Source organism: Corythoichthys intestinalis, unplaced genomic scaffold (assembly GCF_030265065.1).
Source record: "Corythoichthys intestinalis isolate RoL2023-P3 unplaced genomic scaffold, ASM3026506v1 HiC_scaffold_44, whole genome shotgun sequence".
Classification (NCBI taxonomy): domain Eukaryota; kingdom Metazoa; phylum Chordata; class Actinopteri; order Syngnathiformes; family Syngnathidae; genus Corythoichthys; species Corythoichthys intestinalis.
Window position 1 is genome coordinate 103,467 of NW_026651613.1, and position 72,089 is coordinate 175,555.

At 42.2% G+C, this 72,089-nt stretch overlaps 2 protein-coding genes and 2 long non-coding RNA genes across 11 annotated transcripts in view; 2 read left to right on the plus strand and 2 right to left on the minus strand.

Moving 5' to 3' along the window:
* Window positions 1–13,744, minus strand: part of LOC130911416 (collectin-12-like) — a 16,617-nt gene extending 2,873 nt beyond the window's left edge. The window contains exons 1-3 of the mRNA XM_057829237.1: window positions 13,735–13,744; window positions 3,977–4,770; window positions 3,813–3,916 (exon numbers count right to left, since the gene is read on the minus strand). Coding sequence (XP_057685220.1) covers window positions 3,813–3,916; window positions 3,977–4,770; window positions 13,735–13,744 — 908 coding nt within the window. The remainder of the gene's footprint in view (window positions 1–3,812; window positions 3,917–3,976; window positions 4,771–13,734) is intronic.
* A 4,159-nt stretch (window positions 13,745–17,903) lies between these two features.
* Window positions 17,904–23,331, plus strand: LOC130911421 (uncharacterized). Its single transcript, XR_009062105.1, has 6 exons — window positions 17,904–18,467; window positions 20,831–21,146; window positions 21,961–22,035; window positions 22,142–22,276; window positions 22,371–22,742; window positions 22,837–23,331. It is a non-coding gene; the product is annotated as an uncharacterized LOC130911421 (long non-coding RNA).
* Window positions 23,332–38,575: 15,244 nt separating this feature from the next.
* LOC130911418 (uncharacterized) lies at window positions 38,576–50,652 on the plus strand. 8 transcript variants are annotated; one of them, XR_009062098.1, is made up of 6 exons: window positions 38,866–40,629; window positions 40,758–40,910; window positions 41,120–41,146; window positions 44,420–44,492; window positions 44,554–44,733; window positions 44,844–50,652. It is a non-coding gene; the product is annotated as an uncharacterized LOC130911418 (long non-coding RNA). The 8 variants fall into 8 exon arrangements; XR_009062097.1 differs by having other exon boundaries at window positions 38,576–40,629; window positions 41,120–44,492; window positions 44,576–44,733; XR_009062095.1 differs by having other exon boundaries at window positions 38,579–40,629; window positions 41,120–44,492.
* A 4,510-nt stretch (window positions 50,653–55,162) lies between these two features.
* LOC130911417 (collectin-12-like) lies at window positions 55,163–65,690 on the minus strand. Its single transcript, XM_057829239.1, has 8 exons — window positions 65,526–65,690; window positions 62,032–62,825; window positions 61,868–61,971; window positions 57,820–57,944; window positions 56,145–56,209; window positions 55,950–56,035; window positions 55,704–55,881; window positions 55,163–55,604 (listed from the first exon to the last, which is right to left on the minus strand). Exons 1-8 carry the CDS (start codon window positions 65,587–65,589, stop codon window positions 55,455–55,457), a joined length of 1,566 nt encoding a protein of 521 aa, XP_057685222.1. The 5' UTR covers window positions 65,590–65,690; the 3' UTR covers window positions 55,163–55,454.
* Window positions 65,691–72,089: the final 6,399 nt, after the last annotated feature.

The following is a 72,089-nucleotide window of genomic DNA, read 5'->3' on the forward strand; positions in this document are numbered from 1 at the left end:
AAACAAAAAAAAAAACAAAATCAATACATGAAATTATCCTTAAAAATATATAGTTAAAAAATATATATATATGATTTTGCTCAGTAAGAAGATTTTTTTTGTAATGATCACGTGTGTTTCTTAGATGGACTTTTAGATGGAATTTTGTAAACCAGTGAAAAAATAATGGATATATGGGAATCAGTTTCTCATTTATGCCTCGTTTCACTGTAATGCTGTAATGCATGTGTGAAACCTTTCATTCATTCCATTTCTGAGCCGCTTATCCTCAAGAGGGTCACGGCTGGAGCCAATCCCAGATAACTGTGGGCGGTACACGGGGTACGCGCTGAATCGGTTACCAGCCAATTGCAAGGCATAAGGAGACGAACAACCATTAGGCGGGGTACGCGCTGAATCGGTTACCAGCCAATTGCAGGGCACAAGGAGACGAACAACCATTCGCGCGCACACACTCGTACCTAGGGACAATTTAGTGTGGTCGATTAGCCTACCATGCATGTTTTTGGGATGTGGGGAAACTGGAGTACCCGAAGAAAACCCAAGCAGGCATGGGCAGAACATGCAAACTCCACACAGGAAGGCCAGAGCGTTTTTCAAAAAACCCTTGATCCCAGGACTGTGAGGCCGACGTGCTAACCACTGTGTGTGTGTGAAACCTGTTGTGTTTTATTGTGTGCTCTATTTAAAACTGTGCGAAAAGCACAACCACCCCCCCCCCCCCCCCAAAAAAAAAGGGCTCCGTGCCTACCCTTATGTCAGGGAGTTCCGGCAAGATATTCTACGCCGTTAACACACACGCGCGTAACGTAAACGTTGAAGGACTGTGATTGGTCCGCTCTTTTTCCGGTTCAGCACAACACCGCCGCCATTTTCAAACATTCGCACACGTCTTCTGTGTTGCCCACGCGTCAACATTTGTTGTTCAGTATTGATTAGCTGCAGCTGCAAATACACTCTTTTCGGTTGCGCAAAATTGTTCAAGCCCACACCTCCTCTAGTGGCATGGTGGTGAGTTACAGAGCAAAGTGTTCCCGTGACGCAGAAGTTCAAGTGCGCAATGACGGCGTAGGGCAGGCTTCACTAAATCCGGACCTCGGTGCCACTTTTCCTGTCGTGTTTTCCATGTCTCCCTCCTCCAACACACCTGAATCAATATAATCAGGATCATTATCAGGCTTCTGGAGAGGTTGCTGATGACATAATCATTTGATTCAGGTGTGTTAGGGGAGAGAGACGTGGAAAACACGACAGGAAAAGTGGCACCGGGGTCCGGTAGTGTTGTATCGGTCGCGAATGATTCGTTCTTTTTGAACGAATTGTTTGGGTGAACGAGACCGAACTAATCACCATCTGCACTGATTCGTTCTATGAAGTTGGTATTTGTTCACTGCGTGGGAGGGCGTTGAGCAAGCGGCAGCGTCTTCTGACATCGCACACGACCAATCAGACGCCAGCCTCATCGCGGGCAGGGGAGGGACCGGAAACAGAATCAGGGCGTATGTCACTCACTTCCACGTGTGGCCAATAAGCAGCCAGCGTGCAGGCAAGGGGGCAAGACTGAGTTTTGTCACTTCCCGTTCAGTGACTCGGTCCTCCGGTTCCTGACCTAGCTTGCTGCTAACGTGACTTTCCAGTAATGACTATGCGGTGAACGAATCAAAAAATGAAAGGAAAGGACTTTGTCACATATTTGTTAACGTGGAGCCTATCAAATGCAGCTCAAAAAGACAAAAACACCACACAAATCTAGCGAGCATGGTTCAGTGTACTACTTTTCTCAACAGACTCGGGACTACCTATTACGACATACTATCAAATTTACAGTAATTTAAAACACGGGTAGCTACGAGGCAAGCAAAAGCTGAGCTGCGGTCGCGTGACGGCAATGAAGGGGGCAAAGAACTGTCACTATATGGAGGCTTCATGGCAGCGATATTTACCTCATATGTGCACAGAAAAAAAGAATAGTATGATCACCATAATACTGATTTGCAATGAAACGGTATACACATGTCCATTTTTTCCAAGTGTTTTATTTTTTTTTTCCCATGTCAGGTGTTGGTTGGTTTGACAAATTATGTCAATCCGTCCATCATGTGCTACTCAAGCGCCCCACAACAACGCACATGGACACGGGAGATGTCGCAATATGTCTACATTTTTCTTAACAGACTAATGAGAGTAGAAAGGCGATATCGTAAAGAGCAAACAATTATTTCTCGTCAGCATTTGACAATCTGAGATGCGGGGACGACAGGGGAGCTGACCGGATTATTTTATTTATTAATACCAGTGCAAAACGTCAATACGATCACCATAATACTGATTTGCAATGAAACTGTATATACATGTCATTTTTTTCCGAGTGTTTTATTTTTTTCCCCCGTGTCAGGTGTTGGTTGGTTTGACAAATTATGTCAATCCGTCCATCATGCACTACTCAAGCGCCCCAAAACAACGCACGCGGACACGGGAGATGTCGCAATATGTCTACATTTTTCTTAACAGACTAATAAGGGTAGAAAGGCGACATCGTAAAGGGCAAACAACCATTTCTCGTCAGCATTTGACGATCTGAGATGCGGGGACGACAGGGGAGCTGACCGGATTATTTTATTTATTAATACCAGTGCAAAAATTCAGTACGATCATCTTAATACTGATTTGCAATTAAACTGTCAAATATCAAAATGCAGTATTGTCTTTATTTCAGAGCAGCACATTCGAAAACTAGCTATTTACACTTATAGTTTTAACAATAGTGACTAAAAATAATAGTGATGAGCATGAAAACAAAAATACAACAGAGTGAGAGGTAAATATGTGTTGGTCGATCCATTTAGAAATTAAACTTTCGATTTATTTTTATTTTCGTGACAGCAAGCATGCTGCGTTGGCTGGTAGCAGGCTAGCAGCAGCATTGTATATGTGATCGAGAACATGCTAAAGAAAGTCCGTGCGCCCCCGACCCCAAACCCCCACTCCTCCCACAAAAGGAAAATGTTTAACCGTGTCCTAAATCGAAATGCAAGCACGAGCCATGATTTTGAGCCCATAGAACTAGGACAGACGACGCGGAAGTTCTCCCTCGCTTTTGCAGCAGCGGGTGGGAGGGAGACGAGGCTGTCTGTGAAAGCAGAATGATATTGCCTGTCACTCATTACTGAAACTACGACGAGTGGTCAATGTGCAAGAGAGGGAGGGACCAAGAATGTCACTTCCCGTTCAGTTATACTGCGAAGCGGTCTTTGGTGATTCGTTCGGCAACGTCACTTCCCGTTCAGTAACCGAACGATTCATTTGGACGGGGAGGGAGATGAGGGGGGCGAACGATTCGTTGAACGATTCGTTTGAACGAATCTTTTTACTGAACGATCCGGAATGGATTCGTTTACTCAAGTGAACGACAGATCCCGTCACTAGGGTCCGGATTTAGTGAACCCTGGCGTAGGGCCTACGGCGTCGCTCCGCTGTCACCGGAACGCAGAAGCATAAATCAGCCTTGACTAGAACCATTCTTCTTAACAAAACGGCCTGTCAAAAAACATTTCAGAAATTCTTTTTAACTAAACGGCCTGTTAAAAAGCAGATACGCTGAGGGATGTTATTTTGATCGATTCTGATTCGGTTGTGCTTTACCAATCATCTTATCGATAATAGTCGCCACATAAGGCTGTTCAGTTCCCTATAAAGCAAAGAAGAAGCACTTTTCCTTGGGTGCAGCTGTCATTTTGGGTGTTATAGTGATGAGTGAGTAGGAAGTACCCAAATTTTACGTGTCTACATTACGCTTTCCTTATACTGCTTACGCTAGTTCTGATTTCAAAGGAGTTCCGTCAATCCACTTCCACGGGTATGGGCTCTTCAGGCCGATCCAGTAGTCAAAGCCATCGAGTTGCTCTTTCAACCAGTCCTGAAACAAATTGCATCAGTACTAAAGGGCACGAGAGACACTTAGTGAAAGGCCGCTCACCCTCTCCGCGCTGCTCCGGATTATCAGCAGGTGCCCCCCATTGGATGAACAGTAGCGTTTGGCATCATCCCAAGATTTAGAGTCATTGGCAAAGCAGTAACTATGTTGGTTGTTGAGCCGCCAGGGTGCCTGACAGCCCTCAGCAGACTTGGGCCGTCGAGTAGGCGATACAACCTTCTTATCAGGGCCCGTAAGAGGAGGGCCCGTAGCACGAGGGCCCGTAGTAGGAGCGACCGTAACAGGAGCTACCGTAACAGGAGGGCCCGTAGGAGGACGGCCCGTAGCAGGAGCGACCGTAGCAGGAGCGACCGTAACAGGAGGGCCCGTAACAGGAACGCCCGTAGCAGGATGGCCCGTAGCAGGAGCGACCGTAAGAGGAGGGCCCGTAGCAGGAGCGACCGTAACAGGAGGGCCCGTAACAGGAGGGCCCGTAACAGGAGGGCCCGTAGGAGGAGCGACCGTAGCAGGAGCGACCGTAACAGGAGGGCCCGTAGCAGGAGCGACCGTAGCAGGAGCGACCGTAACAGGAGGGCCCGTAACAGGAACGCCCGTAGCAGGATGGCCCGTAGCAGGAGCGACCGTAAGAGGAGGGCCCGTAGCAGGAGCGACCGTAACAGGAGCGACCGTAACAGGAGGGCCCGTAACAGGAGGGCCCGTAACAGGAGGGCCCGTAGGAGGAGCGACCGTAGCAGGAGCGACCGTAACAGGAGGGCGCGTAACAGGAGGGCGCGTAACAGGAGGGCGCGTAGCAGGAGGGCGCGTAGCAGGAGGGCTCGTAGGCCTGCAGCAGCGTCCTAAGGGCGTCAAGAAAAATATTCAAATAATATTTGATGATAGCAGTATTCAAAAAATTCAAAGAAAAGAAGAGCAAAACCGTTCATAATAAGTCTTTAAATAATAATGAAATCATTTTTCTAGTGGACCCTCTGCCCGTTTCACTTTTTCCTGTGATGTGATAATTTCACCACAGACCCCAGTCTCACCACCCAGCAGACGAGTGAGCTACCTGAAGGTGCTATTTTTAGCCTCCGCAATTGAGCGACGTTACGGTGACGTCAACTTCATGAAAAGACAAAAGCCCTCCGGGTCAGAAGAAAAAGAAAGAAGAGACCATAAACGTGAAGAAAAACAGAGGTTTGTTGTGATGATTTTTTTTCAACAGCATAAGCACGTAGACTTAGCGCAACTGCAAGCTAGCGGTTATTCACATAGAGTTTATATGACTTAGTGCTAAAGAAAGATTATACTGTATCATTAGCCAGGCTGTTGTTTTAGAAATATTTTCAGTATTCAGCCAGCTGTTGATTAGTTTCAGTTAAATTTACTCCCCCTCCAATTTTTGAGAAATTTGGACAAAGTCTATGGGGGACCCAAATTGTCTTGCTTACTTTCATGTGATGTGAACCACTTTTACCTTGTGTGAAATTTTGCCTTTCAAATAAATTTGCCTTGCCTAAAAAAGTGGCAAGGTTAATTATACAAATACACCATAAAATATGCATTAATAATTTCAAAGTTCTGTGGTATGGGGGACTAAAAGTGCCATGGATTTAAATGCAAACATTTGTTTTTAAATGTGTCATTAATTCATTAAAATGGCAATCACGTTCATGTAAAAAAAAAAAAAAAATTCAATAGGTATTTATTTGCTGTCTTATTTTATTTAATTCATTATTATTGAATAGTCCTGTGTAGTTGCAGTGCTTCAAGAATGTATTTTCTTTCAACTACGCCCATCAAAGATAGTGACCGGGTCCAATAGACAGGTACAGTAGGCTGCAAGACTTTAGGCGCTATCATGCTGGTTTGACAATGAGCAGCTATTTGACAAATATAATGTAAGATTCCACTTTCTTCTCTAGATGCTCTTCTGAAATATTTTCCTTCTGCCTCTGTACATTCTGGGCCATCTTTTACAGCGAACTTATCCACATCAGCACCAAGTCCAAGCCCACCAAGTCCAGGAAAGAAGTGCCCTTCCAAAACAACTGTCATATGAAAGTGCAATAGATGCTTTTGCATCAGTGAAGACAAGGTGAGTAAGGTTATAGGTCGAGGTGAAAAAAAGTTGCATTTTAAAGTGTTCGGTTTGTCTTTATATAGGTTTGTGTTGGTGGGGGGTGTTAATCATATTGTAACAACAATTGTAAAAGTCATCAAGATTGTGTTCAACTGCAGGTTTTTTGTTGTTGTTTGTTTTCCCTTCGGTCATTAAAAGTTCAATTATCCCTCCCCTTCCAGCACCTCAACCTATATGTATTCATGATCCAGATCAATTGAGATCACAGACAATGGTTTTGGAGCTAAGTTTCTGTTGTGTTGAAGCACATGTCTTTTGGACATTCTCTTCCTACGTTTGATACATTATGACAAAACACACACACAGGCACCACATACAAAATTATCCATCTCGCAATGTGAAACAAAACACCTGGAATGTGAAAAGTTGCATTGAAAACCTCAGTCCATGTAGAACTGTAACATATATGTATTTATTTTTTATTTTTTAATGTTAATTTTATTTATATATGAAAAAATACAATTATACATTAATACAAATCTATTGGGTTTATTGATAATTTATTGATTAAAAAAATCATTAAGATTATAATGGAATTAAAAAAAGTAGATATTTATTTATATCATAGGTAAATACTATGACCCTTTAGTATAAAACTAAAACTAACCAAAACTAAACTACAAGAGTATTTAACTGCCATTAGTCAATATTTAGTATTATATATTTAGTGTTATTATATTTAGTAATAATAATACTACTAATAATATAGTATTATATAATACTATAAAATTAAATTAAAAAATAAATTATTATGAATTTATTAAATTTATTATTATTAAGTTATTAAAATTATTATAATAAAATTTAATAGTAATATTTAGTGTTATTTTTTTAATTCATAATAATTTTAATAGTTTTAAAATAGTTATATATATACATTTGTATTAATGTATAATTTTGGTTCGTTTAGCTTACTACTGACAACAACAGAAGTGCGCTTATTCTTAACTGGGAGGACTGGCTATGGATTCTCACGTTTCTGTGCCAATGACGGTGCTAGACGTCCAATCCATTTGCAGCCTTCCAAGGCAAACCGAAGTGAATTTCCAAGGCAAACCGAAGTGAATGTTTCAGGTTTTCAGTCAGTGGCGGTCAGTGAGTTAAATGAGTGGTATATCAATGCTTAAAGTCAGTCGTTAGTTTTAAATAGGCTTTACTACACCCTTTTTTCAAAAGTTCACAGTCGGATCAGAAAGTGTCTCAAAACCGCGGATGTATAATGTATTGTTTCCATTGTTTCAAATGAGACTGACAGTTTGCTTAATATGTCTAGTAATCTGACAAGTATACATTTCCCCGAGGTGGGGCCAATAAAATGCCCTTTTATATTGATCCCCTAATGATCTGAAGAAACAAATCCAGTCCCAACAACGTTTGCAGTGAACCTTGAAGTCAAATAAAAACGTGAACTCACCAAGCGAAGCCTAAATGCCAAGCACGGTCAACGCTTGGAAAAGGAGCGATTGTGCCTTCTTCATCTCTCAGGTCCAGATAGAAGATCAGCCAGATAAACTTCAGAGGAGAATTTAATACGACGCAAGCCTCTTTCGCTCTGTGACAGACACACAAGCTTGACTACGTCACGCACGCACGCACGCACGTCCAACGACACAAAGGCTGGAGGATGACGCTCTAAAGAACTCGTGCATCAAAAGAAAACAAACATACAAACAAAGAAGAATTCGTGCATCAAACACGTCTCAACGTCACGTGGAACATTTGGAAATTAGGGTCGTACTAGTGATGGAGAAACCTTAGCTTTCTGAAGCAGTAAATATATATCAAGCAACGTGTCGAAATGGTTCATTCAGTGTTATGAAGCATTTGCCACGAATCAGTGTGGTGAGTCACGACAGACGACACTGCTTCACCGCTGCTTTCTGTACCGCTGAAGCAAATGTGTTGAGATGGTTCCGTGCTACGAGGCATTTGACACAATTCAGTGTGGTGACATCTTCTGGACAAAAATATATTGAATTTTCATCTAACCAAATGACCAAGTGTCATCTGAACAATGAAACCTGTGGGTGGTATGGTGGTTATATACTATGTCTGATGTGCGAGCAGTAGTGGGTTTGACCACTAGCCTGAAATGTATTCTTTATTCTTCCCCCAGATTAATAAAAAAAAAAAAAATAATAATAATAATAATGAAAACAAACAAACAAAAAAAAGCTGTTGTGTTACTTTTAAATGAAATACGCAAATGCTTGTGCAATAGGGAACTCTTGATGGTAGGTGTATAGAATGCTAGTGACACTGGGATGGGGATTTGGGTGATTCACACATTTTTATTTAAAAACAGAATCATCTCAGCAGCATTTGGTTTCAGCCGGTTCCTCTTTTTGCTAATGACCTCTCCAGCTTTTGAGAATATTCTCTCACATGGCACGAACAAATATACAAACTGACAGATAGACAAACAAACACAAAAACTGACAAACAGACAGACACAAAAACAAACACAAAAACTAAATTGTGTGTGTGTGTGGGGGGGGATGCGTGGGTGTGTGTGTGCGTGTACTATGGCGAGAGGCTGACGTGACTGACCTGAAAAGAAACTGCTTTTCTGTACTGTTTCTCTTTTTTATTTACCAGCTTTCAATTTAACATGTTTAACAATTGTACATGCAGTCTAAACATTAAGTATATGAAAATGTCTTGTAAACAATAAGAATTCAAGTTTGAACATTTATAACAGCTAGTATGACTTGAACAACATTATACAAATCAATACGACGACTGTGCAAACATGTCATTGTAACACAAATGACATACGACTTGAACAGTACACTTCAAACAGACAACTTATTGTTCATGGCTGATGTGACATTATTACTTTTTGCTTTTTACTTCAATGTTTCTGTGTTTTTTTTTTCTTCTTTTTTTCAGAGCATTTTTTTAAATACATGCACGCACACATGCACCCCCACCACAGAGACACACACGCTAAAGCTATATTGCTCTTATGCCAATGAAGCGTTTAAGATTTTATGATGGCAGTAATGACACAGAATAAAGCAAGCACATACAGAAAAATAGCGGTGGCCATTAAATGGTGATATTATAAGCCCCACTGTTGGATTATAATTTATGGTGAATGCTTTACCATCATAAAAGCTGTCAAAGAAATCACACACACACACACAGATACAAAATAACGCGACATACTAATTGCTAGATGCAGTCGGTGCCCAATCCACTCATTAAGTTCAGCCGTTTTGACAAGGTTAGAGCCGCTATCAGACTCCCATCACGTTCATTTGTAGCGTTAGCCGCTAGCGGCAGCCAGTAGAAAGCAATAGAAGCACCCTCTCATGAAATCGTGAGGAAAGCGGGTGAAAGCCCGCCTGGAGGCCGCCAAGAGTCTACTTAATGTCGGGTGAAAGTTTGGCTAAGCTCCCTTAAGCCCGACTCCATCACGTTTGCTTGTAGCATTAGCCGCTAGCGTTAGTCTACTGGGCTGCTGTTTGCTTGATTTCCTGATAACCACGTGACTTCACATGTAAACACACTGACTGCTTTCTTAAAGGGGAACGAACGTAGCCGAACAACACGGCGTCAAAGCGGGATGAAAAGACTATATTTACTTGTTTTATTAAATGACCAAATTTACCGACATGGTCAAAATTACGTCGGTCATCGTGAAGAATTTTGTTAACGGTCAATTTTTGGTAAACCGCCTGGCTCTGCGGAAAACTCATTTGGGTACAATGCAACAGGTATTTGGATCTGTCAGGACATCTGGTATTGAATGAAAGAGCTACTGTTCGTCTATGTACTGCCCAAAAATTACGTCTTTATGGTACAACAGACGTTATGGCCAACACATATCAAGGGGACGCCGCGTCCCCAATTTTACTACGCAGAGTGTAAAGAGTTCATTCTTGGATAATTGTGAAAAAGTGATCATCCGGGATGGAGGATCGAGCCGCTACTCCTCCGCATTGTGAGGAGCCAGCTGAGGGGGTTCGGCCATCTGGTTTGGATGCCTCCTGGACGCTTGTCCAGGAGGCTTCGCTGAATGTAAGCCAATGTGGAGCTTTGCTCTCATACAAGAAATATATTTAAGGAACTTTTCCAGCGTTATTTCGTTGTGTAAATGCATTTATAATAATCACAAAAATATGTAGACTATTTAAACATTTAGAAAGATGCGGATTTTTTTTTCTGCCAGCTCGAAGAGATTAAAATAAATGTCAAATCCACCGATAGAACAGACACACAAATATAAAAGATATAAATGTTTATTGAATATGCATCTAACGGTATTGTTTAACTGAAAATTCATTGCAAAAGAGAGGCTTTAATTTTTTTTATTATTCATTGTCACAAATGTGATCACACAGAACGCAACCATGCATCTCATCCCCGCATTTCCTTCTTCTCCTGAGTCCTCCCAAATATAACATAAAATTGACGGCGGGGGGGTCAGGCTCTGGGCCTGCAAATCAAGTGAATTGATCAGGCTCGGGCCGGGTTGGGCTGGATTTTTTTAGGCCCAATCTAACCTCTACTCTGACGATGTTCAAAGGACATACATATTCATACAGTCAATGGGACTAAACATATATCACCCTGCTTTATGTGGTAATGCACGATAAATTATTTCTTACACTTAACGTACCAAATCTTATTTTATTGTCCTGACAGCAGACTTTATTTCTTTTCATGTACATAAGTAAACTGGCATATTGACGCATTCACAAATCACACGATCTGTAATTCGCTGCCAACAGACCAGTCGCGCTCTACTCGCTGGAGCGGTGTTGGATTTCGCGGTGAGGGTGGCTTTTAATTCTTCATAACTCCGCATTACTATCGCGCATTCCTCCTCCGTGAAGTAAGGTGCCCGTGCCATCGTCACAAGTAGTTTTTGACTCTGGTCTCCGCCCCCTTTTATGTGAACGCGCAGTAACTCTGATTGGGTTGACATAGGTTCGACTAATCAACCTCATAACTAGCGTCGTAGCACTGATTGACCACAAACTAGATAACCAGGTTTCGTCAACTCCGGTTAGCCGCTGGTAAGCAGGATTACTTCAGTACAGTACAGTACAGTACAGGCCACTGGCATTCACAAAGTCACGATCAAAATCAGTGACGTGCGGTGAGGTTCATGGTTGGTGAGGCACTGACTCCTTTAGTGTCCGATTTCCAAATATATAAACCAAAAACGGTAGCTTATTCAATTGGCTACTGGTTATTTCATATCTCATCAGCATTCTTCACAAAACACGCACACACGGTACATATTATCGATACGTAAAAGTAAGAAAATAGCATGCATTTGCTCTACACCCTCAATGTGTTGGTCGTCGCAATTCTATAATTCATGCAACATAAATGAGAGTAAAGAGTGGTGTACAAAACCACAGAATTCAATTCTGACCTTTAGTGAAATATTCAGTTGTTTTTAAAACTTTTAATTCTGATACTTTAATCAATTTATTACAGATTGCTAAACAAAAAGTGTGAAAAAAAACAAAGAATATTTTATTTAAGGCCAAAATTTAGTTTTTAAATATTCTATTGTATTTTTCTTGGTCTAAGCTCTTTTTTTTTTTTTTTTTAATTTTTTTTTTTTTTTTATAAGATTGAAATGAAAACTGTTTGTGGTCTTGCGCCTGTCCTTCACCACAAAAACCGGCGTTACTTTGGAAGGGCATAGGTTTGGTCTCAACATTCGTAGGGACGATATAACAGCATAACCTGCATGTAGGTACACTTTTTGCTGGGGACGGGACATTAATTAGACCAAACAGATTGGATGAAGGGGGCAAAGGGCCACATTTCTCATGTATATGAACCTAATTAATTAATAGGCAAAATGATCAATGCAAAATAAATCCTTATCTTCTGATAATAACTTTTACGTGCATTGGTTCAGATGATACACTGTTCGATTCAAAGGTTTAGTTATTGTTGGGTAAAGAGACATACTATACATTATACATTATACATAATGAATCAATATTAAAATCTCCACAGATGAAGAATTTTTTTTTGCTTAATAGTGGAAAACAATTGGCTCATCCATTCAGTGAAGGACTCAATACATGAACCTGGTGATTGATAGATTCAACTGACAATTATATTTTTCTTTTTTTCATTGTAGATCTCTATTGTCAAACATTCCAAGTGTTCTTGACATATCTATTCAATTCAATTTTATTCGTATAGCCCTAAATCACAACAAGGTTGTCTCAAAGGGCTTTGCAGAGGCAATGTGATACACAATCAGAAACAGCAAATGAAGCAATAAAGATGAATACATACATTTCGAATCCTGGGCATCCCCCATCCGTAGACCCTCCATGTCGGCAAGGAAAAACTCCAAAAACTCCAGAGTCTTTGGGGAAAAAATGAGAAACCTTGGGAAGTACCACAGTGAGGAGAGATCCACTCCCAGGACAGATAGGCAGGAAGCACCAGGACTGGAATTAGCAGGTGAAGTTACAGTCCGTAAAGATACATTGGAGTAAAGGAACAAGAAGAGGTCCATCTAGCCAGATGAGACGGGGGTGTGACTTGTCTCTGTGATTTCACCTGTCGTGCCTGCACATAGTGAGTCCTCCTGTATTACCCAGCTGTTCCTCGTTGTCTCGTTACCCCTTGTCTGCATGTGTGTGTGTATAAAAGCACCCAGTTTCTTTTCAGTCCTTGTTGCGTCATTGTCAATGTAAGTGTCTATGTCAACGTCAAAGTCCATGTCAGGTTCTCATCAGCAGTATTCACGCCTATCCAAGCCCTTGTGTTCCAAGTGAGTTTTTGAAAAGCAGTCTTTTGTTAGTGACAGTTTTTGTTTGCCTCAGTGCCTTCTTTGGATTATCACAGCCTTTGTTTGTACTTTGTTTTTCGTTGGCTTTAATTAAATCATTTTTGCACCATTCATCTGCCTCGCCTACATTTCCCTGCATTTGGGTCCACCTTGCCCGCCCGCGCTCCCTGACAACTAGCACCTTAGAGACGGTCATTTGCTTTGCTAAGCCCCCCCCAAAAAACACTTGAGGTCAGAAGAGGCAAGATGGATATACATCATTTTTTCAAACCTAAGCTTTCAAAAGCGACAACAACTACTGAGCGAGAACCAAGAACTGAAGATGTGGACCATGAAACACCGGAGAGCATCGCCAAAATGGTGAGCGGAATTTCAGTTGGCTCCACTTCAGACGTTAACCCCCAAAAATGGAAACAAGGTAAAAAAAAAAAAAAGTTCATTTTCAACGTATTATTATAAATTATGTTCCTGGCTGGAAATAGCCAAAACAGATGTGGCGTCTACTTCTCCACGAGGTAAGACAGAAAAACGCACACGCTCACACACGCAGATACACACACAGCTGGGGTGCCTGTATGTACGAGCATGGGCTAAGCTACTATCGGAGCATATATCGTGTAAGTTGATTTTATTGCTGACACTGCGTTTCGGGGTCATCAACATTTTTGGCCCCTCTTGCCAGAAAAGTCAAACTCCACCTTATGGTTTTACCACGCGATACTTTTTACTTTGACTTGAGTAGATTTGTGATGAAACACAACTCTTACGCCACTACTTTGGGCTACACTAGAGTCATTACATTTTTCGTCTTTATTGTACATATTGACTTTATTCTCGCCAGAGGTGCCGACAGTGGCCGTCTCAGTTGTACCAATGAGACGTCGCAACAATAACCACCTGACTCCATTATACGTTATAAGTAGCGGTAACAATGTTTGTTCTCCGCTAGAGGGCACTCATGCTCTGGGTGATGTTTCATCGTGTTGTTCTGGTCTGAATTTGAGGGTTTGTGTGTCATCTTTTTGGCCGGATAGGTTATAGTACAGTAATGTAATGACAGTTCATCTACTAGTAGATGAAGTTGTGCTGAGAAAAAAATATATAACATTATTATTATTTTTTTTTTTCATAAGACATTGTAAGCAGTTACTGACAAAGTTACTCCTTACTAGAGTATTCTTTTCAACGAATATTTTTTACTTGTACTTGAGGAATGTTTTGGATAACTACTTTTGCTTTTAACCACCTCAGGTCAGACCTCGAAAAACTCTTGAGTCTGGTCACTCGTACATCGAAGCGCCACTATTTTTGCTATTTGACTATCACTTCACCATTAGCAAATGGACTGGACATTTGTCGCCGTCAATGACACAAAAACACGATCATTCAGAGGCAGCTCTGTGTGTTAATCTTGTCTTAACACAAAATTGGAATTGCCAGTGGGTCCAATGCGTGTCCATTGGCTCTTGATTCAACTCATCGTTGACCATAGCAAATTGAGCCAAGTCTTATCACCAAATTCACAACAACATTAGGAACGTCTTGCAGTCCTCTCCAGCATTTACCACCTACAATATATGCAAGCAGAAAGCTGTTGTGGTGAGAGTTAATACTGGCTCGGAATAAGACTGGTTTGGTTTAACAGAGGTCAGAGGGGGGTTTGAATGACATGAGAAGGTAATCCCATGAAAATGGGAGGTGCGACTACAACAGTTGGCCGATATCCAACCTTATTCTGACCTACTAACGAGCACATGAAATCAACTAATTTTATAGATCAAAAATGTCATTTATTTACACACTGTGGTTATGATCTCCCCCCCCCGTGAGTCATCACCTTATCGTGGTGGAGGGGTTTGCGTGTCTCAATGATCCTAGTAGCTATGTTGTCTGGGGCTTTAAGCCCCTGGTTGGGTCACCAATGGCAAACAGGTCCTAGGTGAGAGGCCAGACAAAGTATGGCTCAAAAAGACCCCTTATGATGAGCAACATTAATGAACCCCAGTTTCCCTCGCCCGGACGCGGGTTACCGGGCCCCCCCTCTGGAGCCAGGCCTGGAGGTGGGGCTCGAAGGCAAGCGTCTGGTGGCCGGGGCTGTCCCCATGGGGCCCGGCCGTGCTCAGCCCGAAAAGGCAACGTGGGTTCCCCTTCCCATGGGCTCACCACCTGTGGGAGGGGCCAAAGGGGTCGGGTGCGTAGGGAGTTGGGCGGCAGCCAAAGGCGGGGGCCTTGGCGGTCCGACCCCCAGCTGCTGAAGCTAACTCTTGGGACATGGAATGTCACCTCTCCGACTAGTTCCGACTAGATATAGTCGGACTCTCCTCCACACACAGCTTGGGTTCTGGTACCAATCCTCTCGAGAGGGGTTGGACTCTCTTCCACTCTGGAGTTGCCCATGGTGAGAGGCGCAGGGCAGGTGTGGGCATACTTATTGCCCCCCGGCTTGGCGCCTGTACGTTGGAGTTTACCCCGGTAGACGAGAGGGTAGCCTCCCTCCGCCTTCGTGTGGGGGGACGGGTTCTTACTGTTGTTTGCGCTTATGCACCGAACAGCAGTTCAGAATACCCACCCTTTTTGGAGTCCTTGGAGGGTGTGCTAGAGAGCGCCCCCTCTGGGGACTCCCTCATTCTACTGGGGGACTTCAACGCTCACGTGGGCAATGACAGTGAGACCTGCAGGGGCGTGATTGGGAGGAACGGCCCCCCCGATCAGAACCCAAGTGGTGTTCTGATATTGGACTTCTGTGCTCGTCACGGTTTGTCTATAACGAACACCATGTTCAAACATAGGGGTGTCCATATGTGCACTTGGCACCAGGACACCCTAGGCCGCAGTTCGATGATCGACTTCGTAATCGTGTCATCGGACTTGCGGCCGCATGTTTTGGACACTCGGGTGAAGAGAGGGGCGGAGCTGTCAACTGATCACCACCTGGTGGTGTGTTGGCTCCGATGGCGGGGGAAGATGCTGGCCAGACCTGGCAGGCCCAAACGTATTGTGAGGGTCTGCTGGGAACGTCTGGCAGAATCCCCTGTCAGAAAGAGTTTCAACACCCACCTCCAGCAGAACTTCTCCCTTGTCCCGGGGGAGGTGGGGAACATTGAGTCCGAGTGGGCCATGTTCCGCACCTCCATTGTTGAGGCGGCTGATCAGAGCTGTGGCCGTAAGGTGGTTGGTGCCTGTCGTGGCGGCAATCCCCGAACCCGCTGGTGGACACCAGCGGTAAGGGATGCCGTCAAGCTGAAGAAGGAGGCCTATCGGGCCTTTTTGGCCTGTGGGACTCCGGAGGCAGCTGACAGGTACCGGCTGGCCAAGCGGACTGCGGCTTCGGCGGTCGCCGAGGCAAAAACCCGGACATGGGAGGAGTTCGGCGAGGCCATGGAAAACGACTTCCGGACGGCTACGAGGAAATTCTGGTCCACCATCCGGCGCCTGAGGAGGGGAAAGCAGTGCACCATTAACACTGTGTATAGTGAAGATGGTGTACTGCTGACCTCCACTCGGGACGTCGTGAGCCGGTGGGGAGAATACTTCGAGGCCCTCCTCAATTCCACCGACACGCCTTCCTTTGAGGAAGCAGAGTCTGGGGACTCCGTAGTGGGCTCTTCGATCTCTGGGGTTGAAGTCACTGAGGCGGTTGGAAAGCTCCTCGGTGGCAAGGCTCCGGGGGTAGATGAGATCCGCCCGGAGTTCCTGAAGGCTCTGGATGTTGTAGGGGTGTCGTGGCTGACACGTCTCTACAACATCGCGTGGACATCGGGGACAGTGCCTTTGGATTGGCAGACCGGGGTGGTGGTCCCCCTTTTTAAGAAGGGGGACCGGAGGGTGTGTTCCAATCATAGAGGGATCACACTCCTCAGCCTCCCTGGTAAAGTCTATTCAGGGGTGCTGGAGAGGAGAGTCCGCCGAGAAGCCGAATCTCGGATTCAGGAGGAGCAGTGTGGTTTTCGTCCCGGCCGTGGAACAGTGGACCAGCTCTACACCCTCGGCAGGGTCCTCGAGGGTGCATGGGAGTTCGCCCGATCAGTCTACATGTGTTTTGTGGATCTGGAGAAGGCGTTCGACCGTGTGCCTCGGGGAGTCCTGTGGGGGGTGCTCCGGGAGTACGGGGTACCGAGCCCCTTGGTAAGGGCTGTTCGGTCCCTGTACGACCGGTGTCAGAGTTTGGTCCGCATTGTCGGCAGTAAGTCGAATTCGTTCCCAGTGAGGGTTGGACTCCGCCAAGGCTGCCCTTTGTCACCGATTTTGTTCATAATTTTTATGGACAGAATTTCTAGGCGCAGCCGAAGCGTTGAGGGGGTCCGGTTTGGTGACCTCAGCATTGAATCTCTGCTTTTTGCAGATGATTTAGTGCTGTTGGCTTCATCAAGCCGTGACCTCCAACTCTCACTGGAGCGGTTCGCAGCTGAGTGTGAAGCAGTTGGGATGAAGATCAGCACCTCCAAATCCGAGACCAAGGTCCTCAGTCGGAAAAGGGTGGAGTGCCCTCTCCGGGTCGGGGATGAGATACTGCCCCAAGTGGAGGAGTTCAAGTATCTTGGGGTCTTGTTCACGAGTGACGGTAGGAGGGAGCGGGAGATCGACAGGCGAATCGGTGCGGCGTCTGCAGTAATGCGGACTCTGCACCGGTCCGTAGTGGTGAAGAAGGAGCTGAGCCGAAAGGCAAAGCTCTCGATTTACCAGTCGATCTACGTTCCTACCCTCACCTATGGTCACGAGCTTTGGGTCGTGACCGAAAGAACAAGATCCCGGATACAAGCGGCCGAAATGAGTTTCCTCCGCAGGGTGTCCGGGCTCTCCCTTAGAGGTAGGGTGAGAAGCTCGGTCATCCGGGAGGGACTCGGCGTCGAGCTGCTACTCCTCCGCGTAGAGAGGAGCCAGCTGAGGTGGCTCGGGCATCTGGTCCGGATGCCTCCCGGACGCCTCCCTGGAGAGGTGTTCCGGGTATGTCCCACCGGCGGGAGGCCCCGGGGACGACCCAGGACATGCTGGAGAGACTATGTCTCTCGGCTGGCCTGGGAACGCCTTGGGATCCCGCCGGAGGAGCTGGTTGAAGTGGCTGGGGAGAGGGAAGTCTGGGCTTCCCTGTTAAAGCTGCTGCCCCCGCGACCCGACCCTGGAACAAGCGGAAGATAATGGATGGATGGATGGATGTGTTATGATCTCCAATAAGACTCCAAAGTCGATCTTTTTGTTCTTCTTAGTATTTTACTCATTGCCTGCTATTGACAGCTGTAGACATCCAACTCGTTTAAACTGGAAAGAATGGTTGTGAATGCTCATCTTTCAGTGTCAGTGGCGACACTAGACATCCAATTCATTTTGACTGGAAGGGTTGGCAGTAGTCATTCGCTGCTAGCCTCTCCTAGCCAAAATGGATATGGACGTCTGGTGCCGTCAATGGCAACCAAACGTTGTGTAAAAATGAGTGCCCTATATAGGATTAAAATTGCAAAATCTTTCACTCCAAGTCAAGAAAATGAATGTTTAATAGTTAACACATTTTCTCTTTTTAAGAAATGAACTTCTGATGGAAGGGAAAAAAAAAAGAGCAAAAGTCACTGACCATCCACGTCAAAGTGTTTCCAGATGTCGATGAACTGGGCGGCTGTGAGCTCGGCCAGGTGCAGGTGAGGTTGCTGAGTCTGGGCTGCCATCTCGTCTGTCCCCCGTGGATTGGATGCACTTGCACGCAGGGCCGGCCCAGGCCACTTGGGGGCCCTAAGCAAAATGCCAAGGGGCCCATATTTTTGGCCCACCATTTCGTCACAGAGTACTGTGAAACCCATACATGCAATCCAACCCATACGTCCACATTTTGTATATTAATCAGATTTTGTTGCACTGCATACTTCAAACTTCTCACCCCAAATGATTGTCAGTACTTACAGTAGATGGCGCCAAACCTTTTTCTGATTGGTATACTACTTGATAATAATGTCCGATATAAATGAAATGACTATATCTACGCTCTCCAGTCCAAATGCATATTATGCCAATATTTCGTTTTACTACAATCAGCGGAAGCCGTACATTTGCCGTTGCCGACAGGTGACAGCTTGCTCCGCTTTACTTGATTCGCTCCAGGCTTTTGCCCTGCAGCTAATGGCAATTACCAGTACGACATATTGACAAGCTCAGCTGACAACAGCGTTCAAGTCGGAGTGTCTTGCACAACAACAACAACAACATAAACAACATGCTCAATTACCGCGATACTGTTGTAGGGCTGCAGCTATAGAATATTTTAGTAATCGATTAATTGATGGACCAGTCAGTTGGAATATTCGAGTAATCGGATTAGAAACATGAAAAATTAAAATACCTGAGCTCAGCCTCAAAGAGTATAATTTTTTTTTTTTTTTTTTTTAATGAGGATCTATGTACAACAAAAGAACAATTGGCTAACTTGCATAGAAAAAGTCAGCTAGCTTAAATGCTATAAAATGCTGAAGTTTTTTTCACAATGCTCTTAACAAATGATTCAGACACATATTCCCACAAAAAACGGCTAAATATACCTATAAACTAAATTATGAATACATTAAAAAAACATTAGCTCAAACAAAAACTTAGCTCACGTTGGTCTTAACAGGGAGCAGTTGGATTCAGCCATGTAAAAAGAGGCAGACCAGAGGGCAGTGCATCCACCCTAATCAATAAAAGTAAATGCAAACAATTTCAAAATAAACCATTACAATGCCACTTTCATTAAACAAATACTCAAAGCAACAACATTTAATTCGAATGTTTTTTCTAATCGAATACTCGAGTTCATCGATTAATCGTTGCAGCACTATACTGTTGTTTCTTTTCTTCTACGATTTTCTTCTTTCCTTTCTCTGCTCCAGAGGGATAAATTCTCTTCCACATATCCGTGCATCTATTTTCCAAGCAAGTTTGAGCACCAATCATCGCAAAGCAGGTTTAACGTCACTCCCCAGGTTGCCAGATTGTAATGACAAGAAAATGGATGTTTGCATGGATCAACGGCAATGCGCCCCACATTATTCACGATGCCCTATTAACAACCTATAAAATGAGGTTTCCAGATTGGGGCCCCGCCCCCGAGTGGTCAGGGGCCCTAAGCAGCTGCATAGTCTGCGTATAGGCTGGGCCGGCCTTGATCCAATCCTATTGTTTAGCCACAACTGGATTCATTACCTTGTTACTTTTAATCCTTCACACAGCCGCTGGAAACAAATGTTTTATCCATCTGCAGGCGACCATCGTGATTTTACAGCACTATTTGGGTGTGTGTCTGCCTTAAGGCAAAACACCACCGCTTTTGTCCAACGGCGTCGCTGAAATCGACTAAAACTGAAAAGTGACCAAGTGTTGCCATTGACAGCACTTAAACCTCCACTCCATTTGAACTGGAAGGGCTGGAAGCGAACGAACGTATTCGCTGTCCCCCTCCTTGTTCAAATGGAGTGTATGTTTACTAGTGACAAACAGATTGAAATTCACAGACAAAAAAAAAATAAACTAAATGATTGTACACGTACATGACAAAGCAGTACTAACAAAGCATTTGTAATTGCAATCATTTTCTGGGAGAAATTGAGCATTAACTGACAGAATTGCATGGGTGCCAATACTTTTGGCCAGCAGTGTACGTCGGCTCCTTCATTGATGATGTGAGTATGCGTTGTAAAGTGAATTAATGTCGCTGCACATAGACTGTGAACATTCCTCACAATGCTTGGTGGAGAAACAGTTGTGATGATGTCTTCTTGGGTCCGTTTTTTTCCCCGATCGTACACAATCGTGATCTAGTTTTTATCGGCCATGACTGTTTGCTTGGATGACCAAACGTCCTCTTTGCCCGGACATGTCCACTTTTCACGTCCTGTCCGTTGCATCCGGCTTGATTTATAAATTCTGATGATCTGATGGGATGGTAGCATGTCTGATTAAGTGTTTACGAAAGTGAAATGCCATGGAAATATCCAATCTTGCCTAGCTTTCTAAATAAAACCTGTGATTGCAGGTGAACCAGCTTATGAAATGAGGGAGACTGACCCAGACTGGGCACCACCCCTACATCTGGGACACACATCTGTTACACCGACAAACACTGCACGCTCTGCAAGACGAACGTGAGCAGCTACGGAAAGAGACACTGCAAGCACCAGAGATGGGGGTCCAGCAGGATGCAAACATTGAAGAGCTGCAGACCAAGGAGGGACCATCTGAGCCTGGTGAAATAAACAGTCACCAACAGAATGAGGAAGGGACACCTGACGCTGGAGAAGAAAGTGGTCAGCTACAGACTGAAGAGGGGACACATGAAGCTGGAGAAAAAGGTGATCAGCTAATCACGGAGGATGAGACGCACAACACCAATCAGGATGTGACACAGACTGTGATTATTGACCGTTTTGAAATTTTCACAGAAAACTCATCAAATCTGAAAGCACGTGCCCAAATGTTTTCCAGCTACAAGCACCACCACACTATGAAGTATTTAATATGTATTACACCCAAGGGAGCCATTTGTTTCTTATCAAAAGGCTGGGGAGGGCGTACAAGTGACAAACATATAACCCTGAACAGTGATTTTTTTGTTTTTTAAATATTTGTTACCTGGGGACAATGTCTTGGCTGACAGAGGTTTTGACATACAAGAATGTGTGGGCATGTAGTGTTCAGATGTCAAACTCCCAGCATTTACAAAAAGCCGCTGTCAGCACATTTGAGAATCCATGTTGAAAGGGTCATCGGAAATGTTTGTCAGAAGTATAAGATCTTAAAAGGGAACCATACCCATAAACATGATTCTTCCATGTGAAGGGGAAGAAGCCCCAATGTTGGATAAGGTCACTTTCTACATACTGTACTACATAGACGTCATCATTTTGTAAGTGGGCCAATTTTGCACTTTCCCCAATAAGTTCGTTTTTATTTGGAATTTGGGAATTAGATGAACTCAAGACACCCCTCTCAACATTTTAGCATCTCTGAACATCGTCATTTTTGTTTTTCTAATTGCCAGCTAGGAATGGAGGCATCGTCTTCACAACCAACAAAAATGCAATTTTATTATTACTATCATCTAGAATTTTTCCTCCGTGTCATGTCCTGCTTTTTTGTGTTGACACTTGCCTTTGTGTTTCTCAGTGTACATCAGAAGCGATGACCGGCCACCATGCTTTGCTGCCTAAACTGCGCCTGAGAAGTACATGTACAAACAAGGTATTGTTCTGGATGCCTTTTAAAAAAACAACAACATCTCCTTCATTTAAAAAATGAATTGAACTACATTATTTCTTCTTGTCTGATGTTTTTTTACGCCTGACAGCTAGGAAAAACTGCCATGCCGTCACCGCAGCTCCAACAGACCAGCAGATCCTTGGCCAGCTCACGGTGACCTTTGGGAAATACAAAGGCAAGACCTTCTGTGGCTTATGGAGGAAGATGTCTGCTATGTCAAGTAGTGAGTATAAATAAGAAATTGATGTGTGTCTTTGTTACCCAAAAGAAAATAAAAAAATCAGTTTAAAACAACTACTGCATGCTCTCTTAAAAAGTCTCCTCGATAGCCACGTGAAGGAGAGGCGACGACAGATGGGAAGGTGCGACACCAAAACTGGGGAGTGGTGGCTGAAGGAGCAGCTTCTACGCTACGTGGATATGTTCCCTCCGGTGTCATGCCACTTGGAGCAGAACATCGACCGGGCCATCTGCGGGCATGGCAGCTTCCGGTCCTTCACGTTCGAGGAGATGTGGCAGTTTTATGACCTCTCCAAGTTCTTCCGTAACGATCTCGCCAAAAGCGCAGAAGAATGGAAGATGGTCCAGGAAGCCTTCTGCTTCGTGCGTCAGTGGCTACTGATGACAGAGTAGGACATCAATGTCACGTTAAGCGATTTCGACTGTACATCCTCACAAAGGAGGAGGAGGTCAGTAGGTCGATAAAAAAATAACATAATTTCCTTTGCCAGTGTTTTAATGCATTTCAGGGCTTACCCGTGATATTTATTTTTTGTTCTGTAGCAAGCTAAAGGCAAAGTTGCACCAGCTACGCCCCTCACGTCAGCTTGTGCATCAGCATTAGCAGCATTATCAACATGACCTGCTGTAGCAAATACACCATCTTCAGCAGCAGTAGCAGCAGCACAACAACAAGCACCACCACCACAAGGTGATGATGAAGACTGGCAATGTAAAATACTACGCGCCTGTGCGCTTTTTGCCCAATCTGCACAGGGTCACAAAAAATATTGATAAAAAAAAAAAAAAAAAAAAAGACCTACATGGTCAAGGCGTCCACGTCCAAAGGACTTTCTGGCAGGTCTTTTGAAAACTTTGTAAATTTTAAGGAGGCGGTCAATGACCTTGTAAAATAAAACATATTGAGATGTACTTCATGTCTCAGCTACTTCTTTTTACACACACAAATAACCATATTGCTCGGCATAGCATATAGTCCTGTATATTGTGCACTTTCCCAATGAGTGCTCACAGAAAATTAAAAACCTAGTCCTTATTTCTCAACACGTCAATATCTGCAAAACACTTGCTTATCATTAAACTTATTTAAGACTCAATACAGGCTGCTTAACTTTTACTGTGTACTATATCTCCTTTATTTAAATACAAGAAAAAAAAAACTGGAATTTGAGTGTAATAACAAATACATTTAAGGCATACAGAAATTGGGAAAAGTCCAAATGCCCATAATTGAAAGTGGGGAAAAAATAGGCCAAGACAACACAACAGCTAAAACAGTAATGAAGAAATCTATAATGCTGCGCTTCGGACCACGACGCCACTTGAAGGAAACAACGTCGAACTTTGGTCCCGCCCTCCCGCAGCCTCTGAACAGATGCTCAACCACCCTGCAGAATGGAAAGATGCCAAGGCCACCCAGAGTTAACTTGTTACCTGTTGGGCAGAATGACATCGTGAATGAAAATTTAAAACCTAGTAACTTACTTCTAATGGAATACTAGTTTCTTAACACTTGTATATCTGATTAACACTTGCATATTGCAGTTTGCTATTGGCCTAGTTCAGGAGTCGGCTATCATTTTATTTATTTTAACATCAACACTACCTCCTTCGTACACTTAAATTTATTTTTAGGTAGTACTAGTGTATATTATTTATTTATGTACTATTGACATTAATTTATTGTGTGATGCACTAATAGGGTGTTGCTATTTTTAATGTCATTGTACTATTTGAATGACAGAGCCTATTCTATTCTAACATTCAAACAGCCGTATTCAACCGCCTGCAACTACCACAGAAAAGACAACACACAAATGGACCTAAAATATGAATGAATGAGCTCATCTGTGTATACGTATTTTATATATTCTGCGGGGGAAAATTCACCTAACAAAGGCATTTAGGATTCTTTTACATTGGCCAAAAACACACCTCCTTAAAATAAATTTAAAAAGCTTTGAAATGTTATAAATATTCTTAATTCCAGAATAAATATGGTTCAAAACATTATTTGAAAGCAGATTTTTCTTGATTTAGGTAAAAAATGACCAACGTTTAGATGTATGTGCTTAATAAGAACAAATGGCAATATTTACTGAAGTAAGTAAGTGGGATAATCTCACATTCATCTGTTAGTCTTTAACGCGCAAAACAAGATGGAGAAAATGATTTGACTAGACTATGTGGGCCTAAAGTGCAGTAAGTAACTGGAATTAGTGCTCATTGTTTAAATACACTTTCAACTCATTCATAAACTGTTTTACAAAAAACTCATAGCTGCCACCCTGGAGGGGATGTTCAATCCGAGTGGGTTCGGTCACAGATTGCAGACCGGAAGAACTGGCCAATCAGAGCAGGGTTGGGGTACCACCCCACACTCTGGACTGATGACCAATCAGAGAGAGCGTCTTTAACAGTAGGGCAGAATGCTACAAATCAGTCAACTTTTTGCAATTTGAAGACAGAGGCCGCATCGCTCCTGACCTTTGACCCTTGACCCTAATGTTTGACCCAGGGCGTCAACGTTGCATGCAGGTGTCGCCAGAGTTCGATTGCACTTCACGTGGGAGGAGGCCCCAAAAGACTGTAAGGTGGTTGTAAAGTGTATTGTGTTAGGGCTCCTTGATTGCAGGCTGGGAGACCAGACGGGCGTAGACGCCGACAGCTGCAAGCCATCGAAATCAGCCGCCTTTATAAGCCAGCTCGTCGTTGCCGCTCGTCGCCAGACCAAACTTTCAGTAATCCCGTCAGTGAAGTCCAGCATTCAGGTATTTACCACATTAATTCTTACCCGGCTAATCAGACCTCTTGTTCCGTCCCAGGATTCCCCGTGCCTGCTCCCTGAATTGTACCGACGCCTGATTGAGCTCCTGTCAACACCTGCCAGCTACACGCCAAGTGCACGTGCGGTGCTGCGACTTGTGCTCAAATAAACTTTTGAAAATCACCACAGCCACCCTTGTCTGCTTTGGGGTCCACTTCCCAGCGCACCCTAACAGCTTGGTCTGGCCATCACGGACCCCGCGGACATGGATCCGAGTTATGCTTCCCCGTCACCCCCCGCCGTTGATCGACACGCTCAAGCCCTCGAATATCTTTACCAAAAGGTAGGAGAAATTTCTGAGGCACTACAGTCTCTCCAGGCGCAGTTCACGCCGCTTCCCCTGCATCCGACGTCACCACCCCGCCGAGACTTCATCTCCCCAACGCCTCGCGAGCCGCACGTGCCACCCCCTGCCCCCTACGATGGCGACTTGGGCTCTTGTCGTGCCTTTTTAGTGCAGTGCGGTCTCGTGTTCGATCAACAGCCACAAACATACGGCAGCGAGCGGGCCAAGATCGCTTACCTGATCGGGTGCCTTCGCGGTCCAGCTTTAGCCTGGGCCACAGCTGAGTGGGACAAGGGCTCGGCGGCGTGCGCCTCATATGACTGCTTCACAGCCGAGATGCGCAAAGTTTTCGACCACCCGGTCCGTGGTAAGGAAGCCGCCAAACGCCTAATGTCCATCCGTCAGGGGGGGCGCAGCGTCGCAGAGTTCTCCGTGGAGTTCCGCACGCTTGCAGCTGAGAGCCAATTCAACGACGCCGCGCTTCAAGAGGTCTTCACCGGCGCACTCAGCGAATCGCTCAAGGACGAGTTGGCTTCCAGGGACGAGCCAGGGAATCTCGATCAGCTCATCGATCGTTCGATTCGAATCGACAATCGACTTCGCGAAAGACGACGTCAACGCAGCGAGCCGCCGCCTTTCAAGTTTCACTGTCCCGCTGCCCAGAGTATGGCCCCTACTTCCGGGTATTCCCCACACATCGTCGCCTCTACACTGCCCTCTGCTGAGAGCCCCGAGCCCATGCAGCTAGGGAGAGCCAGGCTCACTGAGGAGGAACGCACACGTAGGCTCGCTGCCCAGCTATGCATCTACTGTGGCCAAGCAGGGCATTTCCTCCGCCATTGTCCGGTGCGTCCGGGAAACGGGCAGGCTCACCAGTAGGTGAGGAAATACTGGTGAGTCATGCGTTTAACAATTCCTCAGCTCGGCTCCAGCTCCCCGCCACACTTACTTGGAAAGACCAGTCCTGCAGAGTGAAGGCTTTTGTTGATTGTGGTGCTGATCAAAGTTTTATTGATCGCAGGTTGGTGAAACAGCTGGGCGTCGGAACGCGCTCGTTACCTGTCCCGTTAAAGACCATCGCACTCAATGGACAGGTGCTGTTTAGTGTGGGGGAGCAAACCGACCCTGTCCACCTTCTTCTATCGGGTAACCACCAAGAGGTACTCAGTCTATTAGTAATCGATTGCCCTCACACGCCGCTGGTTCTTGGCCTACCCTGGCTCAAGACTCACAGCCCAGCGGAGGATTGGACCCATCCCAAGCTCACTGCATGGAGTGCCTTTTGCCATAAAAATTGTTTAAAATCTGCCCTAGCTCCGGCCTATCCTGTCCAGAACCCAGACCAGCTAGACCTCTCATCAGTCCCTGAGTGCTACCATGACCTGAGCCTAGTCTTCAGTAAAGACCGAGCAGTGGCCCTGCCCCCCCACCGCCCTTATGACTGTGCCATAGACCTACTTCCTGGCGCCGCCCTGCCAAAGGAGCGCATTTATAAGATCTCGGAAGCTGAGAGGGAGGTGCTGCAGTCCTATATCAGAGTCCTTGGCCACAGGTATAATTCGTCCGTCCTCATCCCCGGTCGGCGCCGGCCTCTTCTTTGTGGGGAAAAAGGATGGCACATTGAGGCCCATCATTGATTTCCGTGGCCTCAACAAAATCACCATTAAGAACACGTACCCACTCCCCCTGATGGACTCGGCGTTCACACCCCTCCATGGCGCGCGTATATTCACCAAGCTCGACCTACGCAGCGCTTATCATCTGGTCCGTGTCAGAGAGGGAGATGAGTGGAAGACCGCGTTTAACACTCCCCTGGGCCATTTTGAGTATCTCGTCATGCCTTTTGGACTCACTAATGCCCCGGCGGTTTTCCAGAACCTGGTCAATGACGTGCTGAGAGACATGATCAACAGGTTTGTTTTTGTTTATCTTGATGACATCCTGATTTTCTCTCCTAACCTCACAGAGCACGAGCAGCACGTACGCCAGGTGCTCCAAAGACTCCTGGAAAACCGTCTGTTTGTGAAGGCAGAAAAGTGCGAGTTCCACGTCCCAGAGACCAAATTCCTGGGCTACGTCATTGCCAAGGGTGAACTCCGCATGGACCCTGGTAAGCTAACCGCAGTGGTAGAGTGGCCACGGCCCACCGATCGGAAACAACTCCAACGTTTCCTCGGGTTCGCAAACTTTTATCGGGGGTTCATCAGGAATTACAGCAGGGTCGCAGCACCGCTAACGGCCCTCACATCGACCGTTTCACCGTTTCGCTGGTCTGACTCTGCTGACGCTGCCTTCAGGTACCTTAAGCAATGCTTTACTTCAGCCCCCGTGCTGGCACATCCTGACCTTGCCTTACAGTTCATTGTGGAGGTGGATGCCTCTGAAATGGGCGTGGGAGCAGTCTTGTCCCAACGACAGACTGGCGATGGCAAGGTGCACCCCAGTGCATTTTTCTCCCGCAGACTAACCCCCGCCGAGCAAAACTATAGCATTGGGGACCGCGAGTTGCTGGCTGTTAAACTTGCCCTGGAGGAGTGGCGGCACCTGCTGGAGGGAGCTCGCCAGCCTTTCATCGTTTTGACTGATCACAAAAACCTGGAGTACCTCAAGGCTGCCCGGAGGATCTATGTTTTTGGAACGTTTTAATTTCTCTCTCTCCTATATCTCAGGGGCACGTAATGTCAAGCCAGATGCCCTATCCCGCCAGTTCCTGCCTAGTGAGACCAGGGTGGACCCGGCCCCCATTCTCCCTTCCACCTGTTTTCTTGCTGCAGTGGAATGGGAGGTGGAGTCCAAGGTTAAGGAAGCCCTTGGGGAGCACCCGGACCCCCGGCAGGGGTCTCAGGCTAATTTGTTTGTTCCCGCATCAGTCCGGCAACAGGTGCTGGAGTGGGCCAACTCGTCTCGCCTGTTCTGCCACCCGGGTATCCGCAGGAGCCTCGCTGTGTTGCGCCAATGGTTCTGGTGGGCCACAATGCCTGAGGACACACGGGCTTTTGTCACTGCTTGCCACGTTTGCGCCCGCAACAAGACCTCGACCAAACCCAGCTCTGGCCTGCTTCGCCCTCTTCCCATCCCTAGCCGCCCGTGGTCCCATATCGCCCTGGACTTTGTCTCCGGTCTCCCCCCTTCCCGAGGTAACACCGTAATACTCACTGTGGTTGACAGATTTTCCAAGGGGGCCCATTTCATCCCGCTTCGCAAACTCCCATCGGCGAAGGAGACCGGAGAACTGCTGGTCCAGCATGTCTTCCGCCTGCATGGCATCCCGTCTGATATTGTGTCTGATAGGGGTCCCCAATTCACCTCGCAGGTGTGGAGGGCTTTCTGCGCAGCTCTGGACGTTGGTGTGAGTCTCTCCTCAGGTTACCATCCTCAAACCAACGGCCAGTGTGAACGCACAAACCAACAGCTGGAAGCAGCACTCTGCTGTGTCGCACAGTCCTGTCCCAATTCCTGGAGCGACCACCTCTCCTGGGTCGAATATGCCCATAATACCCTGCCGAACGCCTCCTCAGGCATGTCCCCCTTCCTGTGCTCACTGGGCTAACAGCCCCCCTTGTTCCCATCCCAAGAGCAGGACATAGCGGTTCCCTCGGTGCAAAGGCACATCAACCGGTGCACCAAGGTTTGGAGGAGAGCACGCGCTGCGCTAATCCGCTCGTCCGAAAGTTCCCAGGCCCAGTCCAACCGTCGCCGTACACCAGCCCCTGTCTACTCTGTGGGGCAGAAGGTATGGCTCTCCTCAAAACACTTGCCACTAAGAGTTAATTCCAGGAAACTGGCCCCACGTTTTGTCGGCCCCTTTGAAGTAGAGAAGGTAGTGAATCCCTGCTCAGTCCGCCTCAAGCTCCCCAGGTCTCTGCGTGTCCATCCCACCTTCCATGTTTCCCAGGTAAAGCCGGTCTCGTCATGCCCGTTGTCCCCTCCGGTGCAGACTCCCCCTCCTCCATTGTTAATTGACGGGCACCCAGCCTTCAAAGTGAGACGTCTCTTGGACGTCCGCCGTCGTGGCCGTGGGGTACAGTACCTCGTCGACTGGGAGGGCTATGGGCCTGAGGAGCGAAGTTGGATCCCAGCCAGGCAGGTGTTGTGCAGGTCCCTGATACGCGACTTCCATCGCGCCTATCCCGATCGCGTGCCTCGGGCGCCTTGTGTCGCCCGTGGGGGGGGGGGGGGGGGGGGGGACTGTTAGGGCTCCTTGATTGCAGGCTGGAGACCAGACGGGCGAAGACGCCGACAGCTGCAAGCCATCGAAATCAGCCGCCTTTATAAGCCAGCTCGTCGTTGCCGCTCGTCGCCAGACCAAACTTTCAGTAATCCCGTCAGTGAAGTCCAGCATTCAGGTATTTACCACATTAATTCTTACCCGGCTAATCAGACCTCTTGTTCCGTCCCAGGATTCCCCGTGCCTGCTCCCTGAATTGTACCGACGCCTGATTGAGCTCCTGTCAACACCTGCCAGCTACACGCCAAGTGCACGTGCGGTGCTGCGACTTGTGCTCAAATAAACTTTTGAAAATCACCACAGCCACCCTTGTCTGCTTTGGGGTCCACTTCCCAGCGCACCCTAACATATTGAGTGTAATAGTGAAAGACACATATCAGCTCTGCACCCTGGTCCACCGGCTGAAGCTACACACCAGACTACAACCAACAAAGACGACAGCGGGGAGCAAAGTGAAAGCTCATCATCCTCAGTCAACTCCATGTGTACGAAGATTTGTGGAAGCGAAAATGGCTCACGTTCATGTTCCAAGATCTGCTTAGTGAAGCTGGTCAACGAGAGAAAGCTGTTAAAGTGTATGCTGTGTTGGACGAACAGAGCAACAAGTCTCTTGCTAAGACTGAATTCTTTGAAATTTTCAGTGTAAACTCTCAGATGATGCCATACACACTGAAAACATGCTCAGGTATACAAGAGACAGCAGGTCGACGAGCATCGAATTTCATACTGGAGGCTATGGATGGGAAATCACAACTTCCTTTGCCCACTTTAATCGAGTGTGAGATGGTACCAGACGACAGGACTGAAATTCCATCTCCAAATATTGCACTCCACCACGCTCACTTACAGCCAATTGCCAACAAACTGTATCCTGTCGATCACGACGCTCCCATTCTTCTGCTTTTAGGAAGAGACATCTTAAGAGTGCACAAAGTAAGAGAACAGATCAACGGACCAAATAATGCTCCTTATGCACAACGGCTGGACCTGGGGTGGGTCATCGTTGGAGATGTGTGCCTAGGAACAGTCCACAAGCCTTCGGATGTAAATGTATACAAGGCAAATATACTATCAAACGGACGCACATCTCTTCTTCATCAGTGTCCAAATATTATCAACGTCAAAGAAGACTACAGCGGTATGCAGAAACATCGTGGTTTAACATCACAAGCAAGCAAGGAGAACGAGCATGCTTAACCGAGCACCGATACTCTTGGATGTTCAGTGTTTGATAGAACTCCAGATGACCATAAACCAGCTCCATCAATAGATGACAACGCATTTGACTCTCATGGAGTCAGAGGTCTACCAAAATAATGAAAATAGACAAGTGACACAACCTGGAGTCGGCGCCAAAGATCGTGTGCAACGTCTACGCGGCAAGCTCTGAGGACCGCTACGTCTGTGTGACAGCGCGAACGCCCCTGGAGATGGGCAAAGACGACAGGCTAAAGACTGTCACCACCCGCCACAACACCGACAACCACCAGTGGCAGGACGTGGACTCGCTGCCTCTGATCTACATCTACGACAAATTCCAGATGGCAGTAGCTGCCACCAACCTGGAACGCATGGCTTCCTACTGCCCCAAGAGCTACGCCGAGCAGGACGAGGCGGCCCGTCAGAAAACCGGGTCCATGGATCTGCATTATATATATATATATTTTTTTCATCATTATTCATTCTTTTTTTTTTTCTTTTTTGCATATTTATTGTCTGCTTTTTTTTTTTTTTCTTCTTTCTTTCTTTAGGAAGAATGAAGCCTCTCGAGTAACCTCTGAGAATTTGAAATTTTCTTTGGTTGTATAACATATACTGTACAGTAGATATATATACAGTATATTATATATTTAAAATATATTTTAATAAAACTATTTTTTTTTTCTATCCAAACGGAGGAGGCACATTATAAATATGGCGCAAAACACTCAGATGACTTGAAGTTCTGCTCCGAGACCCCCAATTTGGCCAAATTTCAAAATTGACCTATATGCATGTGTGATACATCATTGGAAAGCTTAAAATCTCAATTTTCTGGGGGAAGAAAAAATTTGAACAGGTGGCCATTTAAAAAAAAAAAAAAATGTTTTTTTTTTTTTAAACAGCGGAAGCCTATCTGGAGGTGAGAGAACGCGACAGCAGAATTACAGACGCCATGACTTTAACGAGATCTTATCGTGTACTTTCATTTATCGATCCGAAAACTCCATGTAGCATGTATCACCAAGTGTCAAGACAGAGCTGTGAATGGCCACAGCTGTTTTTTTGGCGGATTTTATGGGTAAAACATGGTAATATAACAAGAATCGCCACGCAGAAATCACGGACATCAAGGAGTAGTCGAGATTTTCTTTTTCATATATTTACCCTTTTAAACGTCCCCCCCCCCCCCCTAATTTTCTTTGTTTGGATCGATTATGAATCATCTAACATAACGGGGAAAATGCGACAGTAACAAACAAATACAGTTAAGCGATAGTTATGAGGTAGATATCTGTGACTTATTTACAGACGCCAATTGTTTTCATTGTGACGTAATGTAATTAAAAGTTTAAAATATGTCATGTTTAAAAATGATTCAAAATTAAAATAAATATATTCAATAATAATATTAAAATAATAAAAAATTAAAAATATTTTTTTTAAGTCGTTTTTCTTAAACGAAATATTAGACACAGTTTAATGATTCTAAACTCAAAATGGCAGACATTTTGGATAATAAATATAATTACTTTCTTTTTATGGCTTGGCAGAAACAAAAACGGTTGCGTGACGTCTGTAAACGGGGGTTTCCAGGGTAAAACGGACCAACTAAAAATAGTTCGGGGGCTTAATGCGCCATGAATCTGCTATGGCAGCATATAGACATATTGTTCTATCAAACACATCGGTTCTTTTGGCTCAAAATGCTACAGTTTATTTTAAAGAAGGGTGCAAGAGCAGAAACTGCTTTTTCAGTCTTGTCTGTGTTTTCCGCCATATATTAACGTTATATAGGCATCTTTGAGTGAACATCGAGTAAAATTCAAGTGACTCAAGGCCGGGCCAAGTGTTCTCTTTTTGGGGGAATCAATATATGGTCTCCCTACTGTTAGCATCATATCAAAACAAATGAATGTGTCAACAGTGAATGTAGTGGTTTGAAGGGAGATGGCGTGCAAATGTTCACTGAAGTTGGTTTATAGTTAAAATGATGTTGTTTAATGTTTAATAAACTAACACATTAAGAGGTCAGTGAATGTTGACTATATTTCTGTAGTCTACGTTATTTACCAGATACTAAATGTGTGTACATGTATGCACACCTGCACATGAGCCCCACAAAATAATTTGTTTTCATCTTCCTGTGCTCTCTAACCAGAGCCGCTGTAGTGATCAGCACGTCTGAGCCAAATCGTCACAAGTAGAATGTTCTACACTTTTTTTGTTATTATCATTTCGACAATATTTTATTGTTTGTGATGTTAAATTTATATTATCTTGCACATATCTAATGTGGTATAATAATCATAATAACGTTGATATTAAATAAAGAGTCATTTTCATTGGTGAATGACTTTTTGTCATGTGTGGATACATGGTTAAATAAAAAAGGGTTCGATTGATAAATAACATGTTGTTTCATCATTTAAAAAACAAATCATTAAAAAAACAGATTTGGATTTAACATTTTAATTTCGTAGGGTGCGTAATTTTTGAGCCATAGGACAACGGGAGATGAACAACGTTACGATCGCACCTGAAATAAAACGTTGGTTGCGCTTTTGATATTTGACCACGAGATGGAAACAACGTACTTTATAACAATGTCTGAATTGCGTCGTGCTCGCAGTTTTTGGTTTTGTTCATGTATTTTAACTAGATTGCTGGTTTCTTTTCTAAATACAACCCAAACACGGGACTAAGCGTATTGTTTATTCCCCCTGTGAGTGCCGTTGGGCAGAAAGTAAAGTTAAAATAATAATAATAAAATGTAATGCTTTGTCACCAAAGCTGAAGTTGATAAAAAACTAAGAACATCATGTTTTAGCCTACACTCAAAGTTGTCTATCATAGTGTATCATATGGGATTTTTCATTATGTACAATTCGGTTCAAAAGTCTGGGGTCAAAGCGACCCCAAACTTTTGAACGGTAGTGTATGTATAACAAAACTACATACTGTGGTATTGAAAGTTCCCAAATGGCTTTAAAACAGAAAAAAAAAACTTTATTTATATTACATATACATTCATATATGCTGTTTTTTTTTTTTTTTTTTTTTTTTAACTGTTTTGTTGGGGGTAAGCAATTGAGCAGATAATTGGAACAACAGTTATTAGGATGGGCAGGGCTGCAGGCAAGCAGATAGATGGGCAGGCAGGCCAAAAGACAGGCAGGCAGATAGATACATTCCTATTCTGAGTGCCCTGCTGCCACTTTAAAGGGTACCACGAATAGAAAGACATGTAGTTCTTAAACGATAAATTCTAGTACGAGTTATAATCATTTGATCTTAAAACCCCTCTTAATGTTTTCGTTTTAATACAAGTTGCAAAATTTTAAATCAAAAAAGTAACTAGTAGCTCGCCATTGTTGTTGATGTCGCAGGGCGGCGATGTCACATGAGTACACTGCTGTACTTCCACAGTGTCACTCTTTAACTATGTTAGGTAGTGATTTAAATACACCACAAGGTGTCAGTGGCGAGTATTAAATTATCAAGCCAATGACTACATTTGTCCCTCGACGGACGCCGTAGTTTCCTTTTTCGTGCGGGTCCATTTGTGCCTTACGTTCATTTGTACGTTGTCTTCACAACATACAAGACTCTTGACATAGTTTGTATATTGTGACTAAATATTGCCATCCAGTGTATTTGTTGAGCTAAACGAGTTGCTAAAATGTTTAAATACAGTTTCACCAAAGTCTTATGCGTATTTTGCATAATTCAGTGACGTGCGGTCAGGGGAGGCTCTGCCTCACCTGTCATCATGACAAAAAAGTAATTATAGCATTGATTTTTTATTCATATTTGTCCATTGCTCTTTATGTATGACTCATTTCAAACATTTTTATAGTCAAAATCGCTGAATTTGCCTATTTCCTGTTCAAATAAAGAAATGAAACGAGAGGTGCGGCAGCAACGAGTAAAGCCTCACCTCTGATTGCGCAATCCATAACAAACCGGGTTGATACATGGAATTGGAGCGTGCTGGTTGCCGTACATCTGCATGTCGCCATTATAATGTTTCCACATACGTTTATTTGACCTGATTTTCCACAGTCTGGCTAATGTCTTTATCCCTTAAAGTTTAATGTTTGTTAGCGACATATTTAGTTTTGCTGATGGGAAATAAAACCGCAGTGAAAAGGCACAGGCTGCGGCAGATAGTACTCTGCCGCACTGCAAAGGGGCGTACGTGAAACTAGACTTTCCGTTAAAAGTGGACGCGGTTAACACAACACCGGAGCTAAAAGGTTTGCTTCAAACTACGGGACAGAAGATAACTCGCGCTTTTCAAACGGACTGGTACACCGGAAAAGACTGGCTATGTGGCTGTCCTTCGAAAAATCGCCTTTGCTGCTTTCCCTGCCTTTTCTTCTCAACTTGTGCCAATGTCTGGACTAACACGAGATATTGTGACATTAAAAAACTACCACGAAGCCTCAGCAAATATGAGAGCTCGACCACTCACATTCAAAGCCTGATTGCTTTAAAAACTTTTGGAAGCTCAAGGATCGATTTGGCTTTGAAGAACAGCGGAAGCTCAACGGTAGCATCCTCAAGGCTAAGGTAAAAGAAAACCGAAAGAGTTTGAAAGACCTCATTAATGCAACCTGCATCCTAGCTAAACAGGAGTTAACATTTCGTGGTGAAAGCGTGTAAGCTCTTCTAAACGTGGCATATATGTAGAACGATTACATGGTTTTGCTGAGAAAGATGAAAGGTTAGCTAGACATTTGGACACGTCCACTGTGTTTTCTGGCATGTCAAACAGAACACAGAACGATCTAATTGAAGCAATCCTCTCCATTGAGGCGGAGAGATTTTTTTTTAAAGTAAAGGAAAATAAGGAGGACTTTTACAAAAAGGGCGTAGGTTTGCATAGGGACGGTAGGTACATAACACTACCAACTTTTCAGGATGCTAAAATTGTCCCCACAAACTTTTAATTAGCCTTACCTTTTTTGCATGATATAATGTTCAGTTATATAGAGAATTTAGATCTTTCAATAGTTCCATATGTTGTAAGGATAGAATTGACCCTACCATTATTAAGTGAATCATTTTCATTATGTTTATGTTTGCTAATAAAAACCAGACATTTATTCAGGAAGTTTTCAAAATGTTTCTTTAGTATTTTTTGAAAACAAAGGTTTGAATCGAACAGTGTATCATCTGAACCAATGCACGTAAAAGTTATTATCAGAAGATAAGGATTTATTTTGCATTGATCATTTTGCCTATTAATTAATTAGGTTCATATACATGAGAAATGTGGCCCTTTGCCCCCTTCATCCAATCTGTTTGGTCTAATTGATGTCCCGTCCCCAGCAAAAAGTGTACCTACATGCAAGTTATGCTGTTATATCGTCCCTACGAATGTTGAGACCAAACCTATGCCCTTCCAAAGTAACGCCGGTTTTTGTGGTGAAGGACAGGCGCAAGACCACAAACAGTTTTCATTTCAATCTTATAAAAAAAAATAATAATAATAATAATAATAAAAAAAGAGCTTAGACCAAGAAAAATACAATAGAATATTTAAAAACTCAATTTTGGCCTTAAATAAAATATTCTTTGTATATTCTTTTTGGACAAGCGTTCAGGAGGCATCCAAACCAGATGGCCGAACCCCCTCAGCTGGCTCCTCACAATGCGGAGGAGTAGCGGCTCGATCCTCCATCCCGGATGATCACTTTTTCACAATTATCCAAGAATGAACTCTTTACACTCTGCGTAGTAAAATCGGGGACGCGGCGTCCCCTTGATATGTGTTGGCCATAACGTCTGTTGTACCATAAAGAAAATAAATAATTTTTGGGCAGTACATAGACGAATAGTAGCTCTTTCATTCAATACCAGATGTCCTGACAGATCCAGATACCTGTTGCATTGTACCCAAATGAGTTTTCCGCAGAGCCAGGCGGTTTACCAAAAATTGACCGTTACCAAAATTCTTCACGATGACCGACGTAATTTTGACCATGTCGGTAAATTTGGTCATTTAATAAAACAAGTGAATATAGTCTTTTCATCCCGCTTTGACGCTGTGTTGTTCGGCTACGTTCGTTCCCCTTTAAGAAAGCAGTCAGTGTGTTTACATGTGAAGTCACGTGGTTATCAGGAAATCAAGCAAACAGCAGCCCAGTAGGCTAACGCTAGCGGCTAATGCTACAAGCAAACGTGATGGAGTCGGGCTTAAGGGAGCTTAGCCAAACTTTCACCCGACATTAAGTAGACTCTTGGCGGCCTCCAGGCAGGCTTTCACCCGCTTTCCTCACGATTTCATGAGAGGGTGCTTCTATTGCTTTCTACTGGCTGACGCTAGCGGCTAACGCTACAAATGAACGTGATGGAGTCTGATAGCGGCTCTAACCTTGTCAAAACGGCTGAACTTAATGAGTGGATTGGGCACCGACTGCATCTAGCAATTAGTATGTCGCGTTATTTTGTATCTGTGTGTGTGTGTGTGATTTCTTTGACAGCTTTTATGATGGTAAAGCATTCACCATAAATTATAATCCAACAGTGGGGCTTATAATATCACCATTTAATGGCCACCGCTATTTTTCTGTATGTGCTTGCTTTATTCTCTGTCATTACTGCCATCATAAAATCTTAAACGCTTCATTGGCATAAGAGCAATATAGCTTTAGCGTGTGTGTCTCTGTGGTGGGGGTGCATATGTGCGTGCATGTATTTAAAAAAATGCTCTGAAAAAAAGAAGAAAAAAAAAACAAAAAACAGAAACATTGAAGTAAAAAGCAAAAAGTAATAATGTCACATCAGCCATGAACAATAAGTTGTCTGTTTGAAGTGTACTGTTCAAGTCGTATGTCATTTGTGTTACAATGACATGTTTGCACAGTCGTCGTATTGATTTGTATAATGTTGTTCAAGTCATACTAGCTGTTATAAATGTTCACACTTGAATTCTTACTGTTTACAAGACATTTTCATATACTTAATGTTTAGACTGCATGTACAATTGTTAAACATGTTAAATTGAAAGCTGGTAAATAAAAAAGAGAAACAGTACAGAAAAGCAGTTTCTTTTCAGGTCAGTCACGTCAGCCTCTCGCCATAGTACACGCACACACACACCCACGCATCCCCCACCCCACACACACACAATTTAGTTTTTGTGTCTCAGTTTTTGTGTTTGTTTTTGTGTCTGTCTGTTTGTCAGTTTTTGTGTTTGTTTGTCTATCTGTCAGTTTGTATATTTGTTCGTGCCATGTGAGAGAATATTGTCAAAAGCTGGAGAGGTCATTAGCAAAAAGAGGAACCGGCTGAAACCAAATGCTGCTGAGATGATTCTGTTTTTAAATAAAAATGTGTGAAACACCCAAATCCCCATCCCAGTGTCACTAGCATTCTATACACCTACCATCAAGAGTTCCCTATTGCACAAGCATTTGCGTATTTCATTTAAAAGTAACACAACAGCTTTTTTTTGTTTGTTTGTTTTCATTATTATTATTATTATTTATTTATTTTTTTTATTAATCTGGGGGAAGAATAAATAATACATTTCAGGCTAGTGGTCAAACCCACTACTGCTCGCACATCAGACATAGTATATAACCACCATACCACCCACAGGTTTCATTGTTCAGATGACACTTGGTCATTTGGTTAGATGAAAATTCAATATATTTTTGTCCAGAAGATGTCACCACACTGAATTGTGTCAAATGCCTCGTAGCACGGAACCATCTCAACACATTTGCTTCAGCGGTACAGAAAGCAGCGGTGAAGCAGTGTCGTCTGTCGTGACTCACCACACTGATTCGTGGCAAATGCTTCATAACACTGAATGAACCATTTCGACACGTTGCTTGATATATATTTACTGCTTCAGAAAGCTAAGGTTTCTCCATCACTAGTACGACCCTAATTTCCAAATGTTCCACGTGACGTTGAGACGTGTTTGATGCACGAATTCTTCTTTGTTTGTATGTTTGTTTTCTTTTGATGCACGAGTTCTTTAGAGCGTCATCCTCCAGCCTTTGTGTCGTTGGACGTGCGTGCGTGCGTGCGTGACGTAGTCAAGCTTGTGTGTCTGTCACAGAGCGAAAGAGGCTTGCGTCGTATTAAATTCTCCTCTGAAGTTTATCTGGCTGATCTTCTATCTGGACCTGAGAGATGAAGAAGGCACAATCGCTCCTTTTCCAAGCGTTGACCGTGCTTGGCATTTGGGCTTCGCTTGGTGAGTTCACGTTTTTATTTGACTTCAAGGTGCCTCACTGCAAACGTTGTTGGGACTGGATTTGTTTCTTCAGATCATTAGGGGATCAATATAAAAGGGCATTTTATTGGCCCCACCTCGGGGAAATGTATACTTGTCAGATTACTAGACATATTAAGCAAACTGTCAGTCTCATTTGAAACAATGGAAACAATACGTTATACATCCGCGGTTTTGAGACACTTTCTGATCCGACTGTGAACTTTTGAAAAAAGGGTGTAGTAAAGCCTATTTAAAACTAACGACTGACTTTAAGCATTGATATACCACTCATTTAACTCACTGACCGCCACTGACTGAAAACCTGAAACATTCACTTCGGTTTGCCTTGGAAGGCTGCAAATGGATTGGACGTCTAGCACCGTCATTGGCACAGAAACGTGAGAATCCATAGCCAGTCCTCCCAGTTAAGAATAAGCGCACTTCTGTTGTTGTCAGTAGTAAGCTAAACGAACCAAAATTATACATTAATACAAATGTATATATATAACTATTTTAAAACTATTAAAATTATTATGAATTAAAAAAAAATAACACTAAATATTACTATTAAATTGTATAATAATAATTTTAATTTAATAATAATAAATTTAATAAATTCATAATAATTTATTTTTTAATTTAATTTTATAGTATTATATAATACTATATTATTAGTAGTAGTAGTATTACTAAATATAATAACACTAAATATATAATACTAAGTATTGACTAATGGCAGTTAAATACTCTTGTAGTTTAGTTTTGGTTAGTTTTAGTTTTACACTAAAGGGTCATAGTATTTACCTATGATATAAATAAATATCTACTTTTTTTAATTCCATTATAATCTTAATGATTTTTTAATCAATAAATTATCAATAAACCCAATAGATTTGTATTAATGTATAATTGTATTTTTTCATATATAAATAAAATTAACATTAAAAAATAAAAAATAAATACATATATGTTACAGTTCTACATGGACTGAGGTTTTCAATGCAACGCTTCACATTCCAGGTGTTTTGTTTCACATTGCGAGATGGATAATTTTGTATGTGGTGCTTGTGTGTGTGTTTTGTCATAATGTATCAAACGTAGGAAGAGAATGTCCAAAAGACATGTGCTTCAACACAACAGAAAACTTAGCTCCAAAACCATTGTCTGTGATCTCAATTGATCTGGATCATGAATACATATAGGTTGAGGTGCTGGAGGGGGAGGGATAATTGAACTTTTAATGACCGAAGGGAAAACAAACAACAACAAAAAACCTGCAGTTGAACACAATCTTGATGACTTTTACAATTGTTGTTACAATATGATTAACACCCCCCACCAACACAAACCTATATAAAGACAAACCGAACACTTTAAAATGCAACTTTTTTTCACCTCGACCTATAACCTTACTCACCTTGTCTTCACTGATGCAAAAGCATCTATTGCACTTTCATATGACAGTTGTTTTGGAAGGGCACTTCTTTCCTGGACTTGGTGGGCTTGGACTTGGTGCTGATGTGGATAAGTTCGCTGTAAAATGACACATTTCAAAGGTAAAGCGTTGGTCAACAACATGTCACTTGTATTCTGCTTGCCTTTAGCCAAAGCATCGAAAGCGTTACTCTTTGCACATCCTAAGTGTGTGTGGGTGTGTGCGTGCGTGTGTGTGTGTGTGTTTCAGACAACCCTATGCTGAGAGCTACAAACTCTTTTGTGAACAAGTGATCCGTCAAAGGATTATCGTTGACAAAGAAGTGCTCAGAATGGACAAGCCAAGAAGGTTGTTCGTGAACATCGTGAAGAACCATGAGGATCTTGATGCTTCAGACTACAGGTAATTTATAAATATTCATACTAAAAAGTATTTTTTTTTTTTTTTTATTTAGTCTCTGAAAAAAAGCCTTGAGAGAACGTTTCATTTTGTTCTCTTTGGTGTATTTGTGTGAATGAGAAATATAAGCGCAAGAGTGAATGTATTATGTGGGTGTGTGTGATGTGAATATGTGTGTCTTGTGCTCATCTTTCCCTTTAACTTTGTTTCAGGCGGGATATGCTGAAAAGAAGATTGAAGTGTGATTTCCCCCAATTAGTTTTTTATGGGGAGAGATTTGTCTCAAAAATATTCTCACAAATGCTTTCGCGATTCACACATATCTTTTGTAGATGCACAAATATATCAGAGATTTTCACATGTATTTTCGAGATCCACAAATATATCCATGAGTTTCACATGTGTTTTTGTAATTCACAAGTATATCCTCGAAATTCACATGTGTTTTTTTTATGTAGTGCGTGCACTCATCATGAATTATTGTTTGTAAGCATTCGAATTGTATATGGGAATCAGCGGCCGCGTGCATTTATTTTTGAGACAAACATAACAAGAAACGGTCAAATTTTCTCACACAAGCGCATTCGCGATTCACACATGTGTTTTTCGAATTCACAAATACATCCGCGATTCTCACAAATACATTAGTGATTTTCACACGTGTTTTTCAGATCCACAAATACGTCCGCGTTTTCCTCGTGTGTTTTTTAAATCCACAAATACTTCCGCAAATGTCGCATGTTTTTTTAATGATGTGCGCGCAATTATCATGACTTGACATTTTTTAAGCATTCAGTTTTGCTTGTGAATTGCTGGAGCTGTGTTTTTTTTTTTTTTTTTTTTTTTTTTTAAACAGCGAACACGCGCATTTCTTTTTGAGACAAACGTCACTCGATGTTTCACCAAGATTTTCTCACACACAGTAAACCAAGAATTTTCACGTGTCTCAAATAACCTCCGCCTCAGTCCGATAGGCGGCAGTATTGAGCGCATAGAAAGGTCAAAAGTGCCCATCAACACAGATGGCAAATGGTGTTCTACTTATGTAGCGCTTTTCCACCTTTCAAGGCGCTCAAAGCGCTTTACACTACATCGCCATCTACATACAGGTGACGCAGCACCAGGAGCAATGTGGGGTTCAGTATCTTGCTCAAGGATACTTAGGCGAGTTCATCAGGGCAGAGAATTGCACAACCTCTGGGTTGGGGGACAACTACTCTACCGCAGAGCCACGCCATCCCCATCCCCATCCCCAGGTCACATACGGACACCTAGCGGGTGACATTACACCGGGCAACAGATAAACAGGTGTCTTGGGTCCGTTGGAAAACCTACCCTATTCCATTTTTTGTTTTTATGTGTGTTAATAAAAAAAAAAAAAAAAAAAAAAGAGAAATGAATCATCTCCCGTTTCCCAATTAAAAACTGCTAATTCAATAACGGAAACGAGACTTAATCCATTTTACCAATTACTGGTTTTGAGCTGAAGTCGAAAAACAAAATATGTCCAATATTTGTTTTTATTAACAAAAAAAAAAAAAACAACAGCACAAATATGCCAGGGGGTTATAAACATTTCAAACATTGCACATCAGGAAAATAACAAAACAAAACAAAAACAAAAAAACAATGAATAATGCTGTGAGCAATTATTCACAAAGAGATTCAAGTTTTTCCACAAATATTGTTATTTTCCGCTTTTAGATTATTTGATTTTTTAAACAGATTTATGTAGCACACAGTCTCGTTATGAAAGTGAGAAAAAGAAGGTAACAGCTTGCTAAATTTACATTTGTGTAGGTAGAATTTCGACAAAATGACAAGATTAATAATAGAAACAATCTCTTTCTTGAGATTCTTATAGAAACAAAAACAAAAAAGACATTTTCCCATTTGAGTTTGAAGTCCACATGTGTAGGCTCCTGATTCTGAACTTGCAAAGTTCTTTCCAAAATTTATTGGAAAAAGAGCAGGTCCAAAAAAGGTGCTGAACTGTCTCTGTATCAATGTCCCACTTTAATTTTTTTCATGTAGTGGTTTGCAGGATAGTACTTATCTATAGATAATTTTGAAAGCGACTTCTTTGACCTTACTTGTCAACCGAAACATATTGGGGATAGTCCATACTTAGGCGTGGACCAAATGATATCTCCAAAAAGACTTAACATATGCTTTGGATCTAATCTCGTTCTGAAATAGAGATCGAGTATATCTATTCAAATTTTTGTTATGTAGTAAACATAATTTCCCCACACTTGAATTTAGTATATTTGGAGGAGATAAAGTTTGAAATGGCATGTTTACATTTCTGCACAGCATAATGAATCCTGAAGGAATCGCATCATCAACACTAGCATATTGCTTAGGTCTAACTGGTAACTGAAAATAATCCCAAAACTCCGCGTAAAACATAGGTGCCATTAAAAAGTTGTGACACAAAAAGTGTCTTCTGCCTCTAATTGTCCAAAAATAAAGATTTGTTTTTGCAAAGAATTCAATGAGCCATGACCCGGAAGACGAGGCCTTATTGAAGAAAAACATCGTTTTCCGGTTCAAGGCTCATTGTAAAAGCGAACTCGGAGGAAAACAAATATTGGTCGTATTTTGTTTTTCGACTTCAGTTCAATAAATTGACATTGTAAAAACGGATTAAGGTTCGTTTTTCGTTTTTTATTTTCCCAAATTAGAAGGAAAAACAAACGGCCTCAAGGTACACGGACAGTCTTGATAGTTCTTGAAGTTTGGGAATCATACTTTTATAGTCTATGCGCTCAAAACTGCCACCTATCAGATGAAGGCGGAGGTTATTTGAGACACGTGAAAATTCTCGGCTTACTGTGTGTGAGAAAATCTTGGTGAAACATCGAGTGACGTTTGTCTCAAAAAGAAATGCGCGTGTTTGCTGTTAAAGAACACAGCTCCAGCAATTCACAAGCAAAATTGAATACTTAAAAAATGTCAAGTCATGATAATTGCACGCACATCATTAAAAAACATGCGAAACTTGCGGAAGTATTTGTGGATTTGAAAAACACTTGTGGAAAACGCGGACGTATTTGTGGATCTGAAAAACGCATGTGAAAATCACTCATGTATTTGTGAGAATCGCGGATGTATTTGTGAATTTGAAAAACACGTGTGAATCGCCAATGCACTTGTTCTTGTTATGTTTGTCTCAAAAATAAATGCACGCGGCCGCTGATTCACAAATACAATTCGAATGTTTGCAAACAATAATTCATGATGAGTGCACGCACAACATTAAAAAACACATGTGAATTTCGAGGATATATTAGTGGATTACAAAAACACATGTGAAACTCATGGATATATTTGTGGATCTCGAAAATACATGTGAAAATCTTGGATATATTTGTGCATCGACAAAAGATATGTGTAAATCGCGAAAGTATTTGTGAGAATATTTTTGAGACAAATCTCTCCCCATAGTTTTTCACACCCCTTTCCAGCGCAACATGTCTGAAATGTTTTTTTTGTTTTTTTTGTTGGAGACTTTATCATCAACAGAAACTTTTAGACAGGATACCTCAGTCATCAGGTACATCAGCTACCGACTCTACTGAGGTAAGACAAGAAAGTGACACTGAACAAATGGCTAGCACACCATCTGGTTGGAAATCCACAGAACAAAGAAGGACACTTTACAGTGCAGGGCTGCTATTGAGGACCATTCTAAGCGAATCACCCTCACTGAAATGCCCATGGCCTCCCACAGCAGAAGATTTAAATGTATGTGAAGCGAAAGCTGTTGTGCCTGTTGAACAGTACAATCGATTGGTGCAACAGAAGAACCAACACTAGCCGGGTATGTTGATATTCCTGATGATGTGAATCTAAAAGTTCTCTCTCTATGTCAAGACATTGTGTATCTGGAATGTCCATTCCTCCAACAAGTGATGCTCTCTTCCAACACAGCAAAAGGGCAAACTACGAGGCAGCAGTAATGCGACATTGTCTGACTGGTATGATGTGTGCCCCTTCACCAATTGGCAATGGATGGGACATTGAGGATGGTGAATTAACAGTAAAATGGATGACTAGAAATCCTGCCCCAGATAGTGTGCTACAGGTAATCCACTGTGGTTGCAAGATAAGCAAGTGTGAGACTGAAAGATGTTCATGCTTGTCTGCAAAAATGTCCTGTACAGATTTATGCCACTGCCAGGACTGTGAAAATATTTCAAAGGAAATGGGATGATGACACTGATGATACTGATATTGATGAGTAATCACCCACCATCTCTCCTATGTTTAGTTTCATTATCAAAATGTTACTCTCCATTTTAACACCTTTAAAACAACAACAAAAAAAGGCTCTTTTCCCTTTTCCAAAAAAATAGACCTTTGTTCAATTTGACTGCCAAAAAAGATGGATGTTCCAATGAAGTGCTATTGTTTTATTGAGAGTGCACATTTCATATATGTGTGTGTATATATATATATATATATATATATATATATATATGTGTGTGTGTATATATATATATGTGTGTGTGTATATATATATATGTGTGTGTATATATATATATATATATGTGTGTGTATATATATATATATATGTGTGTGTATATATATATATGTGTGTGTGTGTATATATATATATGTGTGTATATATATATATATGTGTGTATATATATATGTGTGTGTATATATATATATATATATATGTGTATATATATGTGTATATATATATATATGTGTATATATATATATGTATATATATATATACACACTGATACACGGCCCATGGGAAAACCCATGGACAGTGTATCAAATACTTGTTCTCCCCACTCTATACATATATATTCCTAGATTTTGACAAAATTGGTGCAGGGAAACGTTGGGTGAACTTTTAACCCAAAGTTCAGAAGGGTATTATCTTATCAAAAAATGCATTGAACAAGTAGTGCCCAGACAGTGGAACGAAACCCATTTTCTAGGCACTTTTTCAGGGTCCACCCCAAGGCCTAATTCTATTTAACACAAGACTTATTTTTCATCCCATACAATTTATTTAGCAATTGGGGGAAATTACTTAGATACATACTGTAAAAATATTGGAGTAGAGAGATAAAAACAATGATGACATTTTGCTGCTGTCTGTTGCATTTTCCGCGTTCTGAATCTTCCCCATTGGGCTGATTTCTAAATCAGCTGAAATCGTTACTCTGCCGACGTCATCACCTAGATGGAGGCACTAGAGTGCTACAATGATAGGCGGGGCTAAACGGCAGATTAAAAGAAACATTTCTCTTCATCTGCGCTTTGCCAAATTGTTGTATATAGTCGAATGATCTCAAAATATGATTTTAATTCACATAATAATGCTATTTAATTTCATCGTGTCACAGGCGCTTTAAAAGTCAGTGATTGCAGGACTGGTTTACTTTCAAAAAGTGCTTGAGCCGAGTTTTGAGGGTTTGTATTGCGGGACACTCCCTGATGGCCCTACTATGACCCTAGTCATGGGGGCGGGGGCAAATCAAATACTTAAATAGTATTTTTTTAAATTAAGAAACAAAGCACATGAAAAAAAAATACATAGTAATGAAGTAATAAAATAGAAATAATTCTACATGAAATGAAATTCATTCTAAAAAAAAAATCAAAACTTCAAAATATAAATGAAAAATTATTGAAATAAATCAAGATTAAAAAAAAAAAATAATAATAATAACATTAATTCAAATAAGTGTCCCATGTGTGAATTTTGCTGTGGGAAAGTTATTCATTTAATTTTGTTTTGTTTGATGAATCTTGTGACCTCTCATATCTTAACTCTATGGCTGCCTCTTACGGTATTCAATCCATTTCAACTGATTGTTCGATCGCTTCCAGCCCCTCCCAGTTAAAATGGATTGGACGTCTATCAATATCTTTTACTTATTACCACAACAAAAATTGTGACCTGGGCTGGCGGTGGTGAGGTAAACTAATGATAACTTTTGGATAGATGTCCACTGATGTGACCACTGTAACCGAAAGGGTTAAACATCATCCTCAAAAATAAAAAGTGCAAATTACCACACAAATGTTCCTTTTTGTGCTATACACAAGTGTGGATGCAACCCCGTTGGTTACATAACTCTGTCGGAATGGCTGACGGTTACCCATTTGATTATTTCACCTTATAACGCATACTGTAGCTTGATCTGAAGCTGAAATGCATCCCAACTCTTCTTTCTTGATTTCTGTCCCAATTTACATCCATTGTCCAGTTCACTGGCGCCTGTGGCACAGCTGTGATGGTGTGTGATGTAATCCTACTTGGTTTAGTTATTGTTGGGTAAAGAGACATACTATACATTGTATCCAAAAAATTGTCCATTGCTGCCAGTTTGCTTGGATTTAATAAATCAATATTAAAATCTCCACAGATGAAGAATGTTTTCTGCTTAATAGTGGAAAACAATTGGCTCATCCATTCAGTGAAGGAATCAATACATGAACCCGGTGATCGATAGATTCAACTGACAATTATATTTTTCTTTTTTTCATTGGAGATCTCTATTGTCAAACATTCCAAGTGTTCTTGACATATCTATTCAATTCAATTTTATTTGTATAGCCCTAAATCACAACAAGGTTGTCTCAAAGGGCTTTGCAGAGGCAATATGATACAAAATCAGAAACAGCAAATGAAGCAATGAAGATGAATACATACATTTCAAGTCCTGGGCATCCCCCATCCTTAGACCCTCCATGTCGGCAAGGAAAAACTCCAAAAACTCCAGAGTCTTTGGGAGAAAATGAGAAACCTTGGGAAGTACCACACTGAGGAGAGATCCACTCCCGGGACAGATAGGCAGGGAGCACCAGTACTGCTAATGGGAATTAGCAGGCGAAGTTACAGTCCGTAAAGATACATTGGAGTAAAGGAACAAGAAGAGGTCCATCTAGCCAGATGAGACGGGGGTAGCAACGAGGACATCCATCCAGCCAGGGGTCCGGACAGTCAGGAGGCTGCAGCTGAAAAAGGGGTGGGGGGAAAGGGGAGACCGGGTGACGAGTGATGAAGAGACTAGACAGATATTACCATATTACTAGATATTACCATTGGAAAATAGAAATTAAGTAAGACAAGTGGTACTGTAGGTAGAGTGAGAAAAAGGAGATAGAACTCAGTGGCTGTACTTCCCCCAGCATTATAGCTTCTAGTGCAGCTGTATCTGTTAATACCATACATTTAATTGATTTATGAATATATAGGGCAACTCCACCACCAGTTTTCTTTTCTCTATGTATTTTAATTCGTAATCATCCATAAGAAAATCAATACCTTTATCAATATTAAACCACGTTTCTGTGATCGCAATTATGCTGAAGGGGTGTGTAAATTGGTGCAGATAGTCTTTGGTAGAGCTGACATTTTTGTACATGCTTCTGCTGTTGAAATGTATAATTGACAGTTTTGCCCATTGAGTTGATATGATTTTCATACAGATCTTGTGTAAAAATAATCGCAATTGGTAACAGTAGAAGAAAAGAAATGATTGTCAGGATCACTTTCTATATTAGGGACTCTTTTGTTGGACTCGTTGGATTTAAAGGCCTCAAGTTCTATTTGTTTGTTCTGAAGGGTTCGCAGAAGTGGATCAATGTCGCTCTTATTCCTGAGTACAGTTCGTGTGTTTGATGTATCGTTCATAGTCATTGTATGCAGAGATGGTACCTGGTCTTGATAGGTATCAGTACTTTTCAAGCTCTTCAATATCTCGCACCATCAGCACTTTTGCTTCCTCAGGCGTTCCGTTCCATTTAATGTATATTTTACAATTGACTACCCACGTGTGTTGAATCTTGCGTTGCTTTTTAAGATACCTTGCCTTTTTGGCGATATCAGCATTCTTCCGTGTTAAGTGATCGTTCATATATACGTCGGTACCCTTCAACTTGCGACCTTGTTTCAGCAGCATTGTCTTGTTTTTTCGACTGATAAATCTCACGATGATGGCTGGCGGTCTGTCATTCCTCATCGGCATTGAGTGGCACGCCTCGATGTGCTCCAAGTCCAACGTTATTCCCTTGCTCCGAAGGTAAGATGCCACTTGTTGCTCCACCGAGTTTTCCTCCTGCTGGCTGGGTTCCCCGTTGTCCGTGGCCACCGCACGCGCATAAGTGCGCGGTCGGATCTTATAAATGACTTTCCAATATATGGATTTAAAATTAAGACGTTGCCGGTAAAATGTTGTCTGTAAAAGTTGTAAAGCAATAAAACAAACAACAAAAATGAATGAAATGAACAAAAAACATTTTTTGTAATGGGTAAAAAAAATATTTTTCAAAAAGATCATGTGACTAGTGTTGGGTTTTGTGTTGTTTTTTTCCTTAGTGTGACTTGTCTCTGTGATTACCCATTGATTTCACCTGTCGTGCCTGCACATAGTGAGTCCTCCTGTATTACCCAGCTGTTCCTCGTTGTCTCGTTACCCCTTGTCTGCATGTGTGTGTGTATAAAAGCACCCAGTTTCTTTTCAGTCCTTGTTGCGTCATTGTCAATGTAAGTGTCTATGTCAACGTCAAAGTCCATGTCAGGTTCTCATCAGCAGTATTCACGCCTATCCAAGCCCTTGTGTTCCAAGTGAGTTTTTGAAAAGCAGTCTTTTGTTAGTGACAGTTTTTGTTTGCCTCAGTGCCTTCTTTGGATTATCACAGCCTTTGTTTGTACTTTGTTTTTCGTTGGCTTTAATTAAATCATTTTTGCACCATTCATCTGCCTTGCCTACATTTCCCTGCATTTGGGTCCACCTTGCCCGCCCGCGCTCCCTGACAACTAGCACCTTAGAGACGGTCATTTGCTTTGCTAAGCCACCCCCAAAAAACACTGGAGGTCAGAAGAGGCAAGATGGATATACATCATTTTTTTCAAACCTAAGCTTTCAAAAGCGACAACAACTACTGAGCGAGAACCAAGAACTGAAGATGTGGACCATGAAACACCGGAGAGCATCGCCAAAATGGTGAGCGGAATTTCAGTTGGCTCCACTTCAGACGTTAACCCCCAAAAATGGAAACAAGGTAAAAAAAAAAAAAAAAGTTCATTTTCAACGTATTATTATAAATGATGTTCCTGGCTGAAATATTCAGCCAAAACAGATGCGGCGTCTACTTCTCCACGAGGTAAGACAGAAAAACGCACACACGCAGACGCACACACAGCTGGGATGCCTGTATGTACGAGCATGGGCTAAGCTACTATCGGAGCATATATCGTGTAAGTTGATTTTATTGCTGACACTGCGTTTCGGGGTCATCAACATTTTTGGCCCCTCTTGCCAGAAAAGTCAAACTCCACCTTATGGTTTTACCACGCGATACTTTTTACTTTGACTTGAGTAGATTTGTGATGAAACACAACTCTTACTCCACTACTTTGGGCTACACTAGTCATTACATTTTTCGTCTTTATTGTACATATTGACTTTATTCTCGCCAGAGGTGCCGACAGTGGCCGTCTCAGTTGTACCAATGAGACGTCGCAACAATAACCACATGACTCCATTATACGTTATAAGTAGCGGTAACAATGTTTGTTCTCCGCTAGAGGGCACTCATGCTCTGGGTGGTGATTCATCGTGTTGTTCTGGTCTGAATTTGAGGGTTTGTGTGTCATCTTTTTGGCCGGATAGGTTATAGTACAGTATGATAATGACAGTCCATCTACTAGTAGATGAAGTTGTGCTTTGAAAAAAATATATAACATTATTATTTTTTTTTTTTTCATCAGACATTGTAAGCAGTTACTGACAAAGTTACTCCTTACTAGAGTATTCTTTTCAACGAATATTTTTTACTTGTACTTGAGGAATGTTTTGGATAACTACTTTTGCTTTTAACCACCTCAGGTCAGACCTCGAAAAACTCTTGAGTCTGGTCACTCGTACATCGAAGCGCCACTATTTTTGCTATTTGACTATCACTTCACCATTAGCAAATGGACTGGACGTTTGTCGCCGTCAATGACACAAAAACACGATCATTCAGAGGCAGCTCTGTGTGTTAATCTTGTCTGAACACAAAATTGGAATTGCCAGTGGGTCCAATGCGTGTCCATTGGCTCTTGATTCAACTCATCGTTGACCATAGCAAATTGAGCCAAGTCTTATCACCAAATTCACAACAACATTTGGAATGTCTTGCAGTCCTCTCCAGCATTTACCACCTACAATATATGCAAGCAGAAAGCTGTTGTGGTGAGAGTTAATACTGGCTCGGAATAAGACTGGTTTGGTTTAACAGAGGTCAGAGGGGGGGTTTGAATGACATGAGAAGGTAATCCCATGAAAACGGGAAGTGCGACTACAACAGTTGGCCGATATCCAACCTTATTCTGACCTACTAACGAGCACATGAAATCAACTAATTTTACAGATCAAAAATGTCATTTATTTACACACTGTGGTTATGATCTCCAATAACACTCCAAAGTCTATCTTTTTGTTCTTCTTAGTATTTTACTCATTGCCTGCTATTGACAGCTGTAGACATCCAACTCATTTAAACTGGAAAGAATGGTTGTGAATGCTCATCTTTCAGTGTCATTGGCGACACTAGATATCCAATTCATTTTGACTGGAAGGGTTGGCAGTGGTCAGTCGCTGCTAGCCTCTCCTAGCCAAAATGGATATGGAGGTCTGGTGCCGTCAATGGCAACCATACGTTGTGTAAAAATGAGTGCCCTATATAGGATTAAAATTGCAAATCTTTTATTCAGGGTCAAGAAAATGAATGTTTAATAGTTAACACATTTTCTCTTTTTAAGAAATGAACTTCTGATGGAAGGGGGAAAAAAAAAAGAGCAAAAGTCACTGACCATCCATGTCAAAGTGTTTCCAGATGTCGATGAACTGGGCGGTTGTGAGCTCGGCCAGGTGCAGGTGAGGTTGCCGAGTCTGGGCTGCCATCTCGTCTCTCCCCCGTGGATTGGATGCACTTGCACGCAGGGCCGGCCCAGGCCACTTAGGGGCCCTAAGCAAAATAATGCCAAGGGGCCCATATTTTTGGCCCACCATTTCGTCACAGAGCACTGTGAAACCCATACATGCAATCCAACCCATACGTCCACATTTTGTATATTAATCAGATTTTGTTGCACTGCATACTCAAACTTCTCACCCCAAACGATTGCCAGTACTTACAGTAGATGGCGCCAAACCTTTTTCTGATTGGCATACTACTTGATAATAATGAAATGACTATATCTACGCTCTCCAGTCCAAATGCATATTATGCCAATATTTCGTTTTACTACAATCAGCGGAAGCCGTACATTTGCCGTTGCCGACAGGTGACAGCTTGCTCCGCTTTACTTGATTCGCTCCAGGCTTTTGCCCTGCAGCTAATGGCAATTACCAGTACGACATATTGACCAGCTCTGCTGACAACAGCGTTCAAGTTGGAGTGTCTTGCACAACAACAACAACAACATCAACAACATGCTCAATTACCGCGAAACTGTTGTAGGGCTGAAGCTACAGAATATTTTAGTAGTCGATTAATTGATGGACTAGTCAGTTGGAATAATCGAGTAATCAGATAAGGAACATGAAAAATTAAAATACCTGAGCTCAGCCTCAAAGAGTATATATAAATATATATATATATATATATGTAATATACATATATATATATATATATATATATGTAATATATATATATATATATGTAATATATAGATACATATATAAATATTTTTTTAAATGAGGATCTATGTACAACAAAAGAACAATTGGCTAACTTGCATAGAGAAAGTCAGCTAGCATATAAATGCTATAAAATGCTAAAGTTTTTTTCACAATGCTCTTAACAAATGGTTCAGACACATATTCCCACAAAAAACGGCTAAATATACCTATAAACTAAATTATGAATGCATTAAAAAACATTAGCTCAAACAAAAACTTAGCTTACGTTGGTGTTAACAGGGAGCAGTTGGATTCAGCCATGTAAAAAGAGGCAGACCAGAGGGCAGTGTATCCACCCTAATCAATAAAAGTAAATGCAAACACTTTCAAAATAAACCATGACAACGCCACTTTCATTAAACGAATACTCGAAGCAACAACATTTAATTCGAATGTTTTTTCTAATCGAATACTCGAGTTCATCGATTAATCGTTGCAGCACTATACTGTTGTTTCTTTTCTTCTCCGATTTTCTTCTTTCCTTTCTCTGCTCCAGAGGGATAAATTCTCTTCCACATATCCGTGCATCTATTTTCCAAGCAAGTTTGAGCACCAATCATCGCAAAGCAGGTTTAACGTCACTCCCCAGGTTGCCAGATTGTAATGACAAGAAAATGGATGTTTGCATAGATCAACGGCAATGCGCGCCACATTATTCACGATGCTCTATTAACAACGTATAAAATGAGGTTTCCAGATTGGGGCCCCGCCCCCGAGTGGTCAGGGGCCCTAAGCAGCTGCATAGTCTGCGTATATGCTGGGCCGGCCTTGATCCTATCCTATTGTTTAGCCACAACTGGATTCATTACCTTGTTACTTTTAATCCTTCACACAGCCGCTGGAAACAAATGTTTTATCCATCTGCAGGCGACCATCGTGATTTTACAGCACTATTTGGGTGTGTGTCTGCCTTAAGGCAAAACACTACCGCTTTTGTCCAACGGCGTCGCTGAAATTGACTAAAACTGAACAGTTTCCAAGTGTTGCCATTGACAGCACTTAAACCTCCACTCCATTTGAACTGGAAGGGCTGGAAGCGAACGAACGTATTCGCTGTCCCCCTCCTTGTTCAAATGGAGTGGATGTTTACTAGTGACAAACAGATTGAAATTCACAGACAAAAAAAATAAACTAAATGATTGTACACGTACATGACAAAGCAGTACTAACAATGCATTTGTAATTGCAATCATTTTCTGGGAGAAATTGAGCATTAACTGACAGAATTGCATGGGTGCCAATACTTTTGGCCAGCAGTGTACGTCGGCTCCTTCATTGATGATGTGAGTATGCGTTGTAAAGTGAATTAAAGTCGCTGCACATAGACTGTGAACATTCCTCACAATGCTTGGTGGAGAAACAGTTGTGTTGATGTCTTTTTGGGTCCGTTTTTTTTTTCCGATCGTACACAATCGTGATCTAGTTTTTATCGGCCATGACTGTTTGCTTGGATGACCAAACGTCCTCTTTGCCCGGACATGTCCACTTTTCACGTCCTGTCCGTTGCATCCGGCCTGATTTATAAATTTGTGAAAATGTCGGATTTTCATGATTTTTCACGGGAACAATTTGAGGAGAATCGCCTGCCTGCGTTGACGTGGCTCCTACTAGTAGTGTGAGAAGTAGTAGTTCTGAGAGACGTTTATGCTGTTGTATTGTGTGTCGATGTGCTGACTTTATGCAATAATATGGGCCATCAGTTGACCCTTTGCGGTGCGTTGCTGCCACCTGCTGGTCAGAATAATTCGCGGCATCTGTTTTTTTTTGTCACGGTTTTGCCCATAAGCTCATTCACTTTCACAGTGCGGTTGTCTAGCGGTAGCATTGACACTCGTGAATGCTTTCGGTTACGTTTCTGCCTCGGAAACAAATGTCTAAGTATTTTATGTGTATAATAACATATGGATGGGCAGTGTATGTATACCTAAGTGGTGAAGGGTCACATGTACAAAACTTCTTAAGTTGTGGTGTCTTGTAGAGGCCAGCCAATCGGAAGGCCACAGTGCATTGTGGGTTGAATCGTTATTTTGAGTGTACACTTATTGTAAACAACTGAGCAGTGAGAATCGTCTTTGCTTTCATCATTGTCTTTGATAAATGGGACACTCGTGTTGTTTGAAAGGCGATAATTCAGTACATTTATTTATTCCATGGACAGCACAGAGCTCTCCTTTGCTGCAGCAGTTATAAAGTACGAGGAGTCGGGTCAATGTGCGCATGGACTCATTTTTCCGTTCAAAATTAAGGCGATAAAAAAAGGGCAATTCAACAGAAAATTGCTCAGCTCTTTCAGAGAGAGGAAAGAATTGAAGAGGCTTATTTCATTAAATTTTGTTACATTTGTTAGATGGGGAGGTTCAGAACATCTTCCATGTCAATGTGCGATCTTCAAAATACATTCCATTTCACTGTAAGTCATTTGTATTTTTTGTGACATGATTATTTGACAAAAAATTTTCACAATTGTAATTCTATGTTCTTTCGGAGTTCAATTTTTGCATTTAGACGTGAGGAAATGAGGGAAAATAAAGAGATAGAGGTTGGGAGAGGTTGGGGTTTCTGCTATTTTATTAACTGTTACATTGAAAAATACAATTTTGAATGAAAATCAACTTCTCATGTTTACCTTGTGATAGGATGTGTAATGCAGTAGCCTAATGCATGTGTAATACCGTTTTATTTTTATGTGTGTAAAAAAAAAATTCTGGCTCCGTTCATGTCGGGGAGTTCCAGCAATGAATTCTAGCCACTTTCCCCTCTGGCGGTCACCCTAGTTAAGAGCCGTCATGGCGTCAACATCCTGAGAAGAAGCAGCACCTCCCATTTTACTGCGCTGGCAGCCTCAAATCAGCCTGACGTTGGTGACTGTCACATCATCCTCCACCAACAGCCTGTGGATATCTTGCAGATCATAACCATCATTCTCGTATTCCACCTCAAAGTCGTTGCCGACGGCCAAGCGGAAAATGTCGTCGCCGCACTCGATGGTCATCTGTAAAAGAATGCATGATTAGTCCAGCCGACGTGAGAAGAAGCTCCAACCACCTCAATTTTTTGTAATTTGATGGTGTGCCTAAAATGACATAATGACCTCAAAGTCGCTTCCGGCTGCGAAGGGGAAGGAGTCCTTTTTGACGATCTTGTTGACATACTTTCCATCAACATGACTCCCGATGCGGGTCAATAGCTCAAGGTCCCCATCTTTGAAATCAACTTCGATGCGCATCGGGGTGTCTTCACCGTGGCCCAAAGATAGGTGGACGATAAACCTGCAATACAGACAGGTAGTTCTTGTAACAGCGAACCTAACACAACGTGGGGGAATGGTGACAATTACTTGGTTGGGTTCGGCTTCACTTTTCCTTGGATGACGATGATGCAGCCAGCGTATAGACGCTCTTTGAACAGCACTTCGGAAACTTCCTGCACGCACACATAAAGGCAGCGTGAAATTGATATATCAGTCAAGCGCTAATCGCTATGGGCAACCTCCAGAACATGCCAACTACAACTCATACAATTGTCAACTCACCTGGTACACATCCACTTGGAGGTTGCAAGTGCCTTTAATGCCGTTGTACATAATCTCATCGCTATCTGGTATTGAAACAAACATCAACCAAGGTAGGACACATGAGATTTGACATTAAGATTTTAAGTGTGAGTGAGCACATTGCATATTAGGAAGCCATGAATCTTCCCAGCTAAATAATCAGCACACCATGTGATCCTGTGCTCCATCGGTAGACCACATTCAAGCTGCGTCCGCAACACGGTCACGTTTCACAGATGTATATGAGCGCAGAACACTTGCAGCCTCGGAGTCAGAAGTATGATAGTGCACAATTTGCCAACTAAGCAAATGTATTTGATTGATAGGCAGCTAATAATGATGCCTGAATCTCTCAGAATGGAAAAAGTATTAGTGGTACAAGTAGGCCTCTATTATCAATCGTATGCAAGCTCATTCTTAAAGTAGACGAAAGACTAACTGAACTATATGAGGGGCCGTACAAGACATTTTTCATTCTGGCCCTCACACACACATACATTCTCCATTCACATACATATTCACCCTCACACACATATATTCTCTCACATTCATATATTATTCACTCTCCAAACTACGGCCCGCCTCCACATTCGGTCCGGCCCCCTGAACAATCAATTTCTTTTTTTTCCAATAGTGTTATTTATTTCCTGGCTTTTTTCTGTGAAGAACCCAGAGGGCTATTTGGTTATTATCTATTTAATTAATAGTGATAATATTATATTATGTTGAGGTAATTATCGAGGTTTGATTGATTAAATATTTGCTTGGTTGATTGATTGAATATTTGCTTGTGCTCATACATACCATAAATACATAATGCCATATTTTTCTTACTTATATAACCAGTAAATGATTATTGCTTGCTATACCAGGTTGTAGTATAATGCTTAAGTGTTACAAAGGGTAAAAGAGGGTCGGGATGACAACTATTTTGCTTCATGGCCGCATCATTGCGTAACTAGACCTTCCGAGGCATCTTCAGCACCTGGCGTCTGGACTTCCGTCTAGACCTTCGAGGACAATTTTCCATCCATGGCCGCAGCGTTGCATAACTGAAGTGTCTGGATTATTTTGACTGTTTATATGATTGTTTACATAAGATCTTGCTTCCACATGTGTATTCACTTAGTTCCACCTACATGCACACACATATCCAATCGAAAACCACATGGGTGTCTCCAGCTTGCTCTCCCCTCCCTTAGGGCGACATCCATCTTTGTTTAGGACAAACCCCTAAATAAAATACCAAGGAGGATATTTTTCCTCGAGATCAATTTTGGTGACTCACGAGTCACATGTTGCTCTCCTTGGCCAAGAAAACTGAGTGTCTTCTCTCCTTATGTCTACCTAAAGATCTATTTTTGAACTTGACATATTATCTTTATTTTATATTATTATTTTTATTTTATTTACTTTTGTTCCGTGAAGAATCCAGAAAGGGTTATTTGATTGTGGCTTTCTGAAAAACAATTCATTTTTGCATTTAGGCACTCCTGCAATCGTCACACTTTTTCTGTTACAAACTGACCCGGCCCCTCATCAGAGAAGGGAAAAGTTATGTGGCTCTCACAGGAAAAAGTTTGAGAATCCCCTGCTCTAATCGAAAGCACAGTGTAGTATAGTTGGTGCACACCAACAGAAGGCGCCAACTCACCTTGGCATCGCTTGCAGATGTAACGTCTAAGGGAGGTGCAGGAGAGGTCGTTCAAGCGACCTCGACGTCCCCCCATCTCAACACAGTCTTCATTTTGGAGGTTAGGCTCACCTGCATCCCAGAGCCTGCACAGAAGTACCTTTCATACCGAGATCCTGCTATAAAACAACCTTTCGGCAGCTGCTCTGAAGCTCATCCCTAGTTGAGCATCAGTCGCATTTACAAATCAAGTGCAAAAAAAAAAAAACAAAAAACAAAATCAATACATGAAATTATCCTTAAAAATATATAGTTAAAAAATATATATATATGATTTTGCTCAGTAAGAAGATTTTTTTTGTAATGATCACGTGTGTTTCTTAGATGGACTTTTAGATGGAATTTTGTAAACCAGTGAAAAAATAATGGATATATGGGAATCAGTTTCTCATTTATGCCTCGTTTCACTGTAATGCTGTAATGCATGTGTGAAACCTTTCATTCATTCCATTTCTGAGCCGCTTATCCTCAAGAGGGTCACGGCTGGAGCCAATCCCAGATAACTGTGGGCGGTACACGGGGTACGCGCTGAATCGGTTACCAGCCAATTGCAAGGCATAAGGAGACGAACAACCATTAGGCGGGGTACGCGCTGAATCGGTTACCAGCCAATTGCAGGGCACAAGGAGACGAACAACCATTCGCGCGCACACACTCGTACCTAGGGACAATTTAGTGTGGTCGATTAGCCTACCATGCATGTTTTTGGGATGTGGGGAAACTGGAATACCCGAAGAAAACCCAAGCAGGCATGGGCAGAACATGCAAACTCCACACAGGAAGGCCAGAGCGTTTTTCAAAAAACCCTTGATCCCAGGACTGTGAGGCCGACGTGCTAACCACTGTGTGTGTGTGAAACCTGTTGTGTTTTATTGTGTGCTCTATTTAAAACTGTGCGAAAAGCACAACCACCCCCCCCCCCCCAAAAAAAAAGGGCTCCGTGCCTACCCTTATGTCAGGGAGTTCCGGCAAGATATTCTACGCCGTTAACACACACGCGCGTAACGTAAACGTTGAAGGACTGTGATTGGTCCGCTCTTTTTCCGGTTCAGCACAACACCGCCGCCATTTTCAAACATTCGCACACGTCTTCTGTGTTGCCCACGCGTCAACATTTGTTGTTCAGTATTGATTAGCTGCAGCTGCAAATACACTCTTTTCGGTTGCGCAAAATTGTTCAAGCCCACACCTCCTCTAGTGGCATGGTGGTGAGTTACAGAGCAAAGTGTTCCCGTGACGCAGAAGTTCAAGTGCGCAATGACGGCGTAGGGCAGGCTTCACTAAATCCGGACCTCGGTGCCACTTTTCCTGTCGTGTTTTCCATGTCTCCCTCCTCCAACACACCTGAATCAATATAATCAGGATCATTATCAGGCTTCTGGAGAGGTTGCTGATGACATAATCATTTGATTCAGGTGTGTTAGGGGAGAGAGACGTGGAAAACACGACAGGAAAAGTGGCACCGGGGTCCGGTAGTGTTGTATCGGTCGCGAATGATTCGTTCTTTTTGAACGAATTGTTTGGGTGAACGAGACCGAACTAATCACCATCTGCACTGATTCGTTCTATGAAGTTGGTGCTTGTTCACTGCGTGGGAGGGCGTTGAGCAAGCGGCAGCGTCTTCTGACATCGCACACGACCAATCAGACGCCAGCCTCATCGCGGGCAGGGGAGGGACCGGAAACAGAATCAGGGCGTATGTCACTCACTTCCACGTGTGGCCAATAAGCAGCCAGCGTGCAGGCAAGGGGGCAAGACTGAGTTTTGTCACTTCCCGTTCAGTGACTCGGTCCTCCGGTTCCTGACCTAGCTTGCTGCTAACGTGACTTTCCAGTAATGACTATGCGGTGAACGAATCAAAAAATGAAAGGAAAGGACTTTGTCACATATTTGTTAACGTGGAGCCTATCAAATGCAGCTCAAAAAGACAAAAACACCACACAAATCTAGCGAGCATGGTTTAGTGTACTACTTTTCTCAACAGACTCGGGACTACCTATTACGACATACTATCAAATTTACAGTAATTTAAAACACGGGTAGCTACGAGGCAAGCAAAAGCTGAGCTGCGGTCGCGTGACGGCAATGAAGGGGGCAAAGAACTGTCACTATATGGAGGCTTCATGGCAGCGATATTTACCTCATATGTGCACAGAAAAAAAGAATAGTATGATCACCATAATACTGATTTGCAATGAAACGGTATACACATGTCCATTTTTTCCAAGTGTTTTATTTTTTTTTTCCCATGTCAGGTGTTGGTTGGTTTGACAAATTATGTCAATCCGTCCATCATGTGCTACTCAAGCGCCCCACAACAACGCACATGGACACGGGAGATGTCGCAATATGTCTACATTTTTCTTAACAGACTAATGAGAGTAGAAAGGCGATATCGTAAAGAGCAAACAATTATTTCTCGTCAGCATTTGACAATCTGAGATGCGGGGACGACAGGGGAGCTGACCGGATTATTTTATTTATTAATACCAGTGCAAAACGTCAATACGATCACCATAATACTGATTTGCAATGAAACTGTATATACATGTCATTTTTTTCCGAGTGTTTTATTTTTTTCCCCCGTGTCAGGTGTTGGTTGGTTTGACAAATTATGTCAATCCGTCCATCATGCACTACTCAAGCGCCCCAAAACAACGCACGCGGACACGGGAGATGTCGCAATATGTCTACATTTTTCTTAACAGACTAATAAGGGTAGAAAGGCGACATCGTAAAGGGCAAACAACCATTTCTCGTCAGCATTTGACGATCTGAGATGCGGGGACGACAGGGGAGCTGACCGGATTATTTTATTTATTAATACCAGTGCAAAAATTCAGTACGATCATCTTAATACTGATTTGCAATTAAACTGTCAAATATCAAAATGCAGTATTGTCTTTATTTCAGAGCAGCACATTCGAAAACTAGCTATTTACACTTATAGTTTTAACAATAGTGACTAAAAATAATAGTGATGAGCATGAAAACAAAAATACAACAGAGTGAGAGGTAAATATGTGTTGGTCGATCCATTTAGAAATTAAACTTTCGATTTATTTTTATTTTCGTGACAGCAAGCATGCTGCGTTGGCTGGTAGCAGGCTAGCAGCAGCATTGTATATGTGATCGAGAACATGCTAAAGAAAGTCCGTGCGCCCCCGACCCCAAACCCCCACTCCTCCCACAAAAGGAAAATGTTTAACCGTGTCCTAAATCGAAATGCAAGCACGAGCCATGATTTTGAGCCCATAGAACTAGGACAGACGACGCGGAAGTTCTCCCTCGCTTTTGCAGCAGCGGGTGGGAGGGAGACGAGGCTGTCTGTGAAAGCAGAATGATATTGCCTGTCACTCATTACTGAAACTACGACGAGTGGTCAATGTGCAAGAGAGGGAGGGACCAAGAATGTCACTTCCCGTTCAGTTATACTGCGAAGCGGTCTTTGGTGATTCGTTCGGCAACGTCACTTCCCGTTCAGTAACCGAACGATTCATTTGGACGGGGAGGGAGATGAGGGGGGCGAACGATTCGTTGAACGATTCGTTTGAACGAATCTTTTTACTGAACGATCCGGAATGGATTCGTTTACTCAAGTGAACGACAGATCCCGTCACTAGGGTCCGGATTTAGTGAACCCTGGCGTAGGGCCTACGGCGTCGCTCCGCTGTCACCGGAACGCAGAAGCATAAATCAGCCTTGACTAGAACCATTCTTCTTAACAAAACGGCCTGTCAAAAAACATTTCAGAAATTCTTTTTAACTAAACGGCCTGTTAAAAAGCAGATACGCTGAGGGATGTTATTTTGATCGATTCTGATTCGGTTGTGCTTTACCAATCATCTTATCGATAATAGTCGCCACATAAGGCTGTTCAGTTCCCTATAAAGCAAAGAAGAAGCACTTTTCCTTGGGTGCAGCTGTCATTTTGGGTGTTATAGTGATGAGTGAGTAGGAAGTACCCAAATTTTACGTGTCTACATTACGCTTTCCTTATACTGCTTACGCTAGTTCTGATTTCAAAGGAGTTCCGTCAATCCACTTCCACGGGTATGGGCTCTTCAGGCCGATCCAGTAGTCAAAGCCATCGAGTTGCTCTTTCAACCAGTCCTGAAACAAATTGCATCAGTACTAAAGGGCACGAGAGACACTTAGTGAAAGGCCGCTCACCCTCTCCGCGCTGCTCCGGATTATCAGCAGGTGCCCCCCATTGGATGAACAGTAGCGTTTGGCATCATCCCAAGATTTAGAGTCATTGGCAAAGCAGTAACTATGTTGGTTGTTGAGCCGCCAGGGTGCCTGACAGCCCTCAGCAGACTTGGGCCGTCGAGTAGGCGATACAACCTTCTTATCAGGGCCCGTAAGAGGAGGGCCCGTAGCACGAGGGCCCGTAGTAGGAGCGACCGTAACAGGAGCTACCGTAACAGGAGGGCCCGTAGGAGGACGGCCCGTAGCAGGAGCGACCGTAGCAGGAGCGACCGTAACAGGAGGGCCCGTAACAGGAACGCCCGTAGCAGGATGGCCCGTAGCAGGAGCGACCGTAAGAGGAGGGCCCGTAGCAGGAGCGACCGTAACAGGAGGGCCCGTAACAGGAGGGCCCGTAACAGGAGGGCCCGTAGGAGGAGCGACCGTAGCAGGAGCGACCGTAACAGGAGGGCCCGTAGCAGGAGCGACCGTAGCAGGAGCGACCGTAACAGGAGGGCCCGTAACAGGAACGCCCGTAGCAGGATGGCCCGTAGCAGGAGCGACCGTAAGAGGAGGGCCCGTAGCAGGAGCGACCGTAACAGGAGCGACCGTAACAGGAGGGCCCGTAACAGGAGGGCCCGTAACAGGAGGGCCCGTAGGAGGAGCGACCGTAGCAGGAGCGACCGTAACAGGAGGGCGCGTAACAGGAGGGCGCGTAGCAGGAGGGCGCGTAGCAGGAGGGCGCGTAGCAGGAGGGCTCGTAGGCCTGCAGCAGCGTCCTAAGGGCGTCAAGAAAAATATTCAAATAATATTTGATGATAGCAGTATTCAAAAAATTCAAAGAAAAGAAGAGCAAAACCGTTCATAATAAGTCTTTAAATAATAATGAAATCATTTTTCTAGTGGACCCTCTGCCCGTTTCACTTTTTCCTGTGATGTGATAATTTCACCACAGACCCCAGTCTCACCACCCAGCAGACGAGTGAGCTACCTGAAGGTGCTATTTTTAGCCTCCGCAATTGAGCGACGTTACGGTGACGTCAACTTCATGAAAAGACAAAAGCCCTCCGGGTCAGAAGAAAAAGAAAGAAGAGACCATAAACGTGAAGAAAAACAGAGGTTTGTTGTGATGATTTTTTTTCAACAGCATAAGCACGTAGACTTAGCGCAACTGCAAGCTAGTGGTTATTCACATAGAGTTTATATGACTTAGTGCTAAAGAAAGATTATACTGTATCATTAGCCAGGCTGTTGTTTTAGAAATATTTTCAGTATTCAGCCAGCTGTTGATTAGTTTCAGTTAAATTTACTCCCCCTCCAATTTTTGAGAAATTTGGACAAAGTCTATGGGGGACCCAAATTGTCTTGCTTACTTTCATGTGATGTGAACCACTTTTACCTTGTGTGAAATTTTGCCTTTCAAATAAATTTGCCTTGCCTAAAAAAGTGGCAAGGTTAATTATACAAATACACCATAAAATATGCATTAATAATTTCAAAGTTCTGTGGTATGGGGGACTAAAAGTGCCATGGATTTAAATGCAAACATTTGTTTTTAAATGTGTCATTAATTCATTAAAATGGCAATCACGTTCATGTAAAAAAAAAAAAAAAATTCAATAGGTATTTATTTGCTGTCTTATTTTATTTAATTCATTATTATTGAATAGTCCTGTGTAGTTGCAGTGCTTCAAGAATGTATTTTCTTTCAACTACGCCCATCAAAGATAGTGACCGGGTCCAATAGACAGGTACAGTAGGCTGCAAGACTTTAGGCGCTATCATGCTGGTTTGACAATGAGCAGCTATTTGACAAATATAATGTAAGATTCCACTTTCTTCTCTAGATGCTCTTCTGAAATATTTTCCTTCTGCCTCTGTACATTCTGGGCCATCTTTTACAGCGAACTTATCCACATCAGCACCAAGTCCAAGCCCACCAAGTCCAGGAAAGAAGTGCCCTTCCAAAACAACTGTCATATGAAAGTGCAATAGATGCTTTTGCATCAGTGAAGACAAGGTGAGTAAGGTTATAGGTCGAGGTGAAAAAAAGTTGCATTTTAAAGTGTTCGGTTTGTCTTTATATAGGTTTGTGTTGGTGGGGGGTGTTAATCATATTGTAACAACAATTGTAAAAGTCATCAAGATTGTGTTCAACTGCAGGTTTTTTGTTGTTGTTTGTTTTCCCTTCGGTCATTAAAAGTTCAATTATCCCTCCCCTTCCAGCACCTCAACCTATATGTATTCATGATCCAGATCAATTGAGATCACAGACAATGGTTTTGGAGCTAAGTTTCTGTTGTGTTGAAGCACATGTCTTTTGGACATTCTCTTCCTACGTTTGATACATTATGACAAAACACACACACAGGCACCACATACAAAATTATCCATCTCGCAATGTGAAACAAAACACCTGGAATGTGAAAAGTTGCATTGAAAACCTCAGTCCATGTAGAACTGTAACATATATGTATTTATTTTTTATTTTTTAATGTAAATTTTATTTATATATGAAAAAATACAATTATACATTAATACAAATCTATTGGGTTTATTGATAATTTATTGATTTAAAAAATCATTAAGATTATAATGGAATTAAAAAAAGTAGATATTTATTTATATCATAGGTAAATACTATGACCCTTTAGTATAAAACTAAAACTAACCAAAACTAAACTACAAGAGTATTTAACTGCCATTAGTCAATATTTAGTATTATATATTTAGTGTTATTATATTTAGTAATAATAATACTACTAATAATATAGTATTATATAATACTATAAAATTAAATTAAAAAATAAATTATTATGAATTTATTAAATTTATTATTATTAAGTTATTAAAATTATTATAATAAAATTTAATAGTAATATTTAGTGTTATTTTTTTAATTCATAATAATTTTAATAGTTTTAAAATAGTTATATATATACATTTGTATTAATGTATAATTTTGGTTCGTTTAGCTTACTACTGACAACAACAGAAGTGCGCTTATTCTTAACTGGGAGGACTGGCTATGGATTCTCACGTTTCTGTGCCAATGACGGTGCTAGACGTCCAATCCATTTGCAGCCTTCCAAGGCAAACCGAAGTGAATTTCCAAGGCAAACCGAAGTGAATGTTTCAGGTTTTCAGTCAGTGGCGGTCAGTGAGTTAAATGAGTGGTATATCAATGCTTAAAGTCAGTCGTTAGTTTTAAATAGGCTTTACTACACCCTTTTTTCAAAAGTTCACAGTCGGATCAGAAAGTGTCTCAAAACCGCGGATGTATTATGTATTGTTTCCATTGTTTCAAATGAGACTGACAGTTTGCTTAATATGTCTAGTAATCTGACAAGTATACATTTCCCCGAGGTGGGGCCAATAAAATGCCCTTTTATATTGATCCCCTAATGATCTGAAGAAACAAATCCAGTCCCAACAACGTTTGCAGTGAACCTTGAAGTCAAATAAAAACGTGAACTCACCAAGCGAAGCCCAAATGCCAAGCACGGTCAACGCTTGGAAAAGGAGCGATTGTGCCTTCTTCATCTCTCAGGTCCAGATAGAAGATCAGCCAGATAAACTTCAGAGGAGAATTTAATACGACGCAAGCCTCTTTCGCTCTGTGACAGACACACAAGCTTGACTACGTCACGCACGCACGCACGCACGTCCAACGACACAAAGGCTGGAGGATGACGCTCTAAAGAACTCGTGCATCAAAAGAAAACAAACATACAAACAAAGAAGAATTCGTGCATCAAACACGTCTCAACGTCACGTGGAACATTTGGAAATTAGGGTCGTACTAGTGATGGAGAAACCTTAGCTTTCTGAAGCAGTAAATATATATCAAGCAACGTGTCGAAATGGTTCATTCAGTGTTATGAAGCATTTGCCACGAATCAGTGTGGTGAGTCACGACAGACGACACTGCTTCACCGCTGCTTTCTGTACCGCTGAAGCAAATGTGTTGAGATGGTTCCGTGCTACGAGGCATTTGACACAATTCAGTGTGGTGACATCTTCTGGACAAAAATATATTGAATTTTCATCTAACCAAATGACCAAGTGTCATCTGAACAATGAAACCTGTGGGTGGTATGGTGGTTATATACTATGTCTGATGTGCGAGCAGTAGTGGGTTTGACCACTAGCCTGAAATGTATTCTTTATTCTTCCCCCAGATTAATAAAAAAAAAAATAATAATAATAATAATAATGAAAACAAACAAACAAAAAAAAGCTGTTGTGTTACTTTTAAATGAAATACGCAAATGCTTGTGCAATAGGGAACTCTTGATGGTAGGTGTATAGAATGCTAGTGACACTGGGATGGGGATTTGGGTGATTCACACATTTTTATTTAAAAACAGAATCATCTCAGCAGCATTTGGTTTCAGCCGGTTCCTCTTTTTGCTAATGACCTCTCCAGCTTTTGAGAATATTCTCTCACATGGCACGAACAAATATACAAACTGACAGATAGACAAACAAACACAAAAACTGACAAACAGACAGACACAAAAACAAACACAAAAACTAAATTGTGTGTGTGTGTGGGGGGGGATGCGTGGGTGTGTGTGTGCGTGTACTATGGCGAGAGGCTGACGTGACTGACCTGAAAAGAAACTGCTTTTCTGTACTGTTTCTCTTTTTTATTTACCAGCTTTCAATTTAACATGTTTAACAATTGTACATGCAGTCTAAACATTAAGTATATGAAAATGTCTTGTAAACAATAAGAATTCAAGTTTGAACATTTATAACAGCTAGTATGACTTGAACAACATTATACAAATCAATACGACGACTGTGCAAACATGTCATTGTAACACAAATGACATACGACTTGAACAGTACACTTCAAACAGACAACTTATTGTTCATGGCTGATGTGACATTATTACTTTTTGCTTTTTACTTCAATGTTTCTGTGTTTTTTTTTTCTTCTTTTTTTCAGAGCATTTTTTTAAATACATGCACGCACACATGCACCCCCACCACAGAGACACACACGCTAAAGCTATATTGCTCTTATGCCAATGAAGCGTTTAAGATTTTATGATGGCAGTAATGACACAGAATAAAGCAAGCACATACAGAAAAATAGCGGTGGCCATTAAATGGTGATATTATAAGCCCCACTGTTGGATTATAATTTATGGTGAATGCTTTACCATCATAAAAGCTGTCAAAGAAATCACACACACACACACAGATACAAAATAACGCGACATACTAATTGCTAGATGCAGTCGGTGCCCAATCCACTCATTAAGTTCAGCCGTTTTGACAAGGTTAGAGCCGCTATCAGACTCCCATCACGTTCATTTGTAGCGTTAGCCGCTAGCGGCAGCCAGTAGAAAGCAATAGAAGCACCCTCTCATGAAATCGTGAGGAAAGCGGGTGAAAGCCCGCCTGGAGGCCGCCAAGAGTCTACTTAATGTCGGGTGAAAGTTTGGCTAAGCTCCCTTAAGCCCGACTCCATCACGTTTGCTTGTAGCATTAGCCGCTAGCGTTAGTCTACTGGGCTGCTGTTTGCTTGATTTCCTGATAACCACGTGACTTCACATGTAAACACACTGACTGCTTTCTTAAAGGGGAACGAACGTAGCCGAACAACACGGCGTCAAAGCGGGATGAAAAGACTATATTTACTTGTTTTATTAAATGACCAAATTTACCGACATGGTCAAAATTACGTCGGTCATCGTGAAGAATTTTGTTAACGGTCAATTTTTGGTAAACCGCCTGGCTCTGCGGAAAACTCATTTGGGTACAATGCAACAGGTATTTGGATCTGTCAGGACATCTGGTATTGAATGAAAGAGCTACTGTTCGTCTATGTACTGCCCAAAAATTACGTCTTTATGGTACAACAGACGTTATGGCCAACACATATCAAGGGGACGCCGCGTCCCCAATTTTACTACGCAGAGTGTAAAGAGTTCATTCTTGGATAATTGTGAAAAAGTGATCATCCGGGATGGAGGATCGAGCCGCTACTCCTCCGCATTGTGAGGAGCCAGCTGAGGGGGTTCGGCCATCTGGTTTGGATGCGTCCAGGAGGCTTCGCTGAATGTAAGCCAATGTGGAGCTTTGCTCTCATACAAGAAATATATTTAAGGAACTTTTCCAGTGTTATTTCGTTGTGTAAATGCATTTATAATAATCACAAAAATATGTAGACTATTTAAACATTTAGAAAGATGCGGATTTTTTTTTCTGCCAGCTCGAAGAGATTAAAATAAATGTCAAATCCACCGATAGAACAGACACACAAATATAAAAGATATAAATGTTTATTGAATATGCATCTAACGGTATTGTTTAACTGAAAATTCATTGCAAAAGAGAGGCTTTAATTTTTTTTATTATTCATTGTCACAAATGTGATCACACAGAACGCAACCATGCATCTCATCCCCGCATTTCCTTCTTCTCCTGAGTCCTCCCAAATATAACATAAAATTGACGGCGGGGGGGTCAGGCTCTGGGCCTGCAAATCAAGTGAATTGATCAGGCTCGGGCCGGGTTGGGCTGGATTTTTTTAGGCCCAATCTAACCTCTACTCTGACGATGTTCAAAGGACATACATATTCATACAGTCAATGGGACTAAACATATATCACCCTGCTTTATGTGGTAATGCACGATAAATTATTTCTTACACTTAACGTACCAAATCTTATTTTATTGTCCTGACAGCAGACTTTATTTCTTTTCATGTACATAAGTAAACTGGCATATTGACGCATTCACAAATCACACGATCTGTAATTCGCTGCCAACAGACCAGTCGCGCTCTACTCGCTGGAGCGGTGTTGGATTTCGCGGTGAGGGTGGCTTTTAATTCTTCATAACTCCGCATTACTATCGCGCATTCCTCCTCCGTGAAGTAAGGTGCCCGTGCCATCGTCACAAGTAGTTTTTGACTCTGGTCTCCGCCCCCTTTTATGTGAACGCGCAGTAACTCTGATTGGGTTGACATAGGTTCGACTAATCAACCTCATAACTAGCGTCGTAGCACTGATTGACCACAAACTAGATAACCAGGTTTCGTCAACTCCGGTTAGCCGCTGGTAAGCAGGATTACTTCAGTACAGTACAGTACAGTACAGGCCACTGGCATTCACAAAGTCACGATCAAAATCAGTGACGTGCGGTGAGGTTCATGGCTGACTCCTTTAGTGTCCGATTTCCAAATATATAAACCAAAAACGGTAGCTTATTCAATTGGCTACTGGTTATTTCATATCTCATCAGCATTCTTCACAAAACACGCACACACGGTACATATTATCGATACGTAAAAGTAAGAAAATAGCATGCATTTGCTCTACACCCTCAATGTGTTGGTCGTCGCAATTCTATAATTCATGCAACATAAATGAGAGTAAAGAGTGGTGTACAAAACCACAGAATTCAATTCTGACCTTTAGTGAAATATTCAGTTGTTTTTAAAACTTTTAATTCTGATACTTTAATCAATTTATTACAGATTGCTAAACAAAAAGTGTGAAAAAAAAACAAAGAATATTTTATTTAAGGCCAAAATTTAGTTTTTAAATATTCTATTGTATTTTTCTTGGTCTAAGCTCTTTTTTTTTTTTTTTTTAATTTTTTTTTTTTTTTTATAAGATTGAAATGAAAACTGTTTGTGGTCTTGCGCCTGTCCTTCACCACAAAAACCGGCGTTACTTTGGAAGGGCATAGGTTTGGTCTCAACATTCGTAGGGACGATATAACAGCATAACCTGCATGTAGGTACACTTTTTGCTGGGGACGGGACATTAATTAGACCAAACAGATTGGATGAAGGGGGCAAAGGGCCACATTTCTCATGTATATGAACCTAATTAATTAATAGGCAAAATGATCAATGCAAAATAAATCCTTATCTTCTGATAATAACTTTTACGTGCATTGGTTCAGATGATACACTGTTCGATTCAAAGGTTTAGTTATTGTTGGGTAAAGAGACATACTATACATTATACATTATACATAATGAATCAATATTAAAATCTCCACAGATGAAGAATTTTTTTTTGCTTAATAGTGGAAAACAATTGGCTCATCCATTCAGTGAAGGACTCAATACATGAACCTGGTGATTGATAGATTCAACTGACAATTATATTTTTCTTTTTTTCATTGTAGATCTCTATTGTCAAACATTCCAAGTGTTCTTGACATATCTATTCAATTCAATTTTATTCGTATAGCCCTAAATCACAACAAGGTTGTCTCAAAGGGCTTTGCAGAGGCAATGTGATACACAATCAGAAACAGCAAATGAAGCAATAAAGATGAATACATACATTTCGAATCCTGGGCATCCCCCATCCGTAGACCCTCCATGTCGGCAAGGAAAAACTCCAAAAACTCCAGAGTCTTTGGGGAAAAAATGAGAAACCTTGGGAAGTACCACAGTGAGGAGAGATCCACTCCCAGGACAGATAGGCAGGAAGCACCAGGACTGGAATTAGCAGGCGAAGTTACAGTCCGTAAAGATACATTGGAGTAAAGGAACAAGAAGAGGTCCATCTAGCCAGATGAGACGGGGGTGTGACTTGTCTCTGTGATTTCACCTGTCGTGCCTGCACATAGTGAGTCCTCCTGTATTACCTAGCTGTTCCTCGTTGTCTCGTTACCCCTTGTCTGCATGTGTGTGTGTATAAAAGCACCCAGTTTCTTTTCAGTCCTTGTTGCGTCATTGTCAATGTAAGTGTCTATGTCAACGTCAAAGTCCATGTCAGGTTCTCATCAGCAGTATTCACGCCTATCCAAGCCCTTGTGTTCCAAGTGAGTTTTTGAAAAGCAGTCTTTTGTTAGTGACAGTTTTTGTTTGCCTCAGTGCCTTCTTTGGATTATCACAGCCTTTGTTTGTACTTTGTTTTTCGTTGGCTTTAATTAAATCATTTTTGCACCATTCATCTGCCTCGCCTACATTTCCCTGCATTTGGGTCCACCTTGCCCGCCCGCGCTCCCTGACAACTAGCACCTTAGAGACGGTCATTTGCTTTGCTAAGCCCCCCCAAAAAAACACTTGAGGTCAGAAGAGGCAAGATGGATATACATCATTTTTTCAAACCTAAGCTTTCAAAAGCGACAACAACTACTGAGCGAGAACCAAGAACTGAAGATGTGGACCATGAAACACCGGAGAGCATCGCCAAAATGGTGAGCGGAATTTCAGTTGGCTCCACTTCAGACGTTAACCCCCAAAAATGGAAACAAGGTAAAAAAAAAAAAAGTTCATTTTCAACGTATTATTATAAATTATGTTCCTGGCTGGAAATAGCCAAAACAGATGTGGCGTCTACTTCTCCACGAGGTAAGACAGAAAAACGCACACGCTCACACACGCAGACACACACACAGCTGGGGTGCCTGTATGTACGAGCATGGGCTAAGCTACTATCGGAGCATATATCGTGTAAGTTGATTTTATTGCTGACACTGCGTTTCGGGGTCATCAACATTTTTGGCCCCTCTTGCCAGAAAAGTCAAACTCCACCTTATGGTTTTACCACGCGATACTTTTTACTTTGACTTGAGTAGATTTGTGATGAAACACAACTCTTACGCCACTACTTTGGGCTACACTAGAGTCATTACATTTTTCGTCTTTATTGTACATATTGACTTTATTCTCGCCAGAGGTGCCGACAGTGGCCGTCTCAGTTGTACCAATGAGACGTCGCAACAATAACCACCTGACTCCATTATACGTTATAAGTAGCGGTAACAATGTTTGTTCTCCGCTAGAGGGCACTCATGCTCTGGGTGATGTTTCATCGTGTTGTTCTGGTCTGAATTTGAGGGTTTGTGTGTCATCTTTTTGGCCGGATAGGTTATAGTACAGTAATGTAATGACAGTTCATCTACTAGTAGATGAAGTTGTGCTGAGAAAAAAATATATAACATTATTATTATTTTTTTTTTTCATAAGACATTGTAAGCAGTTACTGACAAAGTTACTCCTTACTAGAGTATTCTTTTCAACGAATATTTTTTACTTGTACTTGAGGAATGTTTTG

Bases quoted from the DNA above. Each gene is read 5' to 3' on its own strand.
- LOC130911417 (XM_057829239.1), bottom strand. From the start codon at position 65,589: ATGAAGAAGGCACAATCGCTCCTTTTCCAAGCGTTGACCGTGCTTGGC. The intron at 61,972-62,031 runs GTGAGCGGCCTT...AATTTGTTTCAG, and splicing joins TCCGGAGCAGCGCGGAGAGG to GACTGGTTGAAAGAGCAACT. The intron at 56,036-56,144 runs GTGAGTTGACAA...GTGTGCGTGCAG, and splicing joins TCCAAGTGGATGTGTACCAG to GAAGTTTCCGAAGTGCTGTT.